Genomic DNA, 72,089 nt, shown 5'->3' with positions numbered 1-72,089 from the left:
AAGATACTCCTCGAGAAGAGCAAATCCAAGACACATAATTGTCAGATTTACCAAAGTTGAAATGAAGGAAAAAATGTTAAGGGCAGCCAGAGGGAAAGGTCGGGTTACCCACAAAGGGAAGCCCATAAGACTAACAGCTGATCTCTCAGCAGAAACTCTACAAGCCAGAAGAGAGTGGGGGCCAATATCCAACATTCTTAAAGAAAAGAATTTTCAACCCAGAATTTCATATCCAGCCAAACTAAGCTTCATACGTGAAGAAGAAATAAAATACTTTACAGACAAGCAAATGCTGAGTGATTTTGTCACCACCAGCCCTGCCCTAAAAGAGCTCCTGAAGGAAGCACTAAACAAGGAAAGGAACAACTGGTACCAGCCGCTGCAATAACATGCCAAATTGTAAAGACCATCGAGGCTAGGAAGAAACTGCATCAACTAATGAGCAAAATAACCAACTAATATCATAATGACAGGATCAGATTCACACATAACAATATTAACTTTAAAGGTAAATGGGCTAAATGTTCCAATTAAAAGACACAGACTGTCAAACTGGATAAGGAGTCAAGAGCCATCAGTGTGCTGTATTCAGGAAACCCATCTCACTTGCAGAGACACACATAGACTCAAACTAAAGGGATGGAGGAAGATCTACCAAGCAAATGGAAAACAAAAAAAGGCAGGGGTTGCAATCCTAGTCTCTGATAAAATAGACTTTAAACCAACAAAGATCAAAAGAGACAAAGAAGGCCATTACATAATGGTAAAGGGATCAATTCAACAAGAATGGCTAACTATCCTAAATATATATGCACCCAACACAGGAGGACCCAGATTCATAAAGCAAGTCCTGAGTGACCTACAAAGGGACTTAAACTCCCACACAATAATAATGGGAGATTTTAACACCCCACTGTCAACATTAGACAGATCAACGAGACAGAAAGTTAACAAGGATATCCAGGAATTGAACTCAGCTCTGCACAAACTGGACCTAATAGACATCTACAGAACTCTCCACCCCAAATCAACAGAATAGACATTTTTTTCAGCACCACACCACACCTATTCCAAAATTGACCACATAGTTAGAAGTAAAGCTCTCCTCAGCAAATGTAAAAGAACAGAAATTATAACAAACTGTCTCTCAGACCACAGTGCAATCAAACTAGAACTCAGGATTAAGAAACTCACTCAAAACCACTCAACTACATGGAAACTGAACAACCTGCTCCTGAATGACTATTGGGTACATAATGAAATGAAGGCAGAAATAAAGATGTTCTTTGAAACCAATGAAAACAAAGACACAACATACCAGAATCTCTGGGACACAAAGCAGTGTGTAGAGGGAAATTTATAGCACTAAATTCCCACAAGAGAAAGCAGGAAAGATCCAAAATTGACACCCTAACATCACAATTAAAAGAACTAGAAAAGCAAGAGCAAACACATTCAAAAGCTAGCAGAAGGCTAAAAATAACTAAAATCAGAGCAGAACTGAAGGAAATAGAGACACAAAAAACCCTTCAAAAAATTAATGAATCCAGGAGCTGGTTGTTTGAAAAGATGAACAAAACTGATAGACCACTAGCAAGACTAATAAAGAAGAAAAGAGAAGAATCAAATAGATGCAATAAAAAATGAAAAAGGGGATATCACCACCGATCCCACAGAAATACAATCTACCATCAGAGAATACTACAAACACCTCTATGCAAATAAACTAGAAAATCTAGAAGAAATGGATAAATTCCTCGACAAATACACCCTCCCAAGACTAAACCAGGAAGAAGTTGAATCTCTGAATAGACCAGTAACAGGCTCTGAAATTGTGGCAATAATCAATAGCTTACCAACCAAAAAGAGTCCAGGACCTGATGGATTCACAGCCAAATTCTACCAGAGGTACAAGGAGTAGCTGGTACCATTCCTTCTGAAAATATTCCAATCAATAGAAAAAGAGGGAATCCTCCCTAACACATTTTATGAGGCCAGCATAGTCCTGATACCAAAGCCTGGCAGAGACAACCAAAAAAGAATTTCAGACCAATATCCTTGATGAACATTGATGCAAAAATCCTCAATAAAATACTGGCAAACCGAATCCAGCAGCACATCAAAAAGCTTATACACCATGATCAAGTGGGCTTTATCCCTGGGATGCAAGGCTGGTTCAACATACGCAAATCAATAAATCTAATCCAGCATATAAACAGAACCAAAGACAAAAACCACATGATTATCTCAATAGATGCAGAAAATGCCTTTGACAAAATTCAACAACGCTTCATGCTAAAAACTCTCAATAAATTAGGTATTGATGAGACGTATCACAAAATAATAAGAGCTATCTATGACAAACCCACAGCCAATATCATACTGAATGGGCAAAAACTGGAAGCATTCCCTTTGAAAACTGGCACAAGACAGGGATGCCCTCTCTCACCACTCCTATTCAACATAGTGCTGGAAGTTCTGGCCAGGGCAATCAGGCAGGAGAAGGAAATAAAGGGTATTCAACTAGGAAAAGAAGAAGTCAAATTGTCCCTGTTTGCAGATGATATGATTGTATATCTAGAAAACCCCATTGTCTCAGCCCAAAATCTCCTTAAGCTAATTAGCAACTTCAGCAAAGTCTCAGGATACAAAATCAATGTACAAAATCACAAGCATTCTTGTACACCAATCACAGACAAACAGAGAGCCAAATCATGACTGAACTCCCATTCACAATTGCTTCAGAGAGAATAAAATACCTAGGAATCCAACTTACAAGGGATGTGAAGGACCTCTTCAAGGAGAACTACAAACCACTGCTCAATGAAATAAAAGAGGATACAAACAAATGGAAGAACATTCCATGCTCATGGGTTGGAAGAATCAATATGGTGAAAATGGCCATACTGCCCAAGGTAATTTATAGATTCAATGCCATCCCCATCAAGCTACCAATGACTTTCTTCACAGAATTGGAAAAAACTAATTTAAAGTTCATATGGATCCAAAAAAGAGCCCGCATCGCCAAGTCAATCCTAATCCAAAAGAACAAAGCTGGAGGCATCATGCTACCTGACTTCAAACTATACTACAAGGATACAGTAACCAAAACAGCATGGTACTAGTACCACAACAGAGACATAAATCAATAGAACAGAACAGAGCCCTCAGAAAAAATGCCGCATACCTACAACTATCTGATCTTTGACAAACCTGACAAAAACAAGAAATGGGGAAAGGATTCCCTATTTAATAAATGGTGCTGGGAAAACTGGCTAGCCATATGTAGAAAGCTGAAACTGGATCCCTTCCTTACACCTTATACAAAAATTAATTCAAGATGGATTTAAGACTTAAATTTTAGACCTAAAACCATAAAAATCCTAGAAGAAAACCTAGGCAATACCATTCTGGACATAGGCATGGGCAAGGACTTCATGTCTAAAACACCAAAAGCAATGGCAACAAAAGCCAAAATTGACAATTGGGATCTAATTAAACTAAAGAGCTTCTGCACAGCAAAAGAAACTACCATCAGAGTGAACAGGCCACCTACAGAATGGGAGAAAATTTTGGCAACCTACTCATATGACAAAGGGCTAATATCCAGAATCTACAATGAACTCAAACAAATTTACAAGAAAAAAACAACCCCATCAAAAAGTGGGCAAAGGACATGCACAGATACTTCTCAAAAGAAGACATTTATGCAGCCAAAAAACACATGAAAAAATGTTCATCATCACTGGCTATCAGAGAAATGCAAATCAAAACCACCATGAGATACCATCTAACACCAGTTAGAATGGCCATCATTAAAAAGTCAGGAAACAACAGGTGCTGGAGAGGATGTGGAGAAATAGGAACACTTTTACACTGTTGGTGGGACTGTAAACTAGTTCAACCATTGTGGAAGTCAGTGTGGCGATTCCTCAGGGATCTTGAACTAGAAATACCATTTGACCCAGCCATCCCATTACTGGGTATATACCCAAAGAACTATAAATCATGCTGCTATAAAGACACATGCACACGTATGTTTATTGCGGCACTATTCACAGTAGCAAAGACTTGGAACCAACGCAAATGTCCAATGATAGACTGAATTAAGAAAATGTGGCACATATACACCATGGAATACTATGCAGCCATAAAAAATGATGAGTTCATGTCCTTTGTAGGGACATGGATGAAACTGGAAAACATCATTCTCAGGAAACTATCCCAAGGACAAAAATCCAAACACCGAATGTTCTCACTCATAGGTGGGAATTGAACAATGAGAACTCATGGACATAGGAAGGGGAACATCACACTCCGGGGACTGTTGTGGGGTGTGGGGTGGGGGGAGGGACAGCATTAGGAGATATACCTAATGCTAAATGACGAGTTAATGGGTTCAGCACACCAACATGGCACATGGATACATATGTAACAAACCTGTACATTGTGCACATGTACCCTAAAACCTAAAGTATAATAATAAAATAAAAAAAACAAGAGACACTTGAAAACTGTTTATGCTAATGAGAAGTCTACTTTTTTCTAGTATCAATTAAATCTTCATATCAGAAAAAAATATATATATATACTATATTTAAACACAACCACAGGAGTGAATCTAACAGACATAATGATGAATAAAAGAAACCAGAAACTGTTGAAAAAGTTTACTCTGCCTGATTCTATTTAGTTGCACAACACAGGCCAAACTGGGCCATGGAAATACTATATTGGTTGAGGTCATGATTTCACAGGCATACACATGTGTCAATCAAATTGTATAATTTAAATATGTTCAGTTTAATGCCGTTTAATCATATATCAATGAAATTTAAAATGCATAAAATCAAACACAGGCTAGAAAGTGATAAAATTCAAAATAATGATTATTTATTCAGGGGGATATTGACTAGAAAAAAGCCCAAGAAAACTTTCTAGGGTGCTGATAACACTATTTGTTCTGGTGTGTGTGTGCATATGTAAAAGTTTACCAAATTGTACTAAAGATTTGTGAGCTTTACCTAGTGTATACTTCTTTTTTTTTTTTTTTTTTGAGATGGGGTCTCACTCTGTTGCCCAGGCTGGAGTGCAATGGCACAATTTCAACTCACTGCAAACTCTGCCTACCAGGTTCAAGCCATTCTCCTGCCTCAGCCTCCAAGTAGCTGGGATTACAGGCACCTGCCACCAGGCCCAGCTAATTTTTATATTTTTAGTAGATGGGGTTGCACCATGTTGGCCAGGCTAGTCTCCAACTCCTGAACTCAGGTGATCTGCTGGCCTCAGCCTCCCAAAGTCCTGGGATTACAGGCGTGAGTCACTATGCCCAGCCCCCCAATATATATTTTGATAAAAATCTATGAAATAAAAAGGAGTCATCTTTGCAGTCTGCAGTTCTCTGTCCTGATGTTAATTTACAGCATGGGGAAAGGGAGGCAGAGCAAAATGGTGGAACAAAAGGCTCCACTAATCACCCCCTACTACCCCCAACCAAGGAAACCAATTAAACAACATCTACACAGAAAAAAAAACACCTTCGTAAGAACCAAAAATCAGGTGAGCATTCGTAGTAACTGGTTTTAACTTCATATTGTGGAAAGAGGCACTGAAAATATAGAAACAAAAGCCTTGAATAGCCACTGATGCCACCCCTTCCTAACCTCAGTCCCTTAAGCAGAGTACATATCTGGCTGGGCATGGGGGGAGAGCACAGCAAACAATTTGTGCGGCATTGAACTCAGTGTTTTCCCGTTAGAGCAGAAAAGAAAAGAAAACAGGAACAAACTCAGCTGATGCCCACTCACTGAGGGAACATTTAATCTAGCCCTATCCAGAACAGAATCACGGATCCCAGTGGGCAGAACTTGAGTTCCTGCAAACCTCACCACTCAGGGCTACGGAGCTCTGTGTCCCTAAATAAACTTGAAAGGCAGTCTATCCCGTAAGTACTGCAATTCTTAGGTGAGTTCTAGTGCTGAACTAGGCCCAGAGAAAGAGGACTGGATTGTAGGGGGATGTGACTTACTGAGACACCAGTTGGTGCAGCCAAGGCAGTGCTGGCATCACCCCTCCCATCACCCCAGGCTGCACAGTTTGCAGCTCCAAAATGGACCCCTCCCTTCCACTTGAGGAAAGGAGAAGAAAGAGTGGGGAGGACTTTGTCTTGCATCTTGGATGCCAGCTCAGCCATAGCAGGATAGGGCACTGGGCAGAGATGTAAGGCCCCCATTCCAGGCCCTAGCTCCTGGGCAACATTTCTAGATACATGCTGGGCCAGAAGGGAACCCACTTCCTTGAAGGACCTAGTTCTGGTAGAACTCATCATCTGCTAAATGAAGAACCCTTAGGCCCTGAATAACCAGCAGTGATACCCAGGTAGTTGGGTATGGAGGGCCTTAGGTGAGCCTCTGAGACTTGATGGTTTCAGGTGAGTCTCAGTACATTACTAGTTGTGGTGGGTATGGGCAAAATTGCTTCTGCTTGAGAAGAGAAGTCAGAAAAAGCAAAGGAGACTTTGTCTTGCACCTTAGGTACCAGTACAGCCACAGTGGGGTAGAGTACCACGTAGGCTCTTGGGGTCCCCGATTCCAGGACTTGACTTTTGGGTGGAATTTCTGGACCTGTCCTGGGCCAAAGGGGAGGCCATTGGCCTGAAGGGTGAGTTCCAGGCCAGGCAGCATTTAACACAAGTAGACATAAGTACCTTGGGCCTTAAGGGAACATTGGTGGTAGTCTTGCAGTGCTCCTTGTGGCCTGGGGTGGCAGTGGCTATGGGGTGAGGCTCCTCTGCCTTTAGAAGAGGGAGGGCAGGATTATGTGCTGTGGTTTGAGTGCCAGCTCAGTGGCAGTACACTAGAACAGCAGGTATACTTCTAAGGTGTTTTTATCCTACACCCTAACTACCAGATGGCACCTCTGAACACATCTGCGGCCTAGATGACCTCGCCACTCTGAAGGGAAAGACATAGGCCTGGCCTGCTGATTGTAGAGCCCTAGACTCTTCAGTAAACACAGGCAGTAGCCAAAGAATGATTGCAGCAGGCTTTTGGCAAGAATTAGTGCTGTGCTGGCTTCAGGTCTGACACAGCACAGTCGTAGTAGCCACAGGAGTGCTTGCATCACTCCATCCCCAGATTTAGGTGGCTCAGAACAGAGAGAGAGACTCTGTTAGTATGGGAGAAAGTAAGGGAAGAGAACAAGAGTCTCTGTCTGGTAATCCAGAGAATCCTCCCAGATCTTGTCCAAGACCACCACAGTGGTACCTCTATGAGTCTGCAAGAACCACAGCGTTACTGGGCTTGGAGTGCCCTCTAAAGCAGTTAAAGTTTAGATCATAACACCCAGCTCCTTCCAAATATCTGGAAAGCCTTCCCAGGAAGGATGGCTACAGATAAGCCCAGACATGAACACTGTAATAAACACCTAACTCTTCAATGCCCAGATACTGAAGAACATCTAATAACATCCACACCATCCAGGAAAACATAATTTCACCAAATGAACTAGATAAGCCACCAGGGACCTAGAGGAAGATATCAATATCCAAGTACAAGAAGTTATAAAAAACCAAGCAGATTTAGCCCAAAAAGGATTGCCTCAAGGCATTTAATACTCAACTTGCAAAGTTCAAGGATAAAGAAAGGAACCTAGAAGCAACAAGAGAAGAAAAAATCCAGTAACATACAATGGAGCTCCAATACGTCTGGTAGCTGACTTTAGAGTGGAAACCATACATGGCAGAAGAGAGTGACATGACATATACAAAGTGCTGAAGAAAAATAAACTTTTACCCTAGAAAGTGTATCTGCTGAAAAGTTCCTTTAAACATGAAGGAGAAATACAGACATCCCCAATCAAACAAAAGCTGAGGGATTTCATCAACTCTAGACCTGTCCCACAAGAAATTCTAAAGGGAATACTTTAGTTAGAAAGTAAAGGACATTAATGAGCAATAACTAATTTCCTGAAGGTACAAAACTTGCAGAAATAGTAAATACACAGAAAAACACAGAATATTATAATACAGTAACTGTGGTTTGTAAAACTACTCTTATCTAAGTAGAAAGATAAAACCAATCAAAAATAGTTACAACAAATTTTCAAGATATAGGCAGTACAATAAGATATAAATAACAGCAAAAAGTTAAAAAGCAGGTGGACAAAGTTAAGGCATAGGGTTTTTATTAGTTTTCTTTTTGCTTGTTTATACAGTGTTAACTTCTCAGCTTAACATAATGGGTTATAAGATAGTATTCACAAGCCTCATCATAACCTCAAATCAAAAAACATACAATGGAGACACAAAAAAATAAGAAGCAAGAAACTAAATCATATTGTCAGAGAAAATCACCTCCACTAAGAAAAGACGGGAAGGAAATAAAGAAGGAAGAGAAGACCACAAAACGACCAGAAAACAAACGACCAAATGGCAGGAGTCTGTCCTTTCTTATCAATAATAAGTTTGAATGTAAATGGACTAAACTATCCAATCAAAAGATATAGACTTGCTGTAAGAATGAGAAAACAAGACCCATTAATCTATTGCCTATAAAAAACACACTTCACCTATAGAGACACTCAGAGACTGAAAATAAAGGGATAGAAGAAGATATTTCATGACCATGAAAATCAAAAAAGAGCAGGAATCGCTAGACTTGTATCAGACAAAATAGATTTCAAGACAAAAACTATGAGAAGAGACAAAGGTCACTACATAATGATAAAGGCATCAATTCAGCAAGAGTATATAACAATTTTAAACATATATGCACCCAATGCTGAAGCACCTCAATATATAAAGGAAATATTATTAAAGCTAAAGAGAGAGATAGGTCCAAATACAGTAATAGCTAGAAACTTCAACACTCCACATTCAGCATTAAACAGATCTTCCAGACAGAATATCAAGAAAGAAACATCAAACTTAATCTGCACTACAGACTGAATGGATCTAATAGGTATTTACAGAACATTTCATCCAGTGGCTGCAAATACACATTCTTTTCCTCACCATGTGTCATTCTCAAGAATAGACCATATGAGAGGTCACAAAACAAGTCTTAAAACATTCAAAACATTGAAATACCAAGCTTCTTCTCTGACCACATGGAATGATGCTAGAAAGTAGTAACAAGAGAAATTTTGCAAACTATACAAATACATGGAAATTAAACAATATGTTCCTTAATGACCAGTGGGTTAATGAAGAAATTAAGAAGGAAATTGAAAGTAAATTAAAACAAATTATAATGGAAACACAACATACCAAAACCTATGGGACACAACACAAGCGGTACTAAGAGAGAAGTTTATAGCTGTAATTATCTGCATCAAAAAAGAGGAAAGACTTCAAACAATCTAATAATGCATCCTAAATAATTAGAAAAGCAAAAGAAAACCAAATCCAAAATTAGTAGAAGAAAATAAATAATAAAGTCAGGGAAGAAATAAATGAATTTAAAATGAAGAAAACAATACAAAAGAGCAAGCAAACAAAAAGCTGTTTTTTTTTGAAAATTCATTAAAAAAAATTGACAAACCTTTAGCCAGACTAAGAAAAAAAGAGAGAAGATATAAATAAATAAAATCAGAAATGAAAAAGGAGACATTACAACTGACACTGCAGAAATTCAAAAGATTAATAGTGGCTGCTAGAGCAACTATATGCCAATAAAGTGAAAAATCTAGAAGAAATGGACAAATTCCTAGACTCCTACAGCCTACCAAGATTGAACCAAGAAGAAGTCCAAAACCTGAACAGACCAATAATAAGTGACAAAACTGAGGTCATAATAAAATGTCTCCCAGTAAAGAAAAGCCGAGGACCTAATGGTTTCACTGCTGAATATTATCAAACATTTAAAGAAGAACTAATACCAATCCTACTGAAACTGTTCCAAAAAATAGAGAGAAAAGAATACTTCGAAACTCATTGTTTGAGGCCAGTATTAATACCAAAACCAGACAAACACACATCAAGGAAAGAAAACGACAGGCCAATATCTCTGATGAATATTTATGGAAAAATCCTAAACAAAATACCAGCAAATGAACCGCAAAAGTACATTAGAGGCCAGGATTCATGGCTCCAGTATTGGTGGCTCATGCCAGTAATCCCAGCATTTTGAGAGGTCGAGGCAGGCCAATCACCTGAGGTCAGGAGTTCCAGGCCAGCGTGGCCATCATGGTGAAACCCCATCTTTCCTAAAAATACAAAAATTAGCCAGGTGTGGTGGCTCATGCCTGTAATCCCAACTACCTGAGAGGCTGAGGCACCAGAATCACTTGAACCTAGGAGGCAGAGGTTGCAGTGAGCCAAGATCATGCCAGTGAACTCCAGCCTGGAAAACAGAATGAGACTGTCTCAAAACGAACAAAGAAAAACAAAAAACACATTAGTTTATTCATCATGACAAAGTTGGATTTATCCCGGAAATTCAAAGATGGTTCAACATACACAAATCAATGTGATACATCATATCAACAGAATGAAGGACAGAAACCATATGATTATTTTAACTGATGCTAAAAAGGCATTTGATAAGATCCAACACCTCTTTGTGATTAAAAACCATAAAAAAACTAGGGCTAGAAGGAACATAGCTCCACACAACAAAAGCCATATTCGATAGACCCACAGCTGGTATCATACTTAACAGGGAAAAACTGAAAGCCTTTCTTCTGGGACCTGAACCACAACAAGAATGCCCACTGTCACCACTGATTATTCTTGTTTGCAGATGATATAATCTTATATTTGGAAAACCCTAAAGACTCCACGAAAAACTATTAGAACTGATAAGTGAATTCAGTAAAGTTGCAGGATACAAAATCAACATACAAAACCCAGTAGCATTTCTATATGTCAACAGTGAACCATCTGAAAAAGAAAAGAGTAATTCCATTTACAATAGCCACACATAAAACTAAACACCTAGGAATTAACCAGAGGAAGGAAAGATATCTATAATGCAAACTATAAAAAACTGATATAAATTGAAGAGAAGATAAAAACATGGGAAAATATTTCATGTTCATGAATTGGAAGGATCAATATTGTTAAAATATCCATAATACCCAAAACAATCTACAGATTCAATGCAATAACTACCAAAATACCAATGATATTCTTTACAGAAACAGAAAAAACTATAAAATTTATATGAAACCAACAAAATCCCAGAATAGCCAAATCTATCTTAAGAAGCTCATTAATCAAGTTGTAAATTTGTGAGTTTGCTTATATAAACATACAGCCTTTAGACTTAGACATTTTGGTGCACAAAATCCTTATAGCATACACATATATATATTCACATATACATGTATGTGTGTACACATATATATGTACACATACATTCACGTATACTAACAGTATGTGTGTATGTGTGTGTGTGTGTGTGTATATATATATATAGCTAAGTTAGTATGTAACATTGAAATAAATGTTATTTCTTGGTCAAATACCATGCCATAACATTAAAATGTTGCCCAAATGAATTAAATTTTACCTCACTAATGAGATAGCAAAAATTAAGCATCAAACGTACCACTGGAAAAAACTATGTGGAGAGATACTGAGGAAATTCGAATAGTTTTTTAAACCATTTCAACGATCTTGACAATCTTTTTTAAATGCTAAAAGATAATTACTCTTTTATAAATATGATTCTTTATAATAGCTGAAATAGGGAAGTACACAAGTTAACTATAGGAATGGAGCAATTTCCAGCATCCTGAGCACTGTTTGAATTGCTACTCGATGTAGATATCTCTTGTCTTGAAAAAAATTTGGTTGGATAGAACTCCTATTAGAGTCTGTACTTAATAAACAAATGCTGTCGAACAAAAATAAAAATTATAGGTAAAAGGTGGTAGCAATTGAAATAATTTTATAAAATAACGTTTTGAAATACAATATTTTTGCTATTTTCTCTCAACAATATAGTACAGTACATTAAATTATAGTCTTATATTTCCTTTGTTACATTTTCAATTTATTTAAAGAGACAAATGGCAGAAGTGAAATCACCAAAGCAGCCTCTCCTTTCCTTCTGCCACATACTTTTGCTTTGCTTTTCTATTTAGATCTTTAACAGAGTTTTTCTAAAATATAGAAATTTTTCATTACAGCCTATGCAAAACCTACCCTTGGGGGGACATTTCACAACTCACCACAGGTTTTTTTGTTTCTTTTCCTTTCTTTTTTTTTTTTTTTTTTTTAAGACTTTTGAAATACCGCCAATTATTAAATCATGTTTACAGTGAATGTAGACTGAACATATACTGCAAGATTTTGAAATCTCATAAAAATTAAAGTCAATTAGTAACCCCAATAATTGCACACTGACCTTTCAAATACAATAAATTTATATTTGGCTTGCCCATAAAAAATGGAGTAATACTCCCTACAGACCTTACAGTAGTAGTAATGATGAAGTACTTGTTGTAATTATGAGAAGAACCACGGAATAGAAATTAGAAAAAGATTCCATTTTTCTTGAAAAGAAATGCTGTATTAGTCCATTTTCACACTGCTATAAAGTCATACCCGAAACTGGCTCATTTATAAAGAAAAGGGGTTTAATTGACTCACAGTTCCACATGACTAGGGAGGCCTCATGAAACTACAATCGTGGCAGAAGGGAAGAGGCACATCTTACCTGGTGGCAGGTAAAAGAGAAGTGAACAGGGGAAATGCCAGATGCTTATAAAAGCATCAGATCTTGTGGGAGCTCACTGGCTCACAAGAGAACAGCATGGGGGAAACTGCCCCAATGATCTAATCACCTCCCACCTAGTCCCTATCCTGACACATATTACAATTTGAGATGAGATTTGGGTGGAGACACAGAGTCAAACCACATCAAATTCCGATGATGTGCCACACCTTGTCAATAAGTACATGTGTTGGAGAAGAATATGTTACAGTAAATAAATAAATAAATAAATAAAATATATAAAAATAAACTCTTCCTTTCATTGTCACACAAATCCGGATGCACCTAAACTTGGCAAGGAAATAAATTTTGGAATACAAGATGAACCACACATACTAGTTAATTTTTAGTGTTCTAAATAATCTCAAAATACTATGTGTATCAATTTCTCATTGTTGCTGTAACATGTTACCACAATCTTTGTGGCTAAACACACCACAAATTTATTATCTTAACAATTCTAGATGTCAGAAGTCTTAAAATTAAGGTGTTGACAGGACTATGTTCTTCATGAAGACTCTAGGGAATAATCCATTTTCATACCTTTTCCATCTTCTACAGACCACCCACATTCCTTAGCTTGTGGCCTCTTCCTCCATGTTTAAAGCATGTAGTACAACATCTTACCTCTGTGACCTCTGCTACTCTGCTAGTCTCTGTTGTGTTGCTAATAAAGGAATAGCTGAGGCTGGGTAATTATAAAGTAAGAAGTTTATATGGCTTATAGTTCTGCAGGCTGTACTAGCATCTGCTTCTGCTGAGGGCTTCAGGAAACTTCCACTCCTGTCAGAAGGGAAAGGGAAAGCAGATGTATCTCATGGTGAGAGAGGAAGCAAGACAGAAGAGAGCAGGAGAGAAGGAGGATATGCCATCCTCTTTTAAACAACCCAATCTCACCTGAACTCAGAGTGAGCACTCATTCATTATCATGAGGACAGTACCAAGCAATTAAGGAGGACTTCACTTCCATGAACCAAACATCTCCCACTAGGCCAACTTCCAATACTGGAGGTCACATTGCAACATGAGATTTGGAGGGGACAACCATCCAAACCATGTCAGCCTTCATCTCGTATCTTTGTTGACTCTGACTCTTTAGTCCCCTCTTGTAAAGACCCTTATAATTGTAATTATGTTGGGCCTCCTCAGATAATCCGAAATAATCTCCCATCTCAAGATCCTTAATCATACCTGTAAAACCATGCAAGGTGGCATTTTCACAGGTTCAAGGGATTAGGACATGAATATTTTGGGAGGGGGCATTATTCAGCCTACCACACTATGTGAGAAAATATGATACTGAAATTTAAGAAAGAAATTTCTTAATTTTCCAGAGTGTTTTTTCTATCAATATTCTAAATGTTTTCAGCATCTGCTATTGAAGCCTGTGGAAATCTGGGTTTGCAGTTTGGGAAAATTCAGCCCATTTAATTTGTTTAGTAAAGGAACTCTGAGCAAACATTATTTGCTGCTATTAGAAGGTATATTACCTTCAGATCAAGAGCATGCAATTTACTACACTAAGGGCAAATAATCTCAACTCTCAAAGTCAATTTTCTTTAAATTTATGTTATTAAAGTGTGAGCTGATGCTTACCTGTACATCTGGCTTCTGCTGTGATTATTAGTCTTTTTCTTCCTTTCACTGAACTATTGTGTATAAAACTCAACTCCCTCAAACAATTTCCGCCCTAGTTCCACTCACACCAAGTATTTCGAAATTAGAGTGGTAACCAAGAAGGCCCAACACCCACCTCAAGGCCTGAGATATTCAGTGTCCCTCAAATTCTTGTATTTTTGTTCTCATCTGATGTCTCCCCATGTATTCTCAGAAGCAACAAAAATCTCTCCTGCTGTTCTGCACAACACAGCTATTTTTTCATCAAATCTAGCAAAAGCTAGCAAAGATTTTTCTTTAATTCCAAACAATTTGACAAATAAAATAAATTTTTCTCTACCACATTTTGCCTAATATATTCAATTTATTTAGCAACAAGTGAAGCAGATGAGAAAACCATAAAATACTCACTGCTTACTTCTTCCACATAGATAGAATAGGTTGCTAAAAGTAGTAAAAACTAGCAAGGTTTTAGTGGCTGTGACATACGTAGTCAGACTTTAAGTCTTTGCTCATTAATATTAGTGACTGGGTATTAAAATAATTAGTTGTTGCAGAGTTCTACAGATATGAAATTTCAGTTGTGAACTGTAATGGAAGAAATAGATCATCATTAAATGATTTTCACACTATTAAATACTTAATGATGTCAATCACAATTGGACAATCCTTTAAAGATTTTTAATTGTAATAATTAAGTATCTTCTTTAACTATCCTACATAATTGCTGAAATAATCAGAATACTAATGTAGTTTTTTTATTTTCAAAGAGTACCTTACAATCATTTTCATTGACAAATATTAAATGTTTGTTACCAATATGCTTTGGAATGAAAAAGATATCTATAAATACAACAAAATGTCTTTGCTTTCCATTTCAATTAATTTTATATTATTATTTAATATTTCAATTATAGCCATGGTAGATAACTAATGCAAAATGGTTTATGCATTTTACTTCAAGAAATAATGAAACCCTTCCAGAACTTTGAAGTATGTAAATATTTTGGCACACATGATGATTGGCTATCCAAATCATCCACATCCAAATTCTCATTTGATTGCCTCTTATAATGATGCCAGATGCTAAAATATTTACCTTCTCCTACTCTTGCAGCTGGGACAGTCAAGGCTCCAGTTCTAAAACATGAACCATAAGCAGAAACTGCAAGAAAAGAGTCCTGAGAACTTAATCCAATGTGCTAACACTGGGTTTCCTACATCTGTCTTTTTCTTGTGTGAGATACATAAAGCCGTTATTTATTTAAGCTGATAGTTTAAGTTTATTTTGCTTGCATCTGAATAAAATCCTGATACTGGTTTTATTTACTTTTATGTCAATGCTTCCAAAATTCTATATGTGTGTGTCTGTGTGATGTATGTCTATATGTGTGTGTGTGTCCACACATATTTACACACAGGTAATCACTAGAGAAAATACATTGCAAAAAAAAACCAAAAATCTTTTGCATTTATAAATTTTTGGTGATAACTTTCTAAAAAGAAAGCTACAGAGAGATGAGAGATGTTATATGTAAAACCATAAAAATAAATGCCATTCAAATAAGTCATTTATTAGGATGACATTCCTGTGTTTTCCTCAAGTTCACTTCTGTGTACCCTGAACCACTTCATTCAAAGCCCTAGTGCTCTTATGAAATCTAAAACATTGTCCTGAACAAAAGTAGTTGCTCTATGAGCATGCTCTATGTTTTTGAGTTCAGTATGCATGGGACATTCAGAAGTATAAATTGAGTTTAACAACATTTAATAAATGATTTTATTTTCATTTTATCTGTACCTGTATGTAACACTAAACTTATTTCATAGCCATTTTTTGCTTATCTGGGCCATTTAATAATAAATATCTGGAAAGTATACTTGATAATCCTACTGCAGTAATTATGGCTTTTGAATCTTTAGAAAACTCTATATTTGAATAATAATTGAATAATAAATATCTAGAAAGTATACTTGATAATCCTACTGCAGTAATTACTAAGGTAATTGGCTTTTGAATCTTTAGAAAACTCTATATTTGAACCTAAATGGCATCCTGAAATAAAGTGTGCCTTCTTTTACTGGGTATTTTAAAATCTTTGACCACTAATATTTCCTTCAGAACTTCTTTATTTCGTAGTAAACTCAGAAATATTGTTTTGACTATAACAGTTCAATTCTATCACATCGAATTTAACTAATCCAAATGTCACCATTACATTGTAGTTCATCATTTCATTGAGGTTCTTCTAGTATGTGTTTAAAACCCTGTTAAATATTTTACATGGAATTTGTTTCAATTCTTAAAATTATCCAGATAAATTACTAAGAGATTTTAAGCAATTTGTCATATCTCTCATAACTAATAAGGGACAAATATATAATTTTAGTGAGATCTGACTATAGAAGCAACTTTATAAAACTCTACACCATAACAGCTCTATCTTGCAAAAATTGCTTTCCCCTTTTCATAGGAATTCACACATTTTACCATTGCTATATTTCACAGGGTCTATGCTCTACTTTTGCAATAATTCTATAAAAACAGCTTCAGTGCTTTGGAGAAATATTGAACTCTTCTTCCCTAAAATTTCTCATCCAATTTGAAGTTTTACAAAAGAGGGTCCTTCGATAACTCTCTTTGACATAACCTATTCTTCATTGCTGTTCTGATGCTAAAATAGGCTTGTCAAACTCTGTCTGCCAACTCAAGTCATTTGTGGCAACAGAGAGGTACACATTAAAATAAATTAAAGTATGATAGCTATAGTAACTTTAAAACTCTGCTAACATGCTTTTTAAGTTTTAGAGTTTGGCATTTCATAACAATATAGTGTTCTTTCAGAAATGTTGTCAATTTTTGCTACTCTCCTGGTTTCATCTTATCTACAAATTAAATTATTGACAGGTTTTTTTTATAAAGTTTCTTGAACCATGTCATATTTTCACAGTGTTGGCAGTGATTATGCTGAGCCTACAGAAAGCAAATGTAAAGGACTTGGAATTCAGAGGCTCTTATTTATCATTCAAAAAGGCAAGATCCACTTTTGCTTCTAATTCTTTATGTTTTATGGGAAAATATCTGTGAATTCTGGTAGATTTTAAATCACTTAATAGTTCCAAGCATGTCTTTATAATTTTCCGGAAACAAAGCCAACTAAGTTATTTTCTTGTAATTTTGAATTATAACACTCTTAAGACTTAGTCAAGTAGTTTCAAGAGTGCTGAATAAGAATTACATAAATTAAACATAGGCAGAAAAATATTCATTTAGGCATATGTATTTTTGAAATTTTCAAGTTTATCACCAATACATAGATGTACACATATACAATGTACATAAGCATATACATATATGTGAATATGTGTGTATCTATGTGTACAAACACATAGAAACAAACACATGCACAGGCTGAAGGATAAGGTAAGTCAAAGAAGTCTACATATTTTGCATCAGTACCTGATCCATAGAACAAGTCATTAATCTGTCTACTTCACCCATCTTCATTTTTCATACAACATGTATAGACTGCTTAAAATATGTACTTTACATTTCAATCCTCAAACAATTTCAAACCACCCTCTCACACATATAGGTGTTAAAAAATCCCCACACACTATAAGGCACTATTTTATAGTGGCATCGAGCACAAATTCTAGAGGGAGGCCACCTAAGTTTGAAATCATGTTTGTTGTTTACTGATTGCATGACGCATGGCAAGTTACTTACACACACCTAGCTCAGTTTCTGCATCTGTAAAACAGAAATAGAAACACACACTTCTCCTTTTGAAGGTCACAATCTGAATGGTGTGCCCTTTACTTCCACCCACTGGTCAGAATTTAATCACATGGGCACAGCTCACCACAAGCATTGGCAAGGAAATGTGTTTTTTTTTTTTTTTTGAGTCATATATGCCTCAGAATAAAATAAAGAAACAATTAATGCTAGGTGATAAACATAAGTCTGTTTTTCTCAATGAAATAGCAGATTATTATTATTTTAAGGTATTAGCCAGATCTTGCCATTCTTTTATTCAAAACTTTGGAATAGATGGCTCTCACCTCACTTAGATGAAAGCCAAAATCTGGCAGGAATTGCTACATCTAATATTAAGACTTGATAAATGTTTAAAAGCTGAGTCTCTGCGATAAGAAAATGTATGTATGTGTGTGTAGGCAAACAAATACACACATATTCATTTATTAAGAAGTTCACTAATCTAAAAGTCTTGTAACACAGTTTACAAACAATAATAAAATATGCATTCTTCCTTTTTTTTTTTTTTTGAGACTGAGTCTCGCTCAGTTGCCCCGGCCTGAGTGCAGTGGCACCATCACGGTTCACTGCAAACTGAGTATCCCAGGCTCAAGCTATCCTCCCACATCAGCCTCCTGAGTAGCTGGAACTACAGCCACACACCATCACGCTTGGCTAATTTTTTAATTTTTTTTGTAGAGATGGGAGTGTTCCTATGTTGCCCCCAGGCTGGTCAAAAACTCCTGGACTCAAGCAATCCTCCTCCTTAAGCCTCCCAAAGTGCTAGGATTACAGTGGTGATCCATGCTCAGCCCACATTATTCTTTATTGAAAATTCCATAACTTTATAACTTCAGATTGAATTGCTATTTCTCCCAAATTCCACTGTTTAATATTTGTATTACCAACAGTAATGTCTCAAATTCAGGCTAAGAATAAATGTTTAATCACTATCCAACTCAACTTACTAGCTTCTCATGTCATTGACAAACAAGTGCATTTTTGACAAGAATGCTGGTTGGTATTTTTGTCTATGTTAATGACAAGACAAAAGTAAAACCATGAAAACATGTCAGAACTTCTCTTATTAGTCAATGATGTGAGTTCCTTCTTTGATACGTCAGTAATCCTTTTTGAATGCTAGTAGAAAATTCTCATTTTTTGTGTTATCTTCAATGCAGCTACAGTTTTAGCTGCATTACTAAGTTTTCTCCATCATTTTATCCATCACTTTCTTAAACCAAGAGACAATTAATAAAGCAATAAAGCAGTAACTGATTTGCAGCATTTGACAATTTGCATGCTTTAAACACTCTTGCAATGGCCAGTTATATACCACCAACGTGACATCTCCAAAAGGAATGTTGAGATGTGGAGTAACACAATAATGTAGTATGTAGCACAGGATTTTTTTATTTTTTATTTTTTTTTTTTTTTTTTTTTTTTTTTTTTTTTTTGAGACAGAGTCTGGTTCTGTCACCCAGGCTGGAGTGCAGTGGTGTGATCTCGGCTCACTGTAGCCTCTACCTCCTGGGTTAAAGCAGTTCTCCTGTCTCAGCCTCCCGAGTAGCTGGGACTACAGGCGCGCACCGCCACACTTGGCTAATTTTTGTATTTTTTTAGTAGAGACGGAGTTTCACCATCTTGGCCAGGATGGTCTTGATCTCCTGACCTCATGACCTGCCCACCTCAGCCTCCCAAAGTGCTGGGACTGCAGGTGTGAGCCACCATGCTCAGCCCTTGTAGTACAGCATTTTTACCATATTGACAAAATAAATGTATATAATGTCAAGACCATATGTGATAGTAAAATATAGTTAAATAATCAGGAAAAATGAGTTTTAAATATTTTCCTTGTTTTTTCTATAATGTGCTTAATTGTAAGTTTATATAATTAAATTTTTAAAATGGAAACATGGAAATTATAGAATTTCCAAGTCACCCCATTTTTATTTCATACTTCAATCAATCATTCTCTATATAAGGGAAGGGACAATAACTCTCAGTTTTAGAATCCAATACTGGAAAAATGCAAAATAAACTTTACATTTCTAAAGAGTATGTGACAGGAGTAATATGGTATCTATTTTCCAGTCATCTCTTCAGTATTATGTCAGTGTCAAGTGAAGTTGCCTTTCAATATCAAACATCCATTAGATTTGATGACTAGTATTATGATTATCTTACACCTACCAACATCAAGTAAGCATACTGTAGAGAATGTAAGCAAACACAAGTGGCTGAAAACTTCAAATTTATTTCTCAAAAAAGATCATGTTTAGAGATCAAACTCATACATGAACATGTATTCATTTTTAAAGGATGATATTTCTTACATTGGCTTTATTGGCCTATAAGTCTTGTAAATCAGATGAGGCATTCTTCTTTTGTTTTAGCCATAAGCAGAGTCTCACATTTTTCACCCTTCTACCTCATAAACTCCAGCAGATTGGGTTATAAATACTAAACTAGTGGGATCTGCTACCAAATACTGGCGTCTCTGCCCTCACTTTCCAATTGCTATTTTTTTTTTCAGAGGACTTCTATCTTACTCCTACTCCTGTCCTTTCATACAATAGCCTGCAAGCAAAGTTTCCCAGCAGTCACTAACACTGACACTTTCTTCATCATTTCAATGAATGAATGATGCAGATCAAATACAAGAGTCACGCAAATGTTGCAACAATCAGAAAATACAAGGATTTGATAGAAGTGTAAGTATTTCCATTGCAAGAGTCTGAACTTGGAAAAGGTCACACATGTTGGACTTACAACCTACAAAACTGTAAGAAAAGAAAATTGTGTGTGTTTGAATGATGCTTTATATTTTTAAATTTTTAATTGTAGTAAAATATACTTATCAATTTACTATCTTACCAATTTTTTTTTTTTTTTTGAGACAAGGTCTTGCTCTGTCACCCAGGCTGGAGTGCAGTGGCAAGATAATGGCTCACTGTGGCCTTGACCTCCTGGTCAAGTGGCCTTCCCACCCCAGCCTCCTGAGTGACTGAGACTACAAGCATGTGCCACTTTGGTCAGCTGATGGTTTCTAGTTTTTGCTAAGACAGGGTCTCACTATGTTGCCCAGATTGGTCTCAAAGCCTGAGCCATTCTTGTTCCTTGATCATATATAAAAATGTAGAAAAAAAACAGAAAAAAGTTATTAAAATTTCTAACTACAAAAAAAGAATATATTTAGCCCCAATATCAATGAACTCCAAAAACAGGAAAAAAGGGCCACTATGTTAGAACAAGTTATTTTTAACCCTATTCACATCTGAAAATTTAACAAATAAATGTGTGTGTGTTTGTGTGTGTGTGTGTGTGTGTGTGTGTGCGTGTGCCTGTGTGTATCTTCCGGTGCTACTATTTAAAATTAAACTAATCATCAATCTAGACCGAAAAAAAATAAAACTATCTATGATCCAGCAGTTTCACTATTGGGTATACACTCAAAGGATATAAAATCAATATGTCAAAGATATATCTGCACTCCTATGATTATCATAGCACAATTCATGATAGCCAAGTTATGAAATCAACCCAAATGCTCACAGATAAATGGATAAAAAAATGTGGTATGAAAATCCTGTCACTGACAACAACATGTATGAACCTGGAATATATTAAGTGAAATAAGCCAGACACAGGAAGACAAATATCCCTGGATCTCACATATATTGAATCTAAAAAGTGAAACTTGTGGAAGGAGAGAGTAGAATGGAGCTTACCAGGGGCTCAGGGGAGTTGCTGGGGGTATCAGGGTGACATTGGACAAAGGGTAAAAAAATTTAGTTAAGAGGAATAAGCTTAAGAGAACTATTCTACATATGGTGACTATAATGAGTAACAGTGTATAGTAGACTTAAAACCTCCTGAAAGAATAGATTTCAAATGTTGCCACAATAAAAAAAATAAGTATGTGAAGTAATGCACATGTTAATAGCTTGATTTAGACATTTCACAATTTACATAGATTTCAAAACGTGTAATACAGCATAAATATATACATTTTTATTGGTCAATTATAAAAATAATTTTTTAAAGTATGTGTTATTTGCTCACATATATAACTTCTAGTGTACTGTTGAATTTCTTAGTCATGTTTATAATTATTTTTAAAAAATAGTATGGAAAAATAATTGAATTTTCTGCTTAGTGTATACTAGACAAGACAAAGACGAAACCTGTTGCCTAATGACGCCAAGCAAAGCATGCCTTCCACCAGGACTATATTATGATCTAGTAGAGGATTCTAAAACTTAGCTTGCATTTTTTAAATGTTTTTGATTGTGATTTAAATTTTCCCTTTACCTTGCTCTGAAAATAATATAGCAAATGAAACCCAAAGACATGTATCAACCCATGATCCAAGACAAAGATGTTACAATTATCTTGGAAAATAAATTGAGACATAGTGGTTAGGCTTTTTAATAACTATTTTAGTTGGATCTTGAAATATCTTTAATAGCTTCGCTTAGGCATGGGCAGAAATGGTCTTCAGATTAATGATGTTCCTGATGTTCCTTGATGTTTCTTACTCCTTGAATTAATGAGATGGAACAAACTGCTGCAGTCAGCAACAAAAGTAAATATTGTACATCAATTCAAGGGGAAACTCAACAAGTTTTCTATAAGGAAGAAATGCAGCAAAGTTATTGCAACTATTTTTGTTTTGATGTTCATTTGGAGGCCCAGAAAATAGGATAACCATACTTTAGCTTATATTTCAGCAATCAATCATACAGCTTATTTTCTTCATCTATATTACTTTGCATATTCTAATGGTTTTTGTTTTACCATTTGGGGACCTCATTGTTCATATAAGTATATGCAAAATTAATAATTATTAAAGAAACAGTTTCAGAGAGACATTTATCATCAAAGTTGCTATTAAGTTAAACAGTAAAGATAAAGTAGTATCTTGTGGAATCATATTTGGTGGAAATATTTGATAAAAAATATACATTTTGTAATGTTAACCCTATCTTGAGTATTTTAAATGGAATAAATACTTCTTGGCTATACTGCTTCTGTAAAAACCTTTGATTATTTAATAGAGAAAAGAAAATCATGAGCACCATGAAACAAAAGTTATTTTCACTGAATATTATTGGTGATAGAAACTTAGAAATTTATTTTCTTTGTGCTACATTTCATAAAAATGTTTTTGCTCTCCTAAGATATCTATATTTAAATATAGCCATTCTTTCTTATGCATCTATTATAACCATCCTTTCTTATGCATCTATTATAAGAATAAATATCTATTCTAAGAATAAGAATCTTTTACAAATAATGATAGTAGCTGTGAAAGACTAGTAGTATAATTAATAGTTTAAAATGTACTTTGGTATAAATTGGAATTAATTTAATTTTAACATCATAAGCAGAATATTATACTACAGCTCTGCATCATTAGTATAATTTTAATAATATGTATAGAGTATACTACATATAGCAAATCTGGTGGCTTATCAGCAAATTGTTTCTGATTTCATCCTGGGTACCACAGACTACATTTTCAGGACCCCTTACAGGTGTAACCATGTGACTGAGTGCTGGCCAATGAAATGCCAATAGACATGATGTATACCATATCTACAGCTAATACACAAAATGATTATGCAATCCTCCAAACTTAATTTCAGCTGCAAGACAGACAGATGTAACTGGAGACTCCTGGGGTCTAGGGTTAGACAGAGTTGCTTGATAGAAACCTATATTCCAGAATGACTAGATGGAGCAGAACCACCACCCATGCCCCGCCCTGTTAATTTGCACTAGTCAGTGAAGTAGACACAAAGTTCAATTGTGATAAACCATGGAGGTTTTGTGATTGTAACTGCACTAAAGTTAGGTATGCTAACAAACACAGTGAGAAATGTACGTAGGATTCTAATCAGGAAAATAAGCATACAAGATTCAAGGTCACATTCCTCTTAACCCACTGGCCCTGTGAGGCAATTGCTGCTATCTGAATTCCATACAAATTTCTCCTCTTTTCCAATAGTAATGTATACCCTATGTTAAAGCCTTAGTATACGGCACATAGCAAAATTCTACATTTCCTAGTATTCCTTGGAGCTGGCTGTGAGTCTGTCTGCAGACTGATCTGGAGCAGAAAATACATGTGTAATCTGCAGGTATTCTTAAAAACCTTTCTTGATTTTCATCTTTGTATGGGCTGAGTCTTGGACTTGGCAATGTACCAGCTTTTACCACATAGATTAAGAAATAACATCCTGGCTGGGTGCGGTGGCTCACGCTTGTAATCCCAGCACTTTGGAAGGCCAAGGTGGGTGGATTACAAGGTCAGGAGTTTGAGACCAGCTTGCCCAACATGATGAAACCTCATCTCTACTAAAAATCCAAAAATTAGCTGGGTGTGGTGGCATGCGCCTGTAATCCCAGCTACTCAGGAGGCTGAGGCAGGAGAATCACTTGAATCTGGGAGGTGGAAGTTGCAGTGAGCCAAGATCACACCACTGCACTCCAGCCTGGGTGACAGGGCAAGACTCCATCACCAAAAATAAATAAATAAAATAACATCCTAGTAAATAGCTGAGCAGTCAAATGGCTGAATTTTTTTTTGTCCCTAAATGACAATGTGGTCTAGACCATATGAGAGGGAAACAAATTACTGTCTTACTAATGCTGCAGTATATTTTGGCCTCATCAGTATGGCAACTGAACATCTACCCTAACAAATAAATACGTCTTACATATCAAAATAGTTTACCTCATTTGTTCAACTCTGAATTTGGATGAGCAAGTTCCAGAAATGCCTCCTGAATTTCTAGTATTATCAATTTCTCTTAAACCCTGTTGTCTGCTGCCTTCGGTTGACTAATCTTTCCGATTAGTCTCCTTAATATATTGAAAAGAAAAACCACCACGTTCTCCTGCATGTTCCAGAATAGATATTTTGTCCATACCTGCCTTTTTTCCTCTCTTCTTCTGAATAATTGTCCCCTATGAAATTTCCCTCTTTTCTATTTATAAACTTCTTAAAAATATATGCCTTTTAGCTGTTGTAAGAAAAATTCTTTACTCCATTGGTATAGTATAATAGTCCGTGAACACTACAGGGTAGAAAAGGGAACAACTGGGGAATTAATTTTTTAAAAAATTTTGATTTAAATAAGATATAAAGGAAAAAAACACTAATCTTGTTGATATAGACACTTTAGAGAAAAGAGATGACCAGAAAGTAGAAAAGTTCCTGAAGATAGAGTATATCTACTCTCCCCTGTCTATTTAACTCATCACATCTAGGACATATTTATTGGTTAAATTATTACTAAGCTTATTTGTTATACAATCACTTATAATTTGCTTTCTGCATCTGTGGTAGCAATGACTTTTGCTGTGAATAGCTCAGATCACTTCTAATGTTAAAAATACCTTAATTGGGCTGGGCGTGGTGGCTCACGCTTGTAATCCCAGCACTTTGGGAGGCCGAGGCAGGCGGATCACGAGGTCAGGAGATTGAGACCACGGTGAAACCCCATCTCTACTAAAAAATACAAAAAAATTAGCCGGGCGTGGTGGCAGGCGCCTGTAGTCCCAGCTACTCAGAGAGGCTGAGGCAGGAGAATGGCGTGAACCCAGGAGGTGGAGCTTGCAGTGAGCCGAGATCGCATCACTGCACTCCAGCCTGGGCAACAGAGCGAGACTCCGTCTCCAAAAAAAAAAAAAAAAAAAATACCTTAATTGATTTCTTACCATATTCTGTCAAGAAAAGCTTCTAATTACTACTGGTGTCATTTTTGTTCCTTCTTTGATGTTTAACTTTGATAATTTGAGAAAAGACAAGCTCCACTGAAATCATTAAATTACAACAATTTTCTACTTTTCTAGATAATTTAGATTGAAGGCTGCATTTTAAAAGACACTGTTGTATGTTATCACTGTTGACCTTCAAGTCAGAATACCTGAGCTCATATTTCAGACTATCACAAATCTGCTTTTTAAAATTATGTTTCATAGCACCAAACTCTTTAAAATGAAGGCACTAGACAAGATGATACTTCCTTTTAATTAGTTGTTGAATGTTTACAAGAGAATAATTCTAAAATACATTTGAGGGTCAATAAAACAATGAAATAAATGTCCATGTATGCATTCAGGTTAAAAAATTGATCAGGAAGTCCTAACCAGAGCAATTAGACAAGAGAAAGGAATAAAAGGCATCCGAATTGGAACAGAAGAAGTCTATCTCTACTTGCTGATGATTTGATTATATACCTAAAAAACCCTAAAGACTCTTCCAAAAGACTCCTAGATTTTGATAAATGAATTCAATAAAGTCTCAGGTTACAAAATCAAGATACACAAATCAGTAGCACTACTATACACCAACAGTGTCAAAGCTGAGAATCAAATCAAGGACTCAATCCCTTTTACAAAAGTTACAAGAAAAAGCAAAGAGACAAACAAACAAACAAAAATATACTTAACCAAGGAGGTGAAAGATCTCTACAAGGAGAACTACCAAACACTGCTGAAAGAAATCATAGATGATGCAAACGAATGAAAATATATCCCATACCCATGGATTGGAAGAATCAATATCATGAAAAAGAGTATATGTCCGAAATTATCTACAGATTCTATGCAATTTTCATCAAAATGCCAAAGACATTTTTCACAGAATTAGAATAAATAACCCTAAAATTTGTATGGAAACAACAAAGAGCCCAAATAGCCAAAGTAATTCTAAGCAAAAAATCTGGAGGCATCATATTACCAGACTTCTAATTATATTACAATCATATAGTTACCAAAACAGCATGGTACTGGTATAAAAGTAGATACATAGTGCAATGGAACAGGACAGAGAACCTAGAAATAAAGTCAAATACAACCAACTGATCTTCAACAAAGCATACAAAAACACAGACTGGGGAAAGGACACCTGATTAAATAAATGGTAGTGGGTAAACTGGATAGCCATATGTAGAAGAATGAAGCTGGATCACTACCTCTCACTGTATACAAAAATCAACTCAAGATAGAACAAAGACTTAAATCCAAGATCTAAAACCATAAAAACACCAGAAGAACACCTAGGAAAACTCTTCTGAACCATTGATCTCGGCAAAGAATTTACGACTAAGATCCCAAAAACAAATGCAACAAAAATAGAAATAATTAGGACTTAATTGACTAAAAAGTTTCTGCACAGCAAAAGAAGTCATCATCAGAGTAAACAAAAACCCCATGAAATGGGAGAAAAATATTTGCAAACTAACAAATGCTGGCAAGGATGTGGAGAAAGGGAACACTACCACACTGTTGGTGGGAATGTCATTTAGTACAACCACTACGGAGAACAATTTGGAAGTTTCTCCAAAAATTAAAAACAGAATTATCATATGATCTGAGTATCCCACTGCTGGATACATTCCTAAAAGAGAGAAAATCAATATGCCCAAGAGTTATATGCATTCCCTTGTTTGTTGCAGCTCTGTTCACCATAGCCAAGATTTGGAAGCAACCTAAGTGTTCATCAACAGAGAATTGGATAAAGAAAGTGTAGTACTTATACACAATGGTGTACTATTCACCCACAAATAAAGAATAAGATTAAGTCATTTGCAACAACATGGATGGAACAGGAGGTCGCTATGTTAAGTGAAATAAGCCAGGCACAGAAAGACAAACATCACACATTCTCACGTATTTGTGGGATTTAAATCAAAATAATCAAACCCATAGAGAGTGCGAGTAGAAGGATGGTTGCCAGATGCTAGGAAAGGTAGTGGGGGCTGGGGCGGGAAGGAGGCGGTGATGGTTAATGGGTAAAACAGCTAGAATGAATGAATGAGGTCTAGCATTTGATAGCACAACAGGGTGACTATAGTTGATAATATTTTAATTGTGCATTTTAAAATAACTAAAAGAGTATAATTGGATTGCTTGTAACACAAAAGATAAATCCTTGCAGGGATAGATACCCCATCTTCCATGATGTGATGATTACGTATTGCATGCCTGTACCAAAACATCTCATGTACCCCATAAATATATGCGTGTACTATGTACCCACAAAAATTAAAAAATTAAAAACAGAAAGAAAATATTTGCAAACTGTGCATCCACAAAGGACTACTATCCAGGATCTACAAGGAACTCAAACAAATCAGCAAGAGGAAAACAAAAATCTCATCAAAAATGGGCAAATGACACAAATCGACATTTCTCAAAAGAAGATAAACAAATGACCAACAAACATATGAAAATGCTCAACATCACTAATCATCAGAGTAAATCAAATTAAAACCACCTTAAGACACCACCTTATTCCAGCCAGATATGTCCATGATTGAAGGTTAAAAAACAATAGATGTTGGCATGGATGTGGTGAACAAGAGAATTCTTATACACTGCTGTTGGGAATATAAATCAGTACAACCTCTTCGGAAAACAGTATGGAGATTTCTTAAAGAACTAAAAATATATCTACCCTTCTATCCAGCAATCCGATTACTGCGTTATATACCCAAAGAAAAATATGTCATTATATAACAAAGGACAACTGTATGTGAATGTTTATCACAGCACAATTCACAATTGCAAAGATATGGAACGCACCTAAGCACCCATCAACTGATGAGTGGATAAAGAAAATGCGGCATAGTGTGCCATGGAATACTACTCAGACATAAAAAAGAATGAAATAATGTATTTTGCAGCATCTTGGATGTAGTTGGAGGCCATTATTCCAAGTGAAATAACTCAGAAATGGAAAAACAAATACTGTGTATTCTTATCTGTAAATGGGAGTTAAGCTGTGAATATGCAAAGACATACAGAGTGATGTAATGGACTTTGGAGACTCAGAAGTGGGGAGTATGGGAAGGGGATGAGGGATGAAAACTACTTATTGAGTACAACATTTGCTATTCGGGTGATGGGTGCACTAAAATCTCAGACTTCACCATTATACAATTTATCCATGTAATCAAAAACAACTTGTAGCCCAAAAGCTATTGAAATTAAAAAAATAAAAAATACACCACGTGCCCCCACACACCCACACGTGTACATATATATGTAATAAGTCATAACCATTATCTTTGTAGTCCCTATTGACACACCTCAATCCATTGCCGCTCTGACTTTTGAGAAAATATGACTATACTGAATTTTACATATTATTGGCATTCATTTCTATATAATTTTATCATATATCTTAGCAACTTGTACAGTGAAACAATTTTAGCCTTTAAGAAATTACAATTGTCAGTCTAATTGTATATCTATCTAGATCCATATCTATATCTATATCTAGAAAGATCTCTTAAATTTTTGACACTTTCAGGATTTTTCTGCAGTGGTCATATTCCCTGCATATGAATTCTTTTCTATTTAATAACTTGGGATTCACTGGGATTTCTGAATTGGAGGATTATTGTCTTTCTCCTATTAGTTCTGGAAACTTCTCTGATACTGTTTTCCTATTTTCTTTCTCCTCTTCTTTTCATAGTATCCTCCATAGTTCCCAATCTCTTTTGCATGGTTTCTGTGCCTATCTTACTCTGCACTGCATTCGAGATAGATTCCTCAGGATCTTTTTTCCCATATTTTAGTTATTATTGCAGCTATACCTAAACTTATAATTACATCATCATTTTTATTTTTTGAAATTCTGTTTTGCCCAAATTTACCTAGGTATTTTCTATAGTTTCTTCATTTCTGACATTTACTCATACTGGAAATTCCCAGTTTTATTCAGGCACCTAAATTGTTTTTAATGTGAAATGTACTACACATGTAGAAAAGTTTATAAAATGTAAATGTAGAAATTGATAAGTCATCCCAGAGTGAGACTTGTATGATTTTCACCAAGGCCAAAAAATAGAACATTTTCAGCACTCCTCTCCTCAAATCCTTTCCAAATCATGATGTCTTCCATATCCTGTAAATATAATTACTATCCGAACTTTATGGCAACCACTTAATTATTTTCTGTTTTCTACACTTATACACACACCTATCACATATATAAATTAATGCTGTTGATTTTTGACACTAAATAAATAGAATCCTTTGACTTTATTCTCTTCCCTTAAAAAAACATGTTGTAAATACTGGTGAGAATATGGAGAAAGGGGAACTCTTACACAACATTAGTGGGAATGTAAATTAGTACAGTCATTATGAAAAGGAATATTGAGGTTCCTCAAAAAATTAAAAATAGAACTACTATTAAATACATAATCCAGCAATCTCATTACTGGGTATATACCCAAAAGTATTGAAATCAGTATATCAAAGAGATATGTTTGTCACAGCATTACTCACAATAGCCAAGATATAGAATCAACCTAAACGTCTATCAACAGATGCATGTATAAAGAAAACGTGGTATATCTACACAATGAAATAGTTCCATTTATTAGCTATCAAAATACATTCAATCCTGTTATTTAGGGTAACATGGATGAACCTAGAGGACATTATGTTAAATAAAATAAACGACAGAAAAAGACAAATACTACATAAACTCATTCATATGCGGAATCATATGTGAATTCACATTTGGAAAGTTGATCCCATAAAAGTAGAGAAAGCACAGTGGTTCCCAGAGGCCAGTGGTTGGAATAGCGAGATGTTGATCAACAGTACAAAGGTACAGTTAGATAGAAAAAAGTTTTGGGGTTCTGTTATGTACTAGGGTAAACATAACTAATAACAATGTATTGTATATTTCAATATAGCTAGAGAAGAGGATATGGAAAGTTATCACCACAAAGAAATGCTTAACTTTTAACTTGGTGGACATGCTGACTACCCTGATATGATCATCATGCAATACGCATATGTATTGAAACATCACACTGTACCATACTGTGTCCATTACAAAGTACAATTTTTTAAAATGTGTTGTGACATTCATTCACCTTGTTGTGTTTGGTAGGAATATTTTCATTTTTATTATAGTATTAGATGGTGAAAATACCATAGTTTATGAATATATCTTATTCTCTGTTGAACATTATTTTGTTTCCTGTTTGGGGTATAATACAAAAATATTATGAATGTTCTTATTATGCCACTTAGAAAATATATAATAATTTTAATTTTGTAAATTTCCAGGAGTATAGTTACTTTCTCATAGGATATGTGGAACTCATTTTTGCTAGATGATACCAAACTATAATCCAAATTAGTTGTACCTGTGTCCACTCCCATCGGCAGCATATGATTATTTCCACTGCTACACTGTCACAAACACTTAGTGCTATCATTATTTAAGTTTAGCCATCTATATAGTAGATTCTCATTTGGGTTTTATTTGGTATTTTCTAGATTATGAATAACATTGAGCAGCTATGTATGTAGTGACCAGACATTGGATTTTGTATCTATTGAAGTTAATTTTTAAATTTCTTTTTCATTTTGTCAAATTTGATGTTTTAATGTTTTTAAAATGTGTGTTATTAATCATATGTTTTAGATCTATCTTTTACTCTCTGGCTTGCCATTTCTCTCACTGAATGGTGTTTTTAATGAAATAAGTTTTTAGTTTTAATGTTAAAATAAGCTATCTTTCTTTTAGGGTAAATACCCTTCCTCTCACATTTGAGAATTCTTTCTCTTTCATAGTTCATTACATTTTCCTCTATTATCACCTACGGATTTTATTGTTTACTCTTTCACAAATGTCTAAAATGCAACTGACATTGAAATCTGGGTATACTATGTGTTACAAGCCTTTTTTTTCCACGTGAAAATACAATATTTCTAGCGACATTTATTAAAAGAATGTTTCATCACTGTCCTGAAGTGATGACTTTGTTATAAATCAGCTCTTATACATGAATGGGTCAGATTCTCTCTCATTGGCTAATTGTTCTATTCTAGTCCACTAGGCTTTTCTATGTTTTCCAGCAAGTTTTGACATCCAATAGAACCAATAGTCTGACCTAGTTCTTTAAGAGTCTTCACTATGATTGACTCTATTTTTGTATAAGTTGTAGAATTAATTTTTGACTCTCTTCAATAAAATATGTTGAGATTTTGATTTGTATCACATTGTATGAATAGATGAATGAGGATAATTGCTATCTTTATAGTTAATGTTCACCTACTTATTTAGGTTTTCTTTTGACTGTTTTATATGTTTTTGCATAGAAGTCTTGCAAAAATTTTGTTAGATTTAATTCTATACATTTGATGGCATTTGATGTAATTATAAATGGTATTTTGTTTAAAAAATTTCTAACAATTTTTATTTGTTCATGGTAACACAAATGATTGACATATTAAACTTTTTCCTGAGAAACACACTAATCTCATTTATTCCTTTCAATAATTTGTCAGATTATTTTGATTTTTTAATGTATACAGTCATAATATCTGCAAATAATAAATATTGTATTTATTCTCTTTTAATACATATGCTTTATTTTTCTTGCCTGCTCTACTGATTGGTAATGCCAATTCAATGTTGAATACAAGTGGTGAGAGAGTCAAATTGTTTTGTTTCCAATTTTAAAAGAAAAGTTTTCAAGATGTTATTATTAAACATAATAGGGATATTTGTAATTTATGTAGATACACTTTATCAGATTAATGACATTATCTTGCATGCCCTATTTTACAGTTTTTAAAACATCATATATGCTTGTTTTTATCAAAAATAAGCTTTTTTGCAACTATTAAAATGACTAGATATTATTTCCTATATTTAATGTCATGAATTAGATGATTTTCTAACATCATGCTGACCTTATGCTACTGAAATAAATTCAAATTTTTCATTATACATTACCCTATATATTATCTTTTCTGAATTTGGTTTTGTAATATTTTAAGATCTGTATATCCATACTTGTTAATAGTATTAGTGTATAATTTTCCTTTCTTAAAATATTTTCTAATAATAAACAATTTTCTGGACTCATTTATTAAAATTTTGTTTTTAACAAATTTTCTGCAAGAGTTTGGCAAAAATTACAATTTTTAATCATACATTTTTGTCTGAATTTACTAGTGAACCTGTACAGGCTTATAGACAGCATGGTGAGATTGCTTTATTAATAACTGATTTAATTTATTTAATAGTTATAGGTTCATGAAGATTTCGTATTCCTTTTTGAGCCAGTTTTGTAAACTTTAACATGCCTTTGATTTGCCAATATCATGTATATTTTGTAGTTTATTGACTTAAAACTGTTGATTTGTTTAAATAATTAAAACAAAATGCTATAGAATTTGGAGCAATGTTCCTCTTGTCATTCCTAAATCTGATTATTTGTGCCTTATCCCTTTTTTCTTGACTAGTCTTTTACTTTCATTGCATATTTGTTTTGTATTTTATTAATTCTAATTTTTATTATTTTTGTTCTTCTACATTCCTTGCATAGTCAATATTTTTTTGTTTTCCTGAGAGAGCCCATTTATTTTTATTATTTCTTTATGCCTAAAATATTTAATTAGAGCAATAGTGTTTCTCTAAGGATGGATTTAGTGGAGCTCAGAGGTTTGATTTTTTCTATTTTCATTATTATTTGACTCCAAACATTTTCAAATTGCCCCTGTGATAACTTTTTGAGCCATGTGTTATTTAAACATATATTTCTTTATTTCTAAACACATAGGAAATGTGCTTCTAGATTAAAGGTAATGTGTTTAGAGAATATACTCTGTATAAATTCAGTATTTTTAAAATGATTGAAATATGCTAACATGTAGTTATTTCTGTGAAAAGCCCATATGTGTTTGAAAAGAATGTGCACTCTGCTGTTGTTGAACACAGAATTCTATATACATAAATTAAATAATTTATTAATGATGCTGTTCAAAGTTTACATATTATTTCTAAATATATATCTACTGTTCTATCAGTAAATAAATACTCCATTAGTTGTGAATTTGTCTATTTTTCCATTCAGGTCTACAATTTTTATATATATTTTAATACTACATTATAAATTATATAAAGATTTTAATAGCTTTAAAGTCTATAGATTTAATTCTTCATCAAGATAAAGTGTCGCCTGTATATGTGATGTACTTATGTTCATTTTATGAATTCTCTCAGCATAGTTCCATGGGCTTTCTTTTGGTTAGTATTTTTAAGTGTATTATTTTCCATTTTTTATACTTTCTGTAAACTTGTATTTTAAATTACTTTCTTATAAGCAGTACATTCTTTGATTTCTATTTTACATAGAGCTAGCAATCATTGTCTTTTCACTGATGACTTCACTTATTTATATTTAATATCATGAATATATATTAATATATAATATATAATATATTATTATATATTATATATTATATATTAATATATATTATATATTTATATATAAAATATATATTATGATATAATATATTATAACTAATATATTTTATCATATTATATAATATATAATATATCATAATATATTATAATATATAATATATCATAATAATATATCATAATATATTATAATATATAATATATCATAATAATATATCATAATATATTATAATATATAATATATCATAATAATATATCATAATATATTATAATATATAATATATCATAATAATATATCATAATATATTATAATATATAATATATAATAATAATATATCATAATATATTATAATATATAATATATAATATATAACATTATAATAAATATAAATATATATTTTATTTAATTTTATATTTATATAAATTTATTTAATTTTATATTTATATAAATATAAAATATATGATATATAATAATTATAATATATAACATATATTATATATGATAACATAATATATAATATAATATAATATATATTAATATTAATATTGTAGATGAATTTAAATGAACATGTTGTTGAATGTTTATGCATAATTTCTTGAAGTTATAGTATAATTTTTAACACATTTGTAAAGTTTTAATATGGAGTGAATTGTGTCTCCACAAAATTAATGTGCCGAAGCCCTAACACCCAATATGACTATATTTGGAGATAGGGTCTTTAAAGAGGTAATTAAGTACACTTTCTACTAAATTAACTTCTAGTTTACTAATTTCTTTTTCAGATATGTCTACTGTCTTCTGACATTCTGACTAGCTTATTTCTCGTTTGTCTTTACTTTTGTAATTGTCATTAGATTATGTTTATTTTAACATTTCCAGGACACTGATGAAATTGTCAATATACATTGTATTTCCTTGAATATAATAAGCATTAATTTTAATACCTTTTCCATCTATATATATCATCAGTCCCTATGTATCAGTTTGATTATTACTGCTATTGTTTTCATATATTTTACCTTTAACAGATGACATGATTGTCTATACAGAAAATCCCAAAGAAGCAACAAGAAACTGATGGGGCTAATAAGTGAGTATACCAAAGTCATAGGACAGAAGATCAATATACAAAAATGTGTTGATTTTCTCTATATTATCAAGGATAAATTGGAATAGGAAATTTAAAATTAATACTATTTACAATAGAACATAATATAGATATAGATCTAACAAAATGAGGAAAGAATCTATATGTGGAACTACAAAAAGAGCTCCACTTTTTTTACTCCAAAAAGTAAAAGAAATCAAGGATCTACATAAATGGAGAGATTATTTGTTAATGGAGAGAAGACTCAATATTGGTGTGTCAATTATTTTCAGAATGATTTACTTATCCATGGTATCCCGATCAAAATGCTAGCAAGCTATTTTGTAGATGTTGACAAACTGATTCTAAAGTTTATATGAAAAACAAAAAAGATCTACAATAGCCATCACAATACTAAAGAAAAACAAAATTTTAGGATAGAGTTTACAGCATACAATAAAGCTATAGTAAACCTGACAGCAAGGTACCATTGAAAGAATAAACATAGATCACTTATACAGAGTACAAGACCCCAGGGGAAGAGGATACACACACACACACACGCCCCACATATATTATTTAAAGGTATATTCATTTTATTATATAAAAATTAGTTGAATATATTTATATACAAAAGAACAAAGAAGTGCAATCAATTCAATGGAAAAATGATAGTCTTTTCAACAGATGGTACTGAAACAAATCAGATGCCCATATTAAAAAAAAAAAAAAAGGAGTAGGAGGAGGAAAAAGAGACCAAGAGACCATGTTCATCATCATGTAGCAGACCCAATACCTTTCACACACACAAAAAAACCTGAAAATGGATCATAGATCTAAATATAAAATGTAAAACTATAAAATCTCTAACTTCTAAAAGAAAATGTTGGAGAAAATGAGATAACATTGGGCTTAGTAAAGAATTTTTACATATATACAAAAAAGCATGATCTATGAAAGAAAAAATTAATAAGTGAAAAATAAACATTTCTGCTCTGTGAAGGACACTTAAAAAATTAAATATTAACCAGAAGTGGAAGAAAATACTTACGAGACATATACATGGCAAATCACTTGTATGTAATATATGCAAAGAGGTCTTACAACTGAACAATAAGAAAACAAACTACACATTTTAAAATGTGCAAAAGATCAAAACATCTCAATAAGAAGATATATAGATGGCAAGTAAGCATATGTAAAATGATGCTCAGCATAGTTTGGCATCAGAAGATTGACAATTAAAACAAAACTGACATAACACTACACACCTAGTAGAATGATTAAAATCCAAATATCTGACAATGCCAATTGCTGGTGAGGATGTGGAATAAAAGTAACTCTCATTCATTGCTGATAGAAATGCATACTGGTGCAACTACTTTGGATAACAGTTTGCAAGTTTCTTACACAGCTAAACAATTTTACCATACACTCCGAGATTTGTATTCCTATGTATATATCCAACTGATTTGAAAACATGCCCACCACAAAAACCTGCTCCTGAATATTTGTGTGAATAAACAAATTGCAGCACATCCATACATTGAACTCAGGTTTTTGACTAAAAAAACTGAGCTAATTGAGTCATAAAAAAGAAAACATGAAAGACTCTTAAATGCATACTGCTAAATGAAAGAAGCCAGTCTTAAAATGCTACATAATGTCCAAACGTATGACATTCTGAAAGAGAAAAAGCTATAGTAACCATACAGACATCAATTGCAGCGTATGAGGGGAAGATGACTGAATAGATGAAGAACAAGTAAATTTTCAGGTGGTAAAACTATACTTAATGTTACAGTAATATTGGATATAAGACATTAAGCATAGAACTCTCCACCACATTGGGAGGCTTAGGCGGGCGGATCACCTGAGGTCAGGAGCCTGAGACCAGCTGGACCAACATGGAGAAACCCCATCTCTACTAAAAATACAAAATTAGCTGGGCGTGATGGTGTATGCCTGTAATCCCAGCTGCTCGGGAGGCTGAGGCAGGAGAATCGCTTGAACCTGGGAGGCTGAGGTTGCAGTGAGCCGAGATTGCACCATTGCATTCCAGCCTGGGCCACGAGAGCAAAACTCTGTCTCAAAAAAAATTAAAGTATATATATTTAATAGTTGCAGGGATCCCAGGATGGAATACAAAATGGGACAAAAAAATCACTCTATTGCAAATGTAAGAAACAATCTCATTGAATGTGTGGGGGGAGAAAGAGTGCTGACAAATTAATTCAAAAATGAGCAGAGTGTGTAAGACTAAAGGTGATAGAAGCTGTACCTAAATTCTATACTCCAGTTGATAAAGATATTTCCCATAAGGGTACAGGCTAAGAATTCTGATACCTCTATATAGGTATACTGAAAATAAATGGATGGATGATGGGAGTCAGATTTTTCAGTCTTGGTGTGGGAGGTTACAAACAAGCAACAAGAGGAGTCTAGAAAGATCTACACAGTGGGTATGAATTAGAGCTAAAGACATCAGTACGAACTCAAATGTAGCTTAATACTGAGTTCAATATTTTTACTACATTCAACTCAATATGTTGAATCTCTCCGATTGGCTGCAGCTGGACAAAATTCTCCACCTTTAATATTGAGTTTAATATTTTTACTACATTCAACTCAATATGTTGAACCTCTCCGATTGGCTGCAGCTGGACAAAATTCTCCACCTTTAACGACCTATGTGATTAGATTGGGTTCACCTGGATAATCCAGACTCCTCTATCTCTCTCAGGGTCTGTAGTCTTAATCACAATCTGTAAATAAGCCTCCTTCACAATGTAAGGGAACATATTCACAGGTTCCAAGGATTACAGTTAGAAATATTTGAGGAGCCAGCACTTTACCTGCCACTGTTAAGTCAGAAGACAGTGTGGGTAATAAGCATCTCTTTTGCTTCTTCGTCAAGGATGCATATAATTAGCATGACTTATCACGGTTTACACCACAACAAATTTAATGGTGTAAATTTAATATTTTACCTTTAATATTAAGTATGAACTTAATATTGAGTTCATACAAGTGGGGATATACAAAAATATTTATATAAATGTGTGTTGTGCGTGTATGTATGCATACATACATTCCCTTGCTCTGTCAGATAAGAGGACCTAGAAGAAATGACATTCAAGTAGCAATTAATCCACATAGCATCTAGATTTTGGGTTTTAATATTATTCTCTGTATTAGTCCGTTTTCACACTGCTATAAAGAACTGCCTGAGACTGGGTAATTTGTAAAGGAAAGAAGTTAAATTGACTCACATTTCAGCATGGTTGGGGAAGCAGTTAGGAATCCTACAATCCCGGCAGATGGCACAGGGGAGGCAAGACACCTTCTTCACAAGGTGGCAGGAAGAAGAATGAGTTCTGGAGGAACTACAAAACATTTATACAGCCGTCAGATCTCGTGAGAACTCACCATCACGAGAACAGTGTGGGAGAGACCGCCCCTCTGATTTGATTATTAATGCCTCCACCTGGTCTCTCCCTTGACGCATGGGGATTATGGGGATTACAATTCAAGATGAGATTATGGGTGGGGATGCAGCCAAATCATATCCTTCTCCAATAAAATAAACCAATGCTTCTTGGGGAAATTGCTGAGTCTAGAACAAAGGCAGAAAAATAGGTAGTATGAGCTTTGAGCATTTTGTAGTGACAGAAAAAAAGAAAGTGCTCCAAAACAAACAAACCAAATTGTTGGAAACATGTCAAACGGACATTTGAGCCAACTAAAAGAGCTCCAATAGCCAAAGCTGGAGCAATTTTTAAGAAAAAATATATAAATAGTATTGAATTATATCCTAAAAAATAAATATTCATGAGTCCTACCCAATATAAATTAATGATTTAATAAATGAATAATTGAGAGAGAAGAGGCAAATGTTCCACGCAGAAGAATTTCAAATAATATATGTTGATATTTTGCCCTCAAGCAGATGGAGCATATAACTCCCCATCTATTAAGTACAGAGTGTGACTTTCTTCCAAAGAGTAGAGTATGGATACAGGAAAAAGTAACTAACAGTGGAGAAAAATGACAAGTACTATATACATCAGCTAGGTGATGAAGGTCAACATCAACAGTGATAAGTCATGCTAATTATATGCATCCTTGACGAAGAAGCAAAAGAGATGCTTATTACCCACACTGTCTTCTGACTTAACAGTGGCAGGTAAAGTGCTGGCTCCTCAAATATTTCCAGCTCTAATCCTTGGAACCTGTGAATATGTTCCCTTACATTGTGAAGGAGGCTTATTTACAGATTGTGATTAAGACTACAGACCCTGAGAGAGATAGAGGAGTCTGGATTATCCAGGTGAACCCAATCTAATCACATAGGTCGTTAAAGGTGGAGAATTTTGTCCAGCTGCAGCCAATCGGAGAGATTCAACACGATAATTGACCCACCATTGCTGGTTTAAAGATGGAGGAAGGAGGACATACCAAGAAATATGAAGGTCTCAATAAATTGTTTCTAGAAGAGGTAGATTTTTCAATTGGGCCTCCAGCAAGAAACATGGCCTCATTACTATTTTGATTTTGCCCAAAAAGACACATGTTGGACTTACAACCTATAGAACTGGAAGAAAAGAAAATTGTGTGTGTTTGAATGATGCTTTCTATTTTTTAATTTTTAACTGTAGTAAAATATACTTAACATTAAATTTACTATCTTATCCAATTTTCAGCATACAATTCAGTAGTGTTATGTACATTCACATCATTGTGCAACCAATCTCCAGAACTCTGTTCATCTCACAAAACTGAAACTCTGTACCCATTAAACAACAACTTCAATTTTCCCCTCCCCAAAGCCCATGCCAACCACCATTCCACTTTCTGCCTCTGTGAATCTGGCTACTTTAGATACTTCATGTAAGTAGAATCATACAGTGTTTGTCTTTTTACTACTGCCTTACTTTACTTAGCACAATGTCCTCAATGTTCAGTCATGTTGTAGCACGTGTCAGAATTTCCTTCGTTTTTAAGGCTGAATAATATTTCTATTCATATATATACATACATATATACATATGTACATTCCATTATATTTAAATGTACACATACTACTTTTTGTTTATTCACACATCAATGAATATTGGGTTCCTTCTATCTTTTGGCTATTGCAAACACTTGGAAATACAAATATGTATTATAAGCCACAAAGTTTGTGAAAATTTGTTATGGCAGAAATAGAAAATTAATACATTTGCCTTGTATGTTTCAGATCTTGTGTGTATACCTTTGTTTAATAGATCCTAAGTCACTTTTATGTATTTAGCCATAAGAGAATCTGCTAAATATAACAGTTAGCTTTTTAGTCTCCACAGTCAGGAAGACTAGCTAAAATATAATTTGAATTGATGCTAAAGTATCGCTCAACAATAGCAACACAAGAATTATTGATGTAAATATGGTAGTTGCCACCACAAGTGTGGATTAAGATTAAACAAAAATTTCATTTGTCACTTTCTGTGGATTGAAAACAACAAAGCAATATTTCAAGGTAAAAAAGCAGAGGACAAGGACCCAATTCATGTATCTAAAAAAATTTTTCAGAATAAATAAATACACACACACCCACACATACATACGAGGCAGGGGAGATGAATTAGAATGTGGTGTGGAAGTCAAAAGTATAAGTTTGAGAAGGGTCAAATGGCCCAAAGTGTCAAGTAAGATTCAGAAAGGTAAAGGGCAGCTGGCGGGTGAGAATAGTTTCTAGAATTTGCAGAAACAGAAAAGGAATTGTAGTGAGGCTAAAGAATGAGGGATGGAGATGTCAGGTTGCAGTGTACTCCTGTGGGACTGCTTGCCTCATGACAATACATGGCGAACACTTGCACATCCCAAAGTGAGGTACTGGACTACCTATTCAGGACATTCAAAGAAGGTGGCTAGAATCCTTTCTGTGCCCCTTGGCCTCAAACACCTAGGGTTATAAGAGTTACATTACAGACAAGGAAGAAAAATTCCACCTTTTCCATCATGGAGAAGGGTGGTGGTTTCTTCTCTTTTACCCCTGGCCTAATGAGAGTAACTTCCAGGGGACATCTCAGTGATGGAACATTCCACAAAACAAAAGCATCAGCTTTAAACATACTCTAATCTCATTGAACAGTGTTGCTGCTCAAAACAGCACCAATGCAGTGGGTACCAATCTTTCCTTTTCCTTCATAAGGCTGAAAATCCAGAAAGAGTTGAGCATGTCCTTTTCTGCATGTCTATCCAGAATTAAATTAAATCCAGACTGTGCTAGATTTAATTGAGCGAAGGGGGAAGATTTATCTTTGAATAATTTCAGAATTTTTATTATTATACTGGACTGAAAATACCTATTACAGAACTAAAATGTTTTTGACTCAAGTGACCTGAGGTCTTATCGTCTAAGAGTGAGCAAATCAGCTTTAGAACCAGCTAGAGATTTTATTCTGGGGCAGAATAAATTTATTCCTAGGGAACAAATTTCAAAACAAGTATGACGGAAATATATTTGTTTTATGATGACATTATATGAATCTTGATCTTACAACAAACTATATATACTAAGCTTTTTCCCTTGTCTAAGAACAAATGTGTATACAGAGAAAATACTCTTCATCTCCGATATTGCCTCAGACTTTTCTCTTACTAATCTGTGTTGATCTTCTCTGGCTACCTACTTTCTTGCTTAAACATTGACTCTATTTTTCAGTTTTTCTGATCTTTGCTGAGTTAGGTTCCTGTTTAACACAGCTCTTCAGCACCAAGCGTATGTAACTGCAGACGAGAGATGCTCTCACAGCCCACAGTGGTGCTGAGTCAGTTGATCTGAACAAGCCAGCTTTCCCTGCCAATACTCCGCAAAACTCTGCAAGTGGAATATCCTTCACAATATATTACTGACCCCCACACATCAAATCCAATCAAATTAAGAAAACTAATCTGATTAGCAAGAAAAGCTATACCTCAGGCCAATAAATGATGTATACTTCTTTACTTGACCTGGTCTCTTGCATTTTCTTTTTTTTTACTAAAGAACTGAAGAGGAGAGCTACCCTGGACACAGCTGCTTAATTTTCTTTTTTATTGGATTTTGTTTTATTCTCTGATTTAGAAGAAAAATGAGAGTATGGCTCTGATTGTGACAGTGTAAGTCATATGAAGAAGATGTTAAATATTTTTCCAATGGAAGAAATTTGTTCTTTAAGCCTCTTTTCAACACATAGCATTAAACTTTCAAGATTCCCTCATCTAATGATATATTTTGTTCAGTTCACCATTTACATCTGTATTGGCAATAACATTCAACACATTGCCAGCCAGGGCACACACACAAAAAATGATGGTGTCACTTTGAAAACTGAAGTGTCTGTTAAATTTGTTGTGGAATTTTTTACCTTATGTATAAGAAGCCATAATTACTGTTTTACTCCTTTATTTGAAATATTGAATTGGTACCTAGGCAGGTTCAATGCACATTAATATATTTTAAAGGGCTAGGGAAAGCACTATCTACTCTAAAATCTAAATGTAAAAAGTTAGTGCTGGGCAATAGTCATACATTCTCAAATCCGTGCAATGGAACTCAAACCTTTACCCTTTTATACATTAAGAAAGGAGACTTTACTTCCTGAATCTCATGGCAAGCCATCTGGGAAGATTTTCTCTGATCACTCGTGTAGAATAAGGTTAAACTACTCATCACCTCTTCTCCAGAGAGTTCCTACTTTAGAATTGTTATCTTCTTTGTTCTCATATTCTCATTTTTCTATCTGAGGAAGGAGAGAAAGCATTATAAAGGAAAAAGTTTTACTTTGTCTCCCACTTGAAGCCCAGTATAGCTAGCAAAATAAGCTGCTGCACTACTCTCTGTTTGCTATCTATACCACTCCATTTTCTTAAATGTGCACCACACACACACACAGACACACACACACACATACACACCCCTTGCAAGGCAAATTTTCTTTCTTTCACTTTTCTAACACCTATTCCATGTCCTACCTGAAATCTACTATGGTTACAACCACTCATCGCCTCCAGATAAAATTGTCACCCTTTGTGCTACCTCTAGGAATAGATCTCGGTCCATTTGGTGGTACTTCACTACTACTTACATTGTATGACATAGTGGATTTTATGTTATAAAAGACAGAGCATGAGGTAAAAATGATATTTGACAATAAACAGATTCTTAAAAATCTCAAAAATCATTTCTGAAGTTGTTAATTATCATACCAAACTTCAGTAAATCCAGCGTAGCAAAATGTTTCAAAAGTTGTAATACGTTGTTTCTTCTTAGTTGAATAATTAATACAATAGGGATCTATGTTTGGGCAAAAAGTTATCTAAACACTTGACGCACCTGTTTTCTGCAAGATGTTCACCCTGGTAAAGATGAGGGAACAAAGATAGGCTGAGAGGATTGCAGACTCAAGCTCTCACTTCCCTGAGAAAGCCCCTTGAGTTTCATGACAGGCAAAAAATTTTGCCATTTATGTATTTATTTGAATTGTTTTTCTTTCTGCCTCCTTTTGCCCAATTCTCTCTTCTTTCTCCCCCAACCCTCTCTCATTCTGAGTGTTATATTCCCTCTGCTGATTATATACCTGCCGTTGTTATCTCTCCTCCTCGACTTCAGTCTTCTCAAGGGTAAGCCCTGTGTCTGAGCTTTTCTTCCACATGCTTAGCAAAGTACAGGTATTCCAAAGACAATTATAGAATAAATGTTTACACTTTCAGAGTGACAAACAATAGTTTTGGAGTCGAATGTGTTAAAATTTTACTAGGAAGTGACTTTAGCCTCAAAATCTTTGTTAAAATTAAATCATATAGAATATATATAGAAATAGAATATAGATGGAAGTAGAAAGGCAGTGATTAAAGTAAGATGGAGGTGGAGAGGGAGGACTGGAGACCATTATGATTATTTCTGCTCTCATTTGGAATCTCTTCCTCAAAGGGGCCCTTCAGAACTCTAAAATGATCAGGACTACAGTTTGGAAATCACTTTCTCGGGGTAATCACTTGTCTGTAAAATAGGCATTAATGCCTTGTGAGGGCATAGAGAAAAGAGGAGCTTTAAATTCAATAGGAGAAATCAATAAGGAAAGAAAACATTTTGAGAATTATAGGTAATGCAAATGAAAAAAACTTCAAATGGAGTATTCATATTTTTGGCCTAAATTCTTGAACAAATACTTATGTCATATACTCTATACAAAATATACTTACAAATGGCACGGTAGCATAAGACATTCAAATGATTTGGAAATGTATTGCCAATAGGAAAAAGTGTTATTTTAAGAACAGCAGAGTATATAAAATTTTCTATTACGCTGTATTATATCAAAATTAGAACAAATAATAAAATATAATAATTATGGGACTAAATATTTTCTATCGGAGATATAACGTATCTCCGAAAGAAAATATTTAACATCTCTAAGCCTCAAGTTTTCTTAGAAGAGATATGGAAAATGGTATCTATTCTGTAATGTTTCTTTGAGCAACATCAATAAAATGAAAAGTAACTATTTGTCACATAGTATGTCCTCCATATGTAAAATTGTATTTTTTACTTTTGGAAGAAAGAGAGGTTTTGAACACATTGATGTTATAATTATTATTAAAGTATTAGCAATTAAAACTTTGAAAAAATACAGTAGATTTATTCAAAAGATATAAATCAAGACTCATCTTTGTATATATATATTTTAGTTTTGGGGAAATATATATATATTTATAAGTTGCATTTTAAAAAATGTTTACCATATCTTATATTCTTATATAGTGATAATCATATGTGTGTGTATTTATTCACAAATATAGATACATATATACATATATATATAGAGAGAGAGAGTATGTGTCACTTAATAACAGGTGTATGTTCTGAGAAATGTGTTATTAGGCACTTTGGTTGTGCAAATGTCATAGACTGTATGGTACAGCTGGTAGAGCCTATTGTTTCTAGGATATAAACCTGTATAGCATGTTACCGTACAGATTATTGTAGCCAATTGTAACACAATAGCAAGTATTTATATATCTAAACATTTAAGCATAGAAAAGGTACAGTAAGCATGTGGTATAAAAGATTTTTATAGTGGTACACCTATATAGTATTTACCATGAATAGATCTTGCAGGACTGGAAGTTGCTATAGGCGAGTCAGTGAAGGAGTGGTGAGTGAGCCCTAGAACATTACTGTACATTACTATTGACTTTATAAACACTGTACACTTGCACATTTGGGCTAGACTAAATTTATTTTTTAATATTGTTCTTCAATAACAAATTAACTTTTTTAAAATTTTTTTGACTCTGTGATAACACTTAGCTAAAACACAAACAGAAGTAACTACACAGCTGTACAAATTATCTCCTTTTTAAATATCCTTATTGAATACACTTTTTACTATGGTAAGTTTTTTTTCAACTTTTAAAACTTTATTTGTTAAAAACAAAGACACAAACGTAAACATTAGCCTAGGCCTACATAAGAGCAGGATCATCAATATCACTGTATCCTACCTGCACATCTTGTCCCACTGGAATGTCTTCAGGACCAATAACAGGCCTGGGATTGTCATCTTCTACAGTAACAATGCCTTTGCCTGTAATACCTCGTGAAAGACCTGTCTATGGCTGCTTTATAGTCAACTTTATTTCAAGTAGAAGGAGTACATTCTAAAATAATGATAAATCATATAGTAAATACCTAAAGCAGAAACCATCATTTATTATCATTATAAAATATTACGTACTATACATACTTGTATGTGCTATATTTGTCTATGAGCAGCAGTGCAGTGTGTTTATATCAGCATCACCACAAACTCATGAGTAATATGTTGCACTATGACATTATGATGCCTATGACATCACTAGGTGATAGAAATATTTCAGCTCCATTGTAATCTTATAGAACCACTGTAAAATATGAGGTCTGTTATTATTTGTTGTTATGAAGTGTTTGACTGTATATCATTACAAAAGGGTATCCAATGATAACGTAAGTGTGTTCGTGATTAATTCACAGTCAATCAGAAAACATGGGAAAATGCTATTTATTGTGAAGCACATACAAAAATAACAAAAAGACAAATATGAGCATTACATACTGCTGTCTATAATTGGTTTCACCTTTTTGTATCTTCTACCTTTATTAGTCTTGACAGGAGCTGTGTATTGGAACCACAGGGTCTGTTTTCCAGAATAGCCAGGCTTTGATCAGTGCTCTCCTTTTCTTTTCAGAAGAGAGTGGCTTCTTTTCAAAATAATATTTTTTGCCATGGTTTTAATTAACTCCTTCATGCAGCTAGAAGGAAATAAAAGTACTTTCTTATGTGCTTGTCTTTGCTTGTCAAAACAGAAGCATATTCTGCTACTGCGTGGGTTCCATTGTTGCCAATTAGTCACCCATTCCCAACTCGCTTAAAATGATGGCATATGACTCAGCAGCACAGCTTTTGTTGTGTATATTTGAATATTTTCATTTTATGATGAAAATGTTTAAATGTAAGAAAATAAAAATGATAGTATAATAAACTGATCATATATTGAGCACCTAGTTTCAACATTTATCAATGTTTGCTAATCTCTCTTCTATTTCTCACATGTTTCACTTCAGTGTTTTAAAGCAAAACCCTGTCATATCATTTCTCCTATAAATTCTTCACAATGTAATATCTCTAAAAAATACAGTTTTTTTAAAGCTAACCACAACACCATTATCACACTTAATCAGGTCAACAGTATTTAAATGTTAATTGATACCTAATCTGTGTCCAAATATTCCTGATTTTTGGTTTGATCAAATTAAGATTCACATCAGCTCAACTTATTGCACTTGTTTAAAATGCCCCTTACATAGTTTCCTTTCACCTGTACTGTCCCCATGGCCTTACTATTTTTTCACAGCATTTATTTGTTGAAGATAAGCTTATTTGCCTTATAAAATTTCCCATGTTCTAGATTTGGCCTACTGCTTCCACATTAGGTCATTGACCATGTTTCTTTAGCCCCTAATTTGCCTGTGAATGGGTATATGTATTTAGTGGCATAAGACTTACGTTGAATATTTTTTAGCAAAAATGCATCATAGGTGTTAGTGTGTACTTATTGTATCATACCAGGAGGTACAGCATGTCTTATTGTCACATATTTAGAGATGTTAAAATTAGCCAGTTTATTCAGATGTTGGCCATCTAATTTACCATTGTAATTCTCACGAATTGAATTTCTTACTTTGTTTTATTCATTTTCTTCGCGAATCTGGATGTGCATATCCCTCCCAAAGTTTGGAAAGTTTCAGCCAGTATGTCTTTAATAAACTTTTTGTCCCTTTTTCACCCTCTTCACTTTCTGAAACTTCTATAATCTGTATCTTTGTATGCTTGATAGTGTGCTATGTTTCCTTTATGCTTTTTTTACATTTTTATTCTTTTTTCTTCTTCTAATTGCCTAATTTCAAATGACCTCCCTTTGAGTTTGCTAATTCTTACTTCTACGTGATCAAGTTTGCTGTTGAAGTTCTCTATGGAATTTTTTTAAATTTCTGTCATTGTCTTCTTCATCGCCATAATTTCTGCTCGGTTCTTTTTTATAATTTCTATCTCTACTAAAATTCTCATTTTGTTCATGCATTATTTTTCTGTCTTTATTTAATTGTCTATCTGTATTTTCTGCATCTCATTAAGTTTCTTTAAAATGGTTATTTTGAATTATTTTTCAAGCAAGTTATAGATCTCCCTTGTTTGGAGTCAGTTACTGAAGCTTTAATAGTTTTATTTAAGGGTGTCACGTTTGCCTGACTCCTCATTTTTCAAGTAAACTTGCATTGCTGTCTCTGCATTTGAAAGAAGAATAACCTCTTTCAGTCTTTACAGACTGGCTTAGGCGGGTAAAGGCCTTCTCCTCTGAAGCCCATAAGCTAATAGGATTGCTTCCAGGATCATGGACAAGTAGAGTTGGAGCCAAGTCATGTGGCTGCTGCTGAGTTTACAGTGGGGTCCTCACTTGGCAGGCCAAATTTTCATGGACTGTAGTAAGTGTGGATCCTGTCTGGTCTTTGGGGGGACTGAATTACCTCCAGGACCTTGGTCTTTAGAGTTCACACTGGAATGAGGGTCTGCTTCAGACCTCAGCCCACAGACAGTGGGCCCTTATCGGGTACACAGATAGCTATCCCTTTCTCTGGATCCCTGAGAGGGCTCCCAGTGGGTCACTTGTGGAGTCCCTGGATAAGGAATACTGGCCCAGGATTGTGGCTGAGAGAGCTTAGCACCATACTATAGAGTCCACAGCCAAGACCAAGCTCTGCGGGCCTGCCTCTGGGGCCATAGGCAGACATGTCTCCCAGTTGATCTCATTTCAAACTGCAGGTAAGAGGTGTTGAAGTTGAGTTTTGGAGTTGTTTCAGGACCTGCTGTAGAACTTAAATCAGCAAGACTGCCCTGGTGATTCATATGGACATTTTTTCCTTTGCATACTGTGCATACAGGCCTACTCTCAGACTGTAGTTGAGAGGAGCTAAAGCTGAATTTCAAGGCCACTTCAGGGTCCACAACTGGGACAGAGATTGGCAGATCTATGACTTTGAGACATAAGTGGGTATGGCTTTTCCCAGTTCTCTCGAGAGGATGGTTCTGGTAGCAGGATCAAGGCCAAATGTGCATGTAGCCAAGTCCACAGGGGGATGTAACAGTTTTCTGGTCTGGAGCAGGAAACTCACTTGATGATTCTACCACCTGGGCATGGGTCTGCCTTCTCAAAATGCCCCTCTTAGGTATTGCAGTCCTTTGGGCTTTCACACTTCCGGTCTGAATACCAGGGCTCCCACAAAGGCACTTTTGTCCATGGATGGCTACAAAATTATTTTTGCTGTGGCAAGATATGAGTAGGGGACTTTCTCCTGCCCTCTTGCTAATGTCACTCCTCTCTATTGTACTTTAATAAACAACACCCTCAAACCCTTTTCCACCAATTTTCATTTTCAATCTTTCCCAGGCTATTCTTGCATAATTATTTTTCTGAATAAATTTTAAATTCAACTTATCTAGCTTCTAGAAAAAATGCATATTTTATTGTGATTCAGTCATATTTATAATTTAACATAAAAAACTAGGGACAATTGACATTCTATAAAGTTCAAATATTCCATACAAGAATACTTTATTTCTTGCAGGCCAAGTTCAGTGGTCCCTGCCTTTAATCCCAGCACTTCGGGAGGCCGAGGAAGGAGGATTGCTTAAGCCTAAGCATTCAAGACCAGCCTAGGCAACATAGAGAGACTCCGTCTCTACAGAAAATTTTAATGATAATAAAGAAAGAAAAAAAGAAAGAACATTTTCTTTCTTGCAAATGCTTTTCTTTTGTTCAACTATACTCTTGTTCCTTTCAAGAGCATTGTATTGACTTCCTTATTTGTTGTTTTATCCCCTCCACATTGCCTATTATCTTTATACTTAGTTGATTTTTGTTTCTGTATGAGGAATTTTCTCCTTCATTGTATCATTTAACTGGCTATTGTCTATGTATATAAATATCCTGCATTTCAGTGACACCAAATTTTCTTCATATTAGTTGATTTTTTTTTCCTGTAGGAGGAATTTTTTCCTTCATTGTATCATTTCACTGGTTATTTTCCGTGTACATAAATATCCTGCATTTCAATGAAACCAAATTTTCTTCATCACAATCAACTATCCATATTTGATCATAAATACACTTCTTCAGAGTTACAGTTTACCATGGCTCTTCTATATGATTGAATTCCATTTTTTTCATTATGCACATTTTTTTAAAATCCCAGCCAAAATTATTTGGCTTTTTCCAATTTTAATATATAGGTAGAAATGTATGCTGAAAAAGGAAATCTTTTGTGCAGTCTTTTGACCTCCTCTCGGTCACAGAAGAATGGAACACTTTCCAACCAAGAGTGAAGAGGCCTCACACCCCGTGCCATACTTAACACCCTGTATATGAATCTCTTTTCCAGTTTTAGACTCAATGTATATGTCTTTGTTCTACTTTAGCATGCGAATTATATGGCACCTGGCCAACTACACTAATATGTCTGTCCCCTGTGGGGAGTGGACAGAGTCCTTCTGTTGCAGCACAAGAATTAGCGTGCAGGCTAATTGCTCCGTGACAGTTCCCAGGACCTGCTGGCCATGGGAGACCAATGCCTACTACTGAAGCTGATCTTCCTGTGTCTCTTCTCTTTGTGAGTAAAGTGTATTCACCCAGTGCTCGACTGCACTGTGTTTTCCTTGGCAACTCCAATACTCAGGTGCAGTGGGGAGAAGTATTCCAACTTCTGCTTCTGATAACAGGCCACAGACACCACTTGTTTGACAATATACCATTGGATATGTTGAGGAAGAAGATTTTAAAGTCAATGAGAAGATTCTGAACAAAGTTCTTATTAGTATCTTTAATAAAGTTTTAAAGTTGATGTAGTGTATTAAACAGGAGTATTGGCTTGGATTCACTTTGTTAAATAGAGAAAGGTAAAATGTATTCAAAAAATAAGGTTTTACAATTTTACCAGCCAGAGAACATTGATATTTTGTGATGACAGAAATACTTTCAAAACATGTAACTTGGGCCATGATTTAAGAAATGATTATCTAAAAATAAAACTTTTATTTTAGGTTCAGGAAAACATGTGGGGTTTTGTTACATAGGTAAACTCAGGTCATGGGAGTTTGTTGTACAGATTATTTTATCAGTCAGATATTAAGCCCAGTACCCAATAGTCATCTTTTCTGCTTCTCTTCTTCCGCCTACCTTCCACCCTCAAATGGACCCCAGTGTCTCTCGATTCCTTCTTTGTGTTTATAAGTTCTCATGATTTAGCTCCTACTTATAAGTGAGAACATATGGTATGGTACTTGGTTTTCTGTTCCTGTGTTGAAGGATAATAGCCTGCAGCTCCATTCGTGTTCCTACAAAAGTCTTGTTCTTTTTTTATGGCTGCATAGTGTTCCATGGTGTATATGTACCACATTTTCTTTACCCAATCCATCATTAATAGACATTTAGATTGATTCCATGTCTTTGCTATTGCACATAGTGCTGCAGTGAACATTAATGTGCATGTGTCTTTATGGTAGGGTGGTTTACATTCCTCTGGGTATATACCCAGTATAGGATTGCTGGGTCAAATGGTTGTTCTGCTTTTAGCTCTTTGAGGAACCACCATACTGCTCTGCTTTCCACAATGGTTGAACTACTTTACCTTCCCACCAACAGTGTATGAGTGTTTCCTTTTCTCTGAAACCTCACCAGCATGTTATTTTGACATTTTAATAATAGCCATTCTGACTGGTGTAAGACAGTATCTCATTGTGTTTTTGATTTGCATTTCTCTAATGATCAGTGATATTGAGCTTTTTTCATATGCTTATTGGTTGCATGTATGTCTTCTTTTGAAGGTGGCTGTTCAGTCCTCTGCCTACTTTCTAATCAGGTTGTTTTTCTCTTGTAAGTTTGTTTAAGTTCCTTATGGATTCTGGATATCATACCTTTGTCAGAGGCATAGTTTGCAAATATTTTCTCCCATTCTGTAGGTTGTTCACTCTGTTGATAGTTTCTTTTGCTGAGAAACAAACTCTTTAGTTTAATTAGATCCCGTTTGTCAATTTTTGTTTCTGTTGCAATTGCTTTTTGCATCTTTGTCATGCAAAGATACGGGCATCTTTGCCCATTCCCATGTCAAGAATGATATTCCCTAAATTGTCTTCCAGGGTTGTCAGAGTTTTGGATTTCACATTTAAGTCTTTAATCCATCTTGAGTTGATATTTGTATATGGTATAAGGAAGGGGTCCAGCTCCAATCTTCTTTTTTTTTTTTTTTTTTGTGGAGACGGAGTCTTGCTCTGTCGCCCAGGCTGGAGTGCAGTGGCGCAATCTCGGCTCACTGCAAGCTCCGCCTCCCGGGTTCACACCATTCTCCTGCCTCAGCCTCTCCGAGTAGCTGGGACTACAGGCGCCCGCCACCACGCCCGGCTAATTTTTTGTATTTTTTTTAGTAGAGACGGGGTTTCACTGTGGTCTCGATCTCCTGACCTCATGATCCACCCGCCTCGGCCTCCCAAAGTGCTGGGATTACAAGCGTGAGCCACCGCGCCCGGCCCCAGCTCCAATCTTCTGCATGTGGCTAGCTAGTTATCCCAGCACCATGTATTAAATAGAAAGTCTTTTCCCCATTGTTTGTTTTTGTCAGCTTTATCAAATATCAGATTGTCATAGATATGTGGTCTTATTTCTGGGCTCTCTATTCTGTTTCATTGGTCTATGTGCCTGTTTTTGTATCAGTGTCATGCTGTTTTGGCTTACAGTAGCCCTGTAGTATAATTTGAAGACAAGTAACATGATGCTTCCAGCTTTGTTCTTTTTGCTTAGGATTACCTTGGCTATTTGGGCTCTTTTTTAGTTTCATATAAATTTTAAAATATTTTTTCTAGTTCTCTAAAGAATGTCATTGGTAGTTTGATAAGAATAACATTGACTCTGTAAATTGCTTTGGGAAGTATGGCCATTTTAATGATATTCCTTCTTTCTATCCATGAGAATGAGAGGCTTTTCCATTTTTCTTTTTTAATTTTTGTCTCCCCTGGTTTCTTTGAGCAGCACTCTATAATTCTTATTGTAAGATCCTTCACTTCCCTGGTTAGCTGTATTTATTAGCTAAATAAAATTCCTAGTTATTTTATTCTTTTTGTGGCAATTGTGAATGGGAGTGTTTTCTTGATTTGGCTCTCAGTTTGGCTACTGTTGCTATTTTTGGTGTATAGGAAGGCTAGTGATTTTTATACATTGATTCTGTATCCTAAAACTTTGCTGAAGTTGTTTAGCAGCTGAAGAAGCTTTTGGGCCAAGACTATGGGGTTTTCTAAATATAGAATCATGTCATCTGCAAATAGAGACAGTTTGACTTTCTCTCTTCCTATTTGGAGGTCCTTTATTTCTTTCTCTTGCATGATTGCACTGGCCAATCCTGGCAGTCCTGCGAATACTATATTGAATAGGAGTGGTGAGAGAGGGAATCCTTGCCTTTTGCTGGTTTTCAAGGGGAATGCTTCCAGCTTTTGCCCATTCAGTATAATGTTGGCTGTGGCTTTGTCATAGATGGTTTAAAAAGAATTTTTAAAAAGATGATTCTATTAGGCCCTTTGGCTTTCTAGTTCTGACAATCATTAATGAAATTAAAGTAAAAATCCCTGGACGAAATCAAACATTGCTTTTTTTGGATTGTTTAATGATTTTTGTTTTATCTCCAAATGCATGTAGGAATTACTATTGATAAAAATGGTATCTGTACAAACAACATATTTTTAATTACCTTTGCCTTTATCCAATGCTCTTTTGCCCCTATTCATTTAAAAATTGTATCCAAATTCATACATGTAAATTTAAAGAAGCTTAGTTGTCCTTATAGGAATATCACCTGTGAATAATTCCTCATATTACATGACATCTGCAGAGTTCACTATGCACTTTTGCTTACAATGCCTGCTGCCTCAAGTTCTCTGTAGCTTCATTAATGTATCTGTTTATTAGTCATGTTCACAACTGAATGTCCATGGGTAGAACTGGACTCTGTGTTGTACTAGTGACTTGATAAAAGAAGTAGGGCAGAGAAATGAGAAAAATATACAAACACATTAAAATATACAAATGAGAAAAATATACAAACACATTTAAAAGATATTTAAATACATCCGTAAAAATATATTACTATACATAAATATATATCAGTACAATAAAACCATGAAAAAAGGTAATATTTGCTTTTTTAGAATTAAAAGGTATATGTCTTATAGATTTAAGTGATTTTTGAAACACAATTCTGGCTATGAAGGATGTCTAAATTTAGCACCCAATCCATATATAAGATATGCTTAATCTGTACGTGTAAACTAGACTTTGGAAGGGAAAGAAGTTGACTAGTAAGGAGGAGATGCAATAGGAGATAGCACTCTCTCTTCAGACAGACTCTTAATCTTCCCTGGTGGTCCCTGCTTTAGGAACTGCACTTAACTATAGATAATGAAGTTCACTGGACTGTAGTAAATAACTCTATTCAGCCCATTCATACCCTTTAGGGAGAGGGGGGAAGATAGTTTAGCTGAAGGGTGCCTCTGCTCATTTATTCCGCAATAGTCACTACTTGATAAATGGAGCTAATCCTCTACAGAAATGTCCCAATCACCTTTGTAATTACTTACTATATGGAAACACAGTGAATGTGGCCTTAATTATAGTGCTATAAGATATGAAGTCTGAAATGCATTGTTATCTATATAAAATGGAAAGACACTGTGTATTCATAAAATCGAAGATTATATTTAGTGTGAAATGGTTTTGAAGATCATAAGCAAACTTGCAAATTAAAAGTGACTGATAAGACCTACTCTCACGTTTCCCTTTCTATATAATAGGGTAAATAGTAAGATTTAAAAGTCGTATTTCCAGGGTTAGAATTTGAAATCTGTTAAATTTGACTATGCTGAAATTCTTAGGCACATGAAAATTTTAAAATTGGGTTATTATTGTTAGCATTTTCTCCCTTAAACAGTCTACATGATTCAGTGTATCAGAGAAAATGGAGAAGCTCTAAATTAAGGTGAATTAATAATTCTGATTTAGAGCAGAGGCAATTTTAGCCTGGCTAATTTTTCATATCTGCTCAATTAACCTCATAGTGCTTTAGAACAAAAGGCAGTGTGATGAGTATCATTTAAATTAAACAAATGCCATTTATCTGTCAAGGTACTGACTTATATCAGCCACTCTAAGCCAAAACCACAGTATCAAATGGAGTGGACAAGCAGTGGGCCACTGGGATTTAATTCTCCAGCATTTGAGAAATCGTGCATAGCACCATATGTGAGGCGTGCTATTTAATGAGCTCTTCGAGATCATCTAGAAAAGCCAGGTTAGGTTATCTACCCAGTAGCATTTGTAAAATACCTAGTTAATATTCCATTGTGACCCTTGTCACCAGGGAGAGGCACTTTCTTCTGAGAGTGAGGTCAATGATTTCTAATTAAACATTATACCTCTCATTTTACATTCAAGACATTTATTTTCAGAAATTGGAAAACAGGTATCATTACGGAGTTGCCGGAGTATCTTTCTATTTAGCAGCTACAGTCACCAATGATGCGTTCCCAATAAAGCATTTCTGTTCCAAACAGATACAAAATTTGAAAAGAAATTAGTTGAATACACAATTTACTAGAAAAGAGAATTAATTACTCCTACCCAGCATTCACACTCTTCATACGGACAGGCATTATACATTTTAAAATCATTATCTATGTTTTGATAGTCAACAGTTTATTTATTATAGTCTGGTCTCTTTTTCAATAATTTTTTTAAAAGTCTATCAAATGGAATTTAGAATGAATTTTCACTCAATAATCATTTCGTAGATACCCAGCTATATTATGAATTTTAACATGAGATATCAAAATGCACTTTGTCACAGAGCCGTTTTTATCTCTGTTCAATAATATGAAATTTTCTTCAAAAAACCTCTATTAAACTTATGAGACCACATAGCCAGCCTGTGAGAAAGGCTGACTAAGATCTAGATGTGTGTAGTAAACATGACTAATGAACAAGATGAGGCAGGAAGGCAGAGGCCCTTACTGAACAAGACCTAGCAGCTTCCTGAGTTTGGTTTAAGCTAGTGAGGTAAGACATCAGAAGAGAAGGTTGATTATCTGTTTCTCAACACTGCTCCCAAATAGGTCCTACAGAATCAAGTTCAACCCCAGTAATCAAGATTCTACAAACTAAATGTACTTCTCTAAATTTCTGTGAAATGTTGACTGCCATTTAAAAAGGCATCACAAATTAGAGATAACAGTTATTCTGCTGCTGATGAACATAAGCATTAATCACAGAATTTCAATTGGTTTTTACTGCAGTGTTTGGGGCTCTGGGTACTGGAAGCATCAGGAGCACCAGCCATGACCTCCTGATATCAGAAAAAGTGGCAATTTTAGAGAATTCAGGAACTGACTTACCACTTTGGATAGCAGCAATATTTCAAGATAGTATCATGTTATGAAAGGAGAAATGGAGAATTTCATCTTTGTACATTAGAGATTGAGTTCTCTTAGCATATCTCAGACAATCACTCAAAGGTAATTCCAGAAACATTGGGGATGAACTTGCACAGGACTACAGTCTCCAAGGGATCACTGGGGACAGAGCTAGAAAACTTAGAGCTGTGGGTGGTACTGTTGTGCAACTTCTTCAAAGAGTATGAAGTGAGAAATGGCAGTTTGTCCAGAAAACTTATGTTTTCATTTATTTATTTGTATAAGGTAGCACATAAGGACTACAATTATTTTTTAAGACTGTTTAGTATCTTATTAAAATGTCAAGTGCTGAGTCTAATCTCTTATAAACAATACTTCACTAAAAATTTGAGCAACACTGAATATATTAAAGATATTCAAGTGTATGTTTTTCAAATTTCTACTAATATATACTAGTATCAGCTTTCCCCACTTAACACTGGAAATAAATGGAGAAACATTACAAATTTAAATAAGCTAGGTTTTTCACAATTACTAGAAACCACAATTATTTTTACCACATTTGTATATAATCATTTTTAAATTATTTTTTCACTTTGGATTTATAGAGCAAAATTACATAATTTGAATTAGATACTTACTTAGGAATAGATTTAAATGTTTATGTTATTCAGAGAGAAACAGTTATATAAATATTAGAATACTAGGGACAACAAAAGATAAACCGTCTCAAAATAATGGGTCTTCATCTATTTATATAGCTCAGAGTATTATTTCCAAATGACACTCATTACGTAAATATATTATCCTGAAAGGATGGCTTATTCTATATTGCATATAAATTTCAGGAAAATCGAATAGGAAATAACTCAAATTTGATAGGGTAGGACAGTGGGAGTTGTAGCAAGAAAACATAAGAATTGCCTAGGTAAGCTGGATTATCAGGCAAAAAAACATGAGACCAGGATAAGGGGAAATTTTAAAAAATGAGTAGAGGTATTAGAGTTGTAAATTACAAAAAGAAATTAAAATCTTGCACACAATGGCTAATACATTTTACATTTTATTTCTTATGCCAGTCCTGATTTTTATTTTTTATATAAGAAATATCTAATGCTGTATTCAGATTGAATGGAAAAACATACTGGAATCAATTATTGATGTGTTTCATTAATAAGAGAGATAGTTGGCAGAGCAGTAGGACTGCATGTTTGACCTCCTTGGTATCGATATTCTTCTGTAAGAAAAACTCAAAACATATCAGGAATTCTATAATTCCATTTCTCAATAATAATACTTTTTTTTTTTTAAGATGGAATCTTGCTCTGTCACCAGGCTGGAGTGCAGTGACATGATCTTGGTTCACAATAATACTTTCTCTTATAGATCTTAGTTCTATCATAGGTTTGGTTCTGCAAGATCTTGCATTTATTTAGACACATTTAGACACTCCTCTTCTTTCCAGACACATAACAGTAATAGACAAAAAAGAAAAAAAAACAGATGAACCAATGAGAGAAGGAAATAATCAGGCTTACAAAATAGTCATATCTCTGTGAACTAAATGGGATAGAAATGCAAAGTGGTGAGTTCTGAAGTGAGCTGAACTATAAGCAAGTTGGCCTTCATGTTGTTTAGAAGCAAGTGGACAGATCCGGCATGAACTTCCTCAGAGTATTAGATGTAGAAGTTGCTTTATGCAAGGCAAGGCCTCAGAGTCAAGTTGACACTTGAAGCAAAGATTGAGACTGGTCTCAAGCGTTCAGCAGAGAAGGCTGAAGAAATCTATTGCAAACCTTTACCTGGGGCTAATCTTAAGTGAGGCTGCTGGCTTACAGAGGCAAGAGGAAAGGTAGTCTCATGACAGGAACTCAACAGCCCACTTATTAAATCAGTGATTGAGTTTTAAAAATTTTGCAATATCATTGCACTGGAGGAGCACTAATCTGTCAATAACTGGCCTGGTGAGGAATTTGGAGTCTAAAATGATGTGAATAATTGAAAAACCAACAAAAGGTATGTAAAGTTGAGACAAAATAAAAGAGAGAAATGTAAGCCTGCAAACAAAAATTCAAACAGAAGAAGATAGCTAATGTTATGGGAGACAGAAAATGAAACCAATGCTCACTAGATTAATTTATTCAGATTAAATTAATATATTAGAACTTTTGATAAAGGTTTTGAAAACATGTTATGTAAGGAACACAGAGATTACAGAATATATGTTAGTGGTATTATAAAATGAGAACAGGCAGAAATGGGACAAGAAGAAGTGAAAATGTAGAAGGGAGGGAGAGATGTAAAGGGAAGAAAAGGGAGTTCTTCAGACTGAAATGAAAGGACTCTAAACAGTAATTCAAATCTACATGAAGAAATAAAGAACTTCAAAAAACATAGCTACGAAGATAAATACAGATATTCATAGTAATGTAGTTTAGTTTTACTACTTTTCATTCCCTAAAGAACAAATACATAAAACAGTAAGTATAAATGAATAGTGATGGACACAAAATGTATAAACATGTAACTTGTGACAATAATTAAAGAGATAGTACAGCTATATAGGAGCAAAGTTTTGTACACTATTGAAAGTAAGTTGGTACTTATTTGAGCTAGATTGTTATAGATTAATACATTAATTATAATGCTCAGGCAACGATTAAGAAAAGAACTAAAAATTGTATAGTATAACAAATGAGAAAAGGAATTGAAATGGTACAGTAGAAAATATCTATCTAATAAAAAGGAAGACAGTAATGGAGAAATTGAGCAATAAAAAGACATGTAAAATGAATAGCAAAATGGCAGAAGTAATTCCTTTCTTATCAGTAATTACATTACAACAAATGGATTAAGTGCTCCAATTTAAAGGCAGAGACTGGGAGAATGGCTTTTAAAAAATGATCCAACTATATATTGTCTATAAGAGACTCACTTTAGATCCAAAAACCCAAATAATTTAAAATTGAAAGAAGAAAAAATATATCCCATACAAAGAGTAACCAAAAAACAGCAGTATGGGCTATACTAATGTTAGATAAAATATATTTAAATACAAACATTATTATAAGAGACAAAGAAGGACATTATATTCATACCCCTTATCATGGAGATGTGTTCCGATATCCCCAGTGGATTCCTGAAACCACTGATACTACATATACATAGTGCAGAAATCGTTTTTATCTTCTCCACAGTTTTACAGATATAACATTCATTTTTACTATAGATCTTAGAAACCTTAGCATACAATTTTTTGGTATTAAATGTAGTACTTTCACCTTTACACTTAAAAGAAGCACTTTACAGCTTCTCTTTGGCATAACTGAATTGCCGGCATCACTACCTTAGTGCTTTGGGGCCATTATTAAGTAAAATAGGAGTTACTTGAACACTAGCACTGAGATACAGTAACCATGGATCTGATACACAGCTACCCAGTGAATAACAGGCAGGTGATGTATACAGTGTGGATACACTCGACAGAGGGGTGATTCCCATCCTAAGCGGGACAAATCTCATGATGACACAAGATTTCATCATGCTACTCAGAATGCTGTCCAATTTAAAATTTATGAATTACTTATCTCTGAAATTTTGTATTTAATAATTTTGGGTCACTATTGACCACAACTGAAACCACAAAAGGCAAAAATGTGGATAAGGAAAGATTACTGTAGGTAACAATAAAGAGGTCAATTCATCAAGAAGATGTAACATTTATGTTACATTTATGCACCTAACAAGTCTAAAATATATGAAGCAAAACCAGGCAGAATTGAAGGCAGAAATAGATAGTTCAATAATAATAGTTGGCGACTTCGGCACGTAACTTTCAATAATGGGTATAACAACCACGAAAAAAAAAAAGAGAGAGAGAGAAACAAGTGCACAGAAGACTTGAACAATACTATAAACCAATTAGATCCAACACACATATAGAGAATGCCCCACTCAACAGCAAAATACATATTTTTTCTCAAATGCACATGAATATTCTTCAGGATAAAATATTTTAGGGTGCAAAAATCTCAAATTTTTAAAAACTGAGTCATATAAAATATCTTTGTCAATCACAGTAGAATGAAATTAAAAATCAATAGCAGAAGGAACTATTACAAAAATGTGGAAGTTAAACAACACAGTCTTAAAGAATGGATCAAATAATAAATTATAAAATTGAAAAATCCTTTCGCTGAATTAAATTAATATTATTAATATTAATATTATCATTATTTAATAATATTGACAGTATAATTAATAACATATTATATTAACATCATTTGATGGTATTGATATTATTAGTATAATATATAACAAATATTATTAACAATAATATTGATATTAATATTAATAAGCTGTGAAAATAGTGATCAGAGGAAAATCCTTAGTGCATTTGAGCTGCAATAACGAAACACCATAAACTGGGTGATTTTATAAATTATAAAATTTATTTCTTACAGTTCTGAAGGCTGAGAACTCCAAGATCAAGACGCTGGTAGATTCAGTGTCTAGTGAGGGCTCGCTCTGTGTTTCATAGATGGCATCTTCCAGCTGTATCATCACATGCTAAAAAGGGGCAAAGCAGCTTTCTGGGGGCCTATTTATAAAGGCACTGATCCCATTCATGAGGTTGGCTCCACCTTCATGACCTAATCATTTTCCAAAGGCATTACCTTCTAACATTGTCACGTTGATGATTAGGTTTCAACACATGAATTTTGGGGAAACATACCTTTCAGGCCACTGCAGAAATTTATAGCTATAAATGCCACATTAAAAAAGAAGGAAGGCCTCAAATTAACCTAACTTTACAAATCAACAAGCCAGAAAAAGAAGAGCAGACAAAATCGAAAACTAGTAGAAAAGAATAATAGTGATTAGAGATCAAATAGTGAAGAGAAAAATAAAAGGAATAAACAAAACCAAAATTGGCTATTTGAAAAGATTTTAAAAATTGACAAACTTTTAACTACTGTGAACTAGGGGAAAAAAAAGACTCAAACTACTAAAATCAGGAACGGACATGAGGATATTACTACCACCATTATTGAAATTATAGAGGATTATAAGGGAATAATGATATGAACAATTGTAAACCAACAAATTGTGTAATCTAGATGAAAGGGATAAATTTCCTAGAAACACAGAATCTATCAAAATTAATCAAGAAGAAATACGAAACTGAATACCCCTAGAACAGATAAACAGATTGATTACGTAAGCAGAAAACTTTCAACAAAAAAGAGCCCAGGGTCAAATTATTTAACTGGCAAATACCACCAAATACTTAAAGAAAAATTAACACCCATCTTTCTCAAACTCTTTTTGGGAAATGGAAGTGAACATTTCCTAATTTGTTCTATGAAGCCAGTATTAACCTACCACCAAAGCCAAAGGCATTACAAGAAAACTGCAGACCAATACTACTCGTGAATAAATACAAAAATCTTCAACAAGCTGGATCCAAAACATTTTAAAAGATTTATACAGCACAACCAAGTAGGACTTATGCCAAGTATACAGGTGGGTTAAAACAAGAAAATTATTATATCTAATATGCTACATGAATAGAATGAAGAAAAATACCAGATCATCATAATTGATATGAAAGGCATTTGGCTTTTTAATCAAATATTCAAGATTTGAAATAATATAAATATTATTTGTATTTCTTGAAAAGAGCTCCAGAGGAAGAAAAACTACAGCAAACATACTAATAAGTAAGCACCACCTCTCATTTGCTGAAAGACTGGGACTACAGCAAATGGGGCATTGTGATTCTAAAAACAAATGTGAATGTTGTAAATCCAGACAGTAAGAATATCAATGTTGTAAGCTGAAAATGTAGAGAAAGATTGAGAAGGTAGAAATTAGTTTAGCATGGTTATATATGCATAATTTATACTTTGAGGTCAAATATTATTTTAAACTGGTAATTAAAGTGAAAAAGTATAATCAATTAAAATAGCATGGTAATGGGGAAGGAACTTAAGAAGTAGAGGTAGGGAGGAAAATACTATTTTTATTAGTGTTTCTAGAGAATAGTCTACAAATATAGTCCAAAAATATAACGTGTCATATCATATTGTGGCCATAAAGTTAGCTTCAAAATACAGTACATATACACCATGGAATACTATGCAGCCATCAAAAAGAATGAAATCATGTCTTTTACAGGGACATGGATGGAGCTGGAGACCATTATCCTTTGGAAACTAACGCAGAAACAAAAAAACACTTATAAGTGGGAGAAAAATGATGACAACACATGGACACATAGAGAACAACACACACTGGGGGCCTTTCAGAGGGTGCAGGGTGGGATGAGGAAGAGGATCAGGAAAATAACTAATGAGTACTAGGCTTAATACCTGGGTGATGCAATAATCTGTACAACAAACCATCATAACACAAGTTTAGCTACATAACAAACATGGACATGTACCCCTGAGATTAAAATAAAAGTTAAAAAAAATAAAAAACATAAAACTGTTTATGTCCCCTTTTCTCAGTGGACTATTATAAAGTTGTTAAAAAGTGTTAGATACCTCTACATATACAGGTATTAAAAGATATTCTAGATCAAGGATCGGCAAATTTTTTTTTCTGTACAATACCAGATAGTAAATATTTTAGTCTTTGGAGGTCATAAGGTCTCTGTTTGGTGTTATAGCATGAAAGCAGCCGTAAACAAGACAGCAATAAATGAGTGTGGCTTTATTCTCGTAAAACAAAAGATGGACTAGATTTGATCTGTGAGCTGCAGTTTGCCAAACTCTGTTACAGCTAAAATGGTAAGAGAAACAATCAAGGTACAAAATAGTGTGTATAAATATGATGTGATTTATATAGAGAACAATATGCATATACTTATCTATGTATTAAATAAAGCTGTAAACACAAACAAAAGACTAGTAACAGTGATTTCCTCTGGAGAGGGTAACAGAGCTCGGGACAGGCTGAAAAGACAGCATGCATTTTACTGAATACCAACATGCACGTTTTGAATTTTATATGATGTTCATGCATACCTATTCTGAAACAATAGTAAATAAAATATTTTTAAAATAAAATAGAAATATATAAAAGAAAAAATATAATTAATATAGAGTATTAACAAAGCCAAAAGTAGATTTTGAGAAACTGATAAAATAAACACATTTCTATAGGATAGATGTTAAACAAAAGTAGTAGAAACAGGCCTCAACAAAATTTGCAATGTTTTTATTCATTAAAGACATCTTAAGCAAATTGATTCTCATGACATAGGTGCACACATTCCGTGTAATTATCAGGGATGCCCTGATGAAACTCGTAAAGTGAATTAGCCATAAAAGTTACCACGAACTTTTCTAACTAGAGCCATTTTGCATATTCCGTTATTTATCCATAGAATCAGTCTCATTATGTATTTTTATGCCACTATGCCAAGGGACAACATGAATAATTTTGAATTTAATGTTAGTTTATGCTATGAATCTTAGTGAAAGTTTTTTTGTGTATGTTATGTTTTGTTTTCACAGTAGGGTACATCACTAAGAAGCATTGATGTAATCTATCAGGAAATGGTGTAAAAATGTAGACAACATTTTCCACACATTTTTCAATCCAAATGAAAAAAAAATTCCAGTACTAAAATGCAGGTTCCTTTACATTTTATTGGCTCTTTTACTATTAGAGTAATGCAAATAAGATATTCGGCAACAGTATTTTAGCCAAATATGGTTAATTGCTTAACAATTTTGGACTAGCCTCCATTCAAGTGCTTAGTAGCCACATGTGGCAAGTTTTTACTCTATTAGACACCATAGACAATACCATCCATGTAGAAAAAAATTTCCATCCAGGCTTTCTTCAGTGTTTTTGAAAATCAACTTTATTGAAGTATAATTTGCATACAATTAAATACACAGGTTTTAATTGTGCAATTCAGTGCATTGTGATGAATTTATACACCCATGTAACAACAACCTATTACACAGTTCCCTATTGCTGCTGTAACAAATAGCCACATTTAATAGTTTAAAAGAACATACATTTGTGATTATAACTCATACTGAAGTCCAGAATCCTAAACTGAGTATTATGATGCTAAATCAAGCTTTGGGCCTGGCTGGTTCCTTCTGGAGGCTGGTGGGGAGAATTAGTGTCCCTACATTTTCAGAAGTTGTCCTTCTCTTCTAGAGTTGTCTGTATTCCTTATTACATGGCCCATTTTTTCATCTACATGTCTTCGGTCATTGTATTTACTTTTCTAACTTTGATCTTCTTGCCTCCTTCTCATAAGGAGCCTTGTGATTACTCTAAGTCAAGCTGAATAATCTAAGATAATCTCCCCATTCTCAAGATCCTTAATCTAATTGTAGATGGAACTCTCTCCTGCCACGTAAGGTAACATATTCACAGGTTCTGGCCATTAGGACTTAGACATCTTTGGGGAATCATTCTGTCTACCACACACCACAAACAGGATAGAGAACATTTATGTCATAACATAAAATCTCCTTATTCCTTTGCAGAAAATCCTCACCAACACCTAAGCCTCCAAATCACTGATATTATTTCTGTCACTTTAGATTAGTTTTGCTCATTCTACAGCATCATATAAATGAAATCATAAAATACACACTATTTGTGTCTAGCTTCTTATACTCAGCTATAGTGTTTTTGAAGCTCATTCATAATTTTGTGTATATCAGCAATTTCTTAAACTTTATTGCTTAGTGCTGTTCTATTATATGATTATACCAACATTTTGTTTGTCCACTCACCTATAGATAGACATATGGGTTGTTCTCAGTTTGTGGCTATTTTGAATATAGCTGCTATAAGCATATACGTACAAGTATATTTGTAGATGTATTTTCATTTCCTTTGTGTAAATATTGAGAATAATTTTTTTGTTTTATTATTTATGTTTTATGTTTTATTATTTCATTTTCATATTAGAACTTTAGCTTTTATGATTAGGCCTAGGACAACCTAATTTATTATAGAAATAAATTAGATGTATGTTTAACTTTATAAGAAACTGAAATGTTTTTCAAAGTAATTTTACTAGTTTACACTCTAAAGAATGATATAGAAGGATTCAGCGTTGCCACGTGCTTGTCCACAATTGATATTTTTAAGCTTTAACTGTAGCCATTGAAATGAGTTTGAAGTAGAATATCATTGTGGTTTTAATTTGCGTGTTGATGATTAACGACTAAGCGTCTTTCCAAGTATTTATTGACCAATCGTATATCTGCTTTTGTAAACCATCAATAAAATCTTTTGTTATTTTTAAATTTTATTATTTGTTTTTTATTTCAGAGTTGTAGCAATTCTTTGTATATTCCACATGTAAGTTCTTTGTCAGAGGTATGCATTGCAAATATTTTCCCCCAATCTGTCGTCTTTACTGCTCATTTTCTTTTTTTGAGACGGAGTCTTGCTCTGTCACCCAGGCTAGAGTGCAGTGGCGCGATCTCTGTTCACTGCACGCTCCACCTCCCGTGCTCACATCATTCTCCTGCCTCAGCCTCCCGAGTAGCTGGGATTACAGGTGCCCGCCACCAAGTCCAGCTAATTTTGTGCGTGTGTTTTTAGTAGAGATGGGGTTTCACCGTGTTAGCCAGGATGGTCTCAATCTCCTCACCTCGTGATCTGCCTGCCTCGGCCTCCCAAAGTGCTGGGATTTCTCATTTTCTTAAGAGTGTCTTTTGAAGATCAGATGTTTTTCACTTTGATGAAGATCGATTTTTCTCTTCTATGATTTTGGTGCTCTAAAGAATCTTGTCTTACTTTAGTATTACAAATATTTCCTTATTTGTTTTATTATAATAATTTTAGCTTTTATAATTAGGTCTAGGGCAATTTTTAAACTAAATTTCTTGGTGGGCTGGGGTAGGGATAAAGGTATATTTTTTCTTTATATGTATATCCAACAAATTTAATACTATTTAATACAAATATTTCCATTTTCCCTTTAAACGAATGGATATCTTGGCAACTTTGTCTGTTAACTTGCATATGCCGGCCTTTTACTAAACTCTATGTTTGTTCCATTCACCATTTGTCTACCCTTATACCGCCATATTTTCTTTCTCAGATTTTTAACTATAACTCTTTTTAATTTTATTTTAAAAGTTCCTCTAGGAATTACAATAGACACTTTTAAATTATTACACTCTGCTTAAAATTAATAGTTTAGCAGTTCATACTTCTCCACCCTTCAGAGTCCTAAGACTCAGACAATGATACACATCCATTTATGATCCTCTGACTTTTTGGCTATTGGTGTTTTACATTTTACTTCTACATATAAAACTCACCTAACAATTATAATATGTACTTTAGTCATTTGTCTTTTAAGAAATTAAGAAAAATAGTTAGTCTCATGTATTCAACTACATACCACTTCTCACACTCCATCTCTTGTTATAGCTCTCATTTTCCACCTACCACCTTTTTAGTTTGCCTGACAAGCTTCTTTCAGCATTTCTTGTATTATAGGTCTGCTGGGAACATATTCTCTCAATTTTTGTTTATACAAAAATGTATTTCACCGTAATTTTTGAAGGATAGTTATATTGTCTGTAGGATTCTAGATTGACATTTTAAGTAACTAAATACATTTTTAATAATTATTAAAGCCTTTTCTGCTTTCCAACATCTGGAAGGTCTTGGAGTTGGGGTCTGTTACTATTGATTACATTTTTTCTCTATATACAGCACATTATATTACCTTTTTGCATGTCATATTTCATTATATACTATATGTTGCATATTATATGTTACAAGAAGCCAACTTTTAATAAGTTTCTAGTTTTTTCTGGAAAACAGTCACTTTACTGAAGCCTTCATGTGTTTCTTTCAAATACTGGTTCTAAACTTTACAATGGAGGCTCTAGAGTAATCCTTACTCTAGGGCATGGTCACCATTTCTAAGCTGCAATTTTCTTTAGTGTTATAGCTAAATGACAAAGTTTCTCTACTTCAGTTGGCGGAGAACTCCAAAGTTTCAGAGTACTGTACAACCTCGAAGATTTCCAACTGGTCTCAGTGTTGTAGCAACTACACTTTGCTAGCACTCAGTGTTTAATCCTGAGCTTGTACAGTTCAGCCCTAAATCTGTACCCTAGAACTTAAAGTGTAGTAAAAAAATAAAAAATAAAAATAAAAAATAAATATCACATTACAAATCAATCAATAAATAAAAAGCAAATATTTGGTAATGATGAGAATTAGTTCCTAAAACTGATTTTTTTTTTTGTGGCTGAGGATTTGCCTCACATACTCTTTTCCTTTTTTCAACATTACTCAAATTTACAGTCTTACAGTTATTGTCTTTTAAGAAAGAAAGTCTCATGGTATAAAACTGAAATTGACTTTGAGGGACAAATTTATAAAACATCATTTTCATACTTAAAGTGTTTCTAAAAGGTAGATTTTCTATGTATGTTCAAATGTACTGTATAAAATTATGTTAAATTCATACATGCTTTATTCGAAAACATATCCAAGTAGAGTATCTAGGCTTTCAAAAGCATTCAGATTCTGCTGGCTTCTTAGAAAGCGGCTGCATTTATGAATGATATATATCCAAATACATAGCAAAGATTTGTCGTGTATTGTCCCTATTTGTTGTGGGTGATTTAATTTCTAAAAATTTTCCATCAGTCCTATTTATTTCATTTCTTGAAAGAGGCTTATTGTTGCAGCCTACAATCTAATGTGAAATTGCAGAATGCTGGCTCATTACCCCTCAGAACAAATCACTGCATTGTATCTTTTATTCAAAACTCAGTTTGGTATCTGCACCGTTGAAGTCTATGGTTTTACACAAAGTAAATATACTGACAAAACTGAATAAAGTCTCAGGGTTCCTTAAAAAGTGGTATCAAATCTGTTTGTATTTTACAGAAAATTCCCAGGAGTAATTTTAATTTAAGAGCGTTACTTGAAAAAAAGAACGAACCTAAGTTAAGGGAGATACACCATGGAAATGAAATTTTAATTCTTTTGGCAATTCAGATGGGTCATTTTATATTACAGTGTTTACATTAGAAATAAGCATGAAAATTGAAACTTTTATGAGTAAGCTAGATTTTTAAAATATCATTGATATTTACAGGTTATTTCTTTCTCAAATAGAATATGTAACATATTTGAGTGAGACGTTTTTATAGATGACTATCTATATGTGTTATTTCTGTCAAAAGTAGAAAAGGGCTCAACACCCAAAATTATCTCTCTTACAACCTATAAAGGTGCCTGAAAGGCCAACATTTGAGGTTATTTTCTTGAGTCTTAAAGGCTATATCAATCTTTACTTTTCTATGTTTGTCTTAGAATCTTTTATCTGTTAACCAAATTATTGAGCATTAACCTTTTCCCAGCTGTGCCAAGTCCCCAGAACTCATAGAGCTTGAATTCTGTAGTTTAAAAAAGGACAAAAAGAAAAAAAAATTAAGTGATATGAAGAAAATTAACACAGAGCATGGATAGAGGCATAGATGTGCTACTTTATATGAAATGGTCATGAAGGTCTCAGATGAAGTAACATATAAGCAGAGACCTGGGTGATATTGAACAGTAAGCCACATGGATGACTTAGAAATGAGAATCCCAGGAAACAAGAAATACAGAAACACTGAAATGGCAGTATGTTTGAGAAACAGTGGGCCAGAGTAAAGTATCTGGGGAGATTAGGAAGAAATGAGATCACAGAGTCTGCCAAGAACACAGGAGGAACTAGAAATTTTGGGAGGATTTGCAACTTCTACCTTTATTTTCCTCATTACCAAAATCTAATCAATTCTGTCAAATCAAATGTCAATTCTTACATTATATCTCAGAGCCCACAATTGACAGTATCCCCCTTCTCCATGCCCACATTCACTACCTTAGATTACCTTGCTCACTTTCAAACCTAGCCATTGAAAATATCTCCCAATTCAATGTTTTCCAAATTTTCATGACCATAAAAAAGAAAAATGATGTTAAACTCTATATCCTACAGCTCCACTTCCCAACCAGCGGGTCATAAATTTAAACGCAGGGGCTTGAGAAGACAGTTCTTAAACAGATGCCTTGGTTGGGTCTTATGATCAGAGACATTTGGAGATTACTATTGTAAATGTTCTACCTGCTTCCTGTTTCTTAGAACTCTAGTCTTTTTTCTACTTTCTTGTCAGACTTAAAATCCCTTCCTCCCACCAAAACATTCTAATCCTGTAGTTTTCTGATTCTCCCTTACTTAAATTTGTTGAAATACCTTCAACAAATAAGAGAGTATACTGTCAAATTCTTATAAATTTATGTAAGGCTTTTCATAGTTTAAATTTAATCTACATTCCTAACATATCCTGACTCTTCTGGGCACATGCACACATACAAACATATATGCCTTTTATTGGTTATCAACTAAACTCCAGTAGATTCTCAGAAATTATCAGATATGTTTATGATCCAGCCTCTTTGTCTTTCTTTGTATACATATATGCATATATCTCTGTGTCTGTGCCTCTACTTTGACAGCTATTTGACCTTTTAATCTACTGGAGAAAAATGATTATCCTTAAAGAATCGGGTCAAATATATATTTTCTTCTATTTAGACTTTATTGTTCCCCTTTTGCAATTGATAAGTCAGTTGACCTCCACGGTGCTCCACATTTGTTGTAGAACTTATGACAGTGTTGTAATTTAAATTATGGAAATTAAATATGTACTATCAAATATTAAATATGTAAATTACTTTCTTCTCCATTAGAGTGTGAACTTCTTGAAAGCAAGACCATATTTCATTAATTTTTGATTTGTGCTTATCAGCAAAATTCATGTGTTATGTATTGGAAGGTTCTACATACCAATCAAAATCCAGGCATGCCGTTTTCCAAAGTATTCATCATCGGTTTAGGAGCAATTATACATATTCCGAAGCACTTGGTTTAATGAAAAATGGAGTAATCTGAAGAAAAATATTTTTCCAATTCCTGAGGAGGAATAGAAGGAAATTTAGAATAAAGTGGGGTCTTCCAGCTAAATAAGAAGAAACATTGCCAAATATTTTGAAAGAGGATACAAAGAAAGATGATTATGTAGATGGCATAAATGGATATAAATTAGTATTTCAAGAAACATGACTACATAGAGAAAAAAGATAAAGCAGTAAGTTGGGGACATGATTGTAACTTTTATTAATGTTGAGAGGTTAGATTTTTGTTTATGTTTTGCTTTTAAGCATGCATAATTTGATCAAGTTTCCACACAAAGAAAAGAAAACAGATATTGGTCTGGGAAATTAAGGATACACTGTGGAAAGGGAAAACTGAAGATACCAAGTTTTGGAGAAATGAAATGTATGTGGTGGAGGAGTGAGGGCTGGGGGAAGGAATCACTTTAGGGCACAAAATAAGGAAGTCTCCTTGGACCGGAGATTTAAGAAGCAAAACAAGATATTTTTAAAAGATTGTTTTTTTTTAACTTAACTAATCTTAAAATTATTTCTGTATGATTCACTGATGAAGTAGCATCAGCTTGAGTTCGTTGTGATTACTAGAACTTTTGTCTATAATTTAGTCATTTGTGAATCTATTCAATGTGCTTATCTATATATGAATCCATATATTTGGAGGTATTTTATTCTTCTTAGATTTTAAAACCGTTTCATATAGTCAGCTCCTCAAGAATAACTATTAAAATGATGTTATGAGAGACACCGTGGTTTACAATATGATGCCAATGGGTTTGGAGCCAATAGAGTTGGGACAAGTACATTCATTAGTTACAAAAATATTAAGTGATTTAAAAACTTACTATAAATCTTAAAAAAAATCAAGGGAGTGTGAAATTACTGTAGAGATACGCAATAATGTCAATGCTACAAAAGAGATGGTGAAGAAATAGATTACACATACTCACTAAATTGATTTTCAACAAAGGTAACTACACAATTCAAAGACTGAAAAAAGTTATTTTTTTCCCTATTTTAACACCTGGATATCCCTAAAGAAAGGGATAACTTTTAATCCCTATCTCACACCTTACACTTTAATTTAAGATGAATTATAGGCAGAAAGATGAAGACCATAACTGTAATGATTCTAACAGAAATAGAAAAAATATCTTCACAACTTTAGAGTTGGGAAATATTTCTTGTAGAGAGGAAGAATAAACAAAAAAGATTATTTGTATTTGATTAAAATATAAAAAATCTGTTAATCAAAATAAACCATTGAGAAAATGAAAATGCTACACATGGGAGAAAATAACCATAATACATATATCTGACATTGTACCAGGTGTATCAGGCTATCTAATGAATTATAAATTACTAGTAAAAAGACCAACAACCCAATAAAAAATGGGCAAAGATTTAGACACTAAAAAAACCCGCACATATATATGGCTGGTAAACACATGAAAAGATTCCCAGCATGATTAATTATCGAGAAAATTGAAACTAAACCCAAAATATATTATGTTCTGAAATTGTTTCTTGGTTTATTAAAAATATAAATATATGCCTATGACCCAGCAATTGCACTCTTATATATTTAGGGGGTACAAATGCAGGCTTCTGTATACA

The sequence above is a fragment of the Nomascus leucogenys genome, chromosome 2 (assembly GCF_006542625.1).
Source record: "Nomascus leucogenys isolate Asia chromosome 2, Asia_NLE_v1, whole genome shotgun sequence".
NCBI lineage: Eukaryota > Metazoa > Chordata > Mammalia > Primates > Hylobatidae > Nomascus > Nomascus leucogenys.
The sequence above is the reverse complement of the archived record's forward strand: the minus strand, read 5'-3'. Positions refer to the sequence as shown.